Genomic DNA, 72,089 nt, shown 5'->3' on the forward strand with positions numbered 1-72,089 from the left:
TTGGTTACTAAAAAGGGTTTTAATTTATAAAATACTATTGTTATAAATTATTGCTAAAAGACTAATGTTAAAAGAGAAGAAAATAGAATAATATTGATTTTTATTATTATGCGGGGTAAATATTTATGAATAAAATTAATTGCTAAAATAACCCTTAAAAAAATACGATCGAATTCTATGTAGCAACTTCTCACAAATTTTCCCAATAAAGCTTGAATATTCAAAAACCTAACCAACTTATGATTCTTCACAGAAAATCAAATCCCCTCAGATAAACAAAATAGCTAATAAGAATAAATCACCCAAGCAATAAGAAAGCTGTAAAATATTCTATCCAACAGCAAGGAATCGAAGTCACTCCCAGATCAAACTACCCTTAAGCAATTGGCATGGAAAAGATCCAACAACAAAGATGTTGGGAAGAAATTAACCAAAAAATTAGAACTGCAAGATGGGATCACGACGAATTTACAAACACTAGTAAAATTTAAAACAAAAATAAAGTAAATTGAAGCAAGCAAACAACACTACGGAAATTAAAAAAAGAAAACGAAACCTCAAAACTTGTGAAGTAGCATATTTCGGCGAAGTGCAGTAGATGGGTGGTCATGTCCCGTAATGAAACCTCAAAACTTACGAAGCAGCAAAATTTTGTAAAGAGTTGTGAGATCGTCGAAGGAGCATCAGATTTGTTTGGCCTTTTACCTTTGTTTCTTGATGTATGAATAACACAAAACAGTGATGAATTTTAAATCTAAAAGCAACCGGTAAACGAGAATAAGATGGCTGAGAAAGTAGATCTTGGGATATGCAAAGATATTAGCACCAGATTGTTGCAAAATTCGTTTTCAAGTCGCACTTTTTTCCCCCTTAACTTTCTGGATCTCTAGCTCTCTTCGATGAGACGACGTTACTTTATCCAGCAAAAGCTAGGAAGATCTAACAAAAGCAAAAGGTTGCGGCGTTGAACTAAATAATAACAAAATCTAGTTCTCAGATGGGAGAAAAAACAAAGAATGAAAATATAAATGCTAGTAGCAAGAAAGATCTGTCGAAATCTGGAATGAAGCTTGAGAAAAACTGCAAGATCTCCAAACAAAAACAAAAACTACAAAGCAAAGTAATACACAGAAAAAAAATATAAATGAAAGGTCAGAAAGATGCAACCTGGGGAAACAATTCCTTACGGATCTGAGTATTTGGCTGCAAATCGAAGTTCCTACCGAAGCTGTAACCAAATATATATATGGGGGTGGGGGAGTTTAAATCAAAAAGCCTACTAACTATAAGCAAAACACAATTCAGAAACTTGTTCTTTTCAACTTGACTCATAGTTTGACTTAACGATTTTGTTAAATGAAGTGTGATTAATTTACGCTAATAATTTGAAAATATTTGGAGACCAATCTATGATGAAAGTCATAGCTAACGTTCTTTCAAATGATTGAAAATCTTTCGAACAAATATTATCTTGTAATTACTTCAAACTAAAAAAATGTGGGTATAAATATCAATTGAAGAATTATTAACAATTCTCACACATGATTCGGTCAAAAACTTAATTTTCTTTATTTAGTAATTAAAATCAAATAAGATAAATAAATGACCTTATTAAGGATAGACCTCACAGTGAGTTCCACAATATGAAAAAGAACAATCAAATCTATTGCACAACAAGGGGAAAAGGAATACAGTTGAACGGCATACAAGGACCAATAGCTAAACTAAGCCAATAGCACTAGAAATACGGGATTCAACAACTGGAAATTATGATTTACAATGCCATAAAAGGTCATTTGCAGTATGATCGATTGAGCCAAATGAAGAAAAAAAACCAGAGCGAAAACGCTTCATTAGCATGTCAGACACACCTTCCATCGGTTTTAAAAGGACCATTTCTCTTAACCCTTTTCTTCATCGCCTCGGCGCATCTTGTAAATATATCCGAGGCTTCAATCTTACCACAGAACTTCATCTTTTGAGCCAACTCCTCCAGTATGGCGGGTTTCCCAGCTCTAGAGAAATCAGCAACAAACTTTCCATAATCGAGTTGAGGAGCTTTCATTCCTTTCCCTATCATTTCTACTAAAAGTCTACATGCCTCTCCTGATCTACCAAGACGGATTAGCCCTCCGATGAAAACAGTGTACGAAATATCATCGGGGCAAAACCCCTTTTTAGTCATCTCGTCCCAAATTGCACAACTCATGTCATAGTTCCTCGACTGGAAGAATGATTTCATCATCATATTGAAAGTGTGAATTGTTGGTTGGATTCCGGTCTGAATCATCTTCTTGTATACCCTCATCGCATCATCCGGCATTCGTTGAGTTGTCAACAGTTTAATCAGGGCATTGTATGTATGACCATCCGGTGGACAACCCTTGTCTTGCATCTCCAACAATAACCTGTAAACCGTATCCATCCTTCTCTGATTTCCAAAACCAGTGATCAAACATGTGTAAACCGGTGCATCGGGCGGACATCCAGAATCATGCATCTCCTCAAAATATCGAACCGCTTCACCCATCCTTGCCTGCTTGCAAAATTCCCGAATCATGATCGTATAGCTGCGAACATTCGGCAAAGGCCCCTTAGTTTTCATTACCTCAAACAACTTCACAGCGTGAGATGTCTTCCGACTCCTCAACAGCCCTTCAATCATAACATTATGAGCGACAATATCAGGCTCGAAACCCTTATCGATCATCTCATTCCAAACCCTTCCTGCTTCCATCAAATTCCTCACCCTGCACCAACCATTAAGCAATATCGTATACGAACTTAAATTGGGCGTAAACCGGTCCCTCAACTTCCCGAAAAGTGTTTGCGCCTCTTTCGCAAGCTTAGCCCTCCCGAGACTCTCGAGCAAGCAATTAACAGTATCAACACCAGCTTCATATTTGTACTTCTTCATCAAATCAAAGATCCCAACCGCTTTCTTCCTCTCTTTGGCGGCAGCAAAAGCTTTAATGGCAATAATAAAAGTGCCCATCGTCAAAACCCCTCTAGCGCCCATCTCTTCAAGCATCGCCAACATCGTCTCGAACTGCCTATTCTTTGCTAAAACATCCATCATCTTGTTATAAGTCCTGGAATCATGCGCAAACCCCGGTTTTTGCCCGGCCCAACAGAAAAACCGAAAGGCCGGCTTCCGAGCATGCCGGAACCGTTCTAATACATCAATGATCAAATCATGAGTAAGATTAATCCCACATTCATCTAAAACAGCCTCCATGTTTCGGTCTAAGCCAAACAATTCGTCGATCACCTTGCATACTCTCTCAACCTCCTTTGGGTCCGACCTAGACTCGAAGCTATCGGATTCGATTTCGGTTTCAGACTCCGTATCACCTTCAGTGATGCCAGAGAAACACCTACGATTCAAATCTAGAACTAGCATCTGTTCTTGTAAATTACGGAATGAAGGGGAGTGTGGCAAAATAGACGGAATTTGACTACTAAAACGACGGAGACTATAATAAGGAGAAGTATAAAGCAAACTAAACAAGGGAAGAGAGCTACCACAAGGAAAGCACACCTGCTCTCCTCCACGTCGTCGTGTTTCTCGTGATCTCGGTCTCTGACTGAGAATGAAAAGGTCCGCATTTGATCCGCCATGGATGAATCTGTGACAGAACCCAGAGTTATAATGTTGTCGGACGAAGCTCGTGGTAGCGGTAGCGGTGGCGGTGGCGGTGGCGGAAGTCCTTGGAGAAATATACATTTAACTGACATTAAAAGAAAAAGTGAAGAGTAAATGAGCTAATGGTTGTAGAGTCGAATTGCTGGGCTTTGTTGATGATCCTCCAATGCAAGCATTTTGTACACCTATAAATTGGGCCATCATCTGTTTAACTGTTCAAACATTTAAAAAATTATATATTTTATATAATTAATTTTAAATAAAAATATGATGTTATCCTTTTATGTTATACAAAATTAATTAATTTTAAATAAAAATATAATAATTTGATAAATCTAAATGTATAACTGAGATTAAAATAAATACTTATTTCTTTTTAAATTAAAAATAAAAAAATAATATTATTGTATAATATTTTAAGTTCATTCATCTATTTAAATCAATTCTATTACTATATTGATTAAAAAAATTTGAACAAATATCACATTTTAACCACACGATTAACTCTTTTAAGACTTAGCGACGTTAAGTGCTGATGGTGTTGGATCACCACTTAAGATGATAATCTTTTTAAGAGACCTAATGATCCTCTTACAAATAATTTTTCTATCAGAAATTGAGTCGATCATAATGTAAAACAATATGAATATTTCGTTTATAATACTTAAAATTTAATATAAAAGTTGATTAAATATTAATTTGATTTTTTATTATTTTAATTATAAAAAATAAAATATAAATATATTAAACTTATATCATCGTTTATTTAATTAAGTATGAATATATTAAACTTATATCATCGTTTATTTAATTAATTATGGATATTATATGAAATTAGTTTTAAAAAATATTTATTTGTTAAATATACCATAATTCCAAAAAGTAATACCAACAGCTTGAGCTCCATCTAGTATGGGACGGTGAGCTTCCGGGTCCACCGAGAAATTTCGGTGGAGGGTAACAGTATGAAGTGGTGCTTTTGTTTTCTAGTCTTATATATAAATATTAATTGAGTATGGGTTCCTATAATTAAATAAACAAAGGTTAAAGTTTAGACTTCAGTACTCAACTTTTGACCATATTCTTATTTGGTTATTAAATTTTATATTTTTAATTTCATCGTTTAACTTTTAGTATCACTCTATTCCCAACATTGTCATTAATTATTTCGCAAGTTATAACAGGGAATTTAATCTTTTAAAAATATATGAAAATACCACAATTTTTTAAATTATGAAATTAACTTCAAATATTTTACTAAAATTTAAACTTAAATTTTTAAATTCTCTTTAATTTTCTAATGTGGAAATAACATTTTACAAATTTTAACTGTGGAGAGGTAAAGAAAAAAAGAAAAAAACAATATTTTATGATTTCATGATGATTAAACGATGAAGATTATAAATCAAAATTGTTTTTCTTTAGAATTTATGTTGAAGTTTCGTAAATTTTAAAGAGATTTTAAAAAAATATAAATTAGTAGAATGATAGGAGATGACAATACAAATTGATTGATATATGAAATAGTTAGAAAAAACATATCAAAAAACGACAATGAAAACGATGATATGAGATAGAGATGAAACTTTAAAATTTTTGAAAAATGAAAATAGAAAAAAGAGAAATTTTGTACGTGAGTAGTAAAACAAGAACACTAGCAAAAAATTAGTTCGTGCCATCATGTTGTTTCTTATTTAATGTTGAGTGATTGAAAATGAAACAATTTGAAAATTAAATAATTAAAAATTAAATTATTTCAAAAAGATTTAATAATTAAAACAAGAATGTAATTAAAATTGTGTGACGAAAAACGTAATTTACTCACAAATAAATAAAACTTAGATTTAACGATGGGATTTTGCGTTGGTTAACAAGTAGAGTAATAAACAAACAAACGAACTTGCTATTTTATGTCTCTCTATTCAATTATTATTTTTCCTTTCCACTCTAAAATGGGGAAAAGAGAAAGAAATTGATATTCAAATGCTGGTTATTGCTCCAGAAAACAATTCCCTTTTTTGTTTCAATGATTTTGGTCTCACAAATCCAGGTGTAAACGGTTTCTCTTTTTGTCTAATTGTTTTGTGTTTTTGATCGCAAGAAATGAGCAAAGAGATTGCAAAGGCGTCTGAAAGTCCAGCTTTTGCTAGTCTTAGAGGCGTCCAATGGCGTATCAATCTCGGAATTTTACCTCGTTCATCTTCAATTGATGATCTTCGAAGGGTAACAGCTGATTCTCGCAGAAGGTAGCCCTTTCATCTTTTCCTTTCCATTTTTAACTAAGAAAAATTTAGCACCCGAGTGAGAAATTATAATTTTGAGCTTTTTATTGTACAGATTACCAAAACTCGATCCTTTATATATATATAAATTTAAATATGTTTTTTATTATTTTTTTGTTTCAGCTAAATCTAGCTTAAATTTTATAGAAAATGATAACTTTTTGTCTCCGAGTTTTCAAGGGATTTAACCTTTCCCTTTTTTCATGTTCAGATTAATTCCCTTAATTAAATTACAATAATCACTTATTACACTTTTTATTTCTATGTTTTACATTTTTCGAAATTAAGAACTAACTGCTGTAGTCTCAAATCTCTGGTTTTATGGGAATTCAGATATGCCGGTTTGAGAAGGCAACTGCTAGTGGATCCACACGTTCCCAAAAATGGAGCAAGCAATCCCCCCAATCTTGTTATGGATAATCCACTCTCACAAAACCCAGGTAATTTTAATTTCTCTGCTTTCTTTTGCTGAATTGCTTTGATTTTTAGCTCACCAGTTTTTGTTGATCTAGTACTGTTGTTTGTACCTTGCTTTCTTATCTTGATTGATGCTGAATTTGTGTGAACAGTGTTTATTGGTCCATTGTCTCTTTCGGCTGCATAAAAAGGAGGCAAATAATTTTTCCTCCTATTATACCCTATCCTGATTGGTTGTTTTTCAAGTCAGGAATTGCAACTCTTATTTGTCGGTGGAAAGTTAGACCTGCCTAAATGATTGGGATATTCTTCTATGAGGAAATTAATTGTGGTTTCCCCCTGTTTTAGGATTTTAGGTGTTTTTCATTTGATCTATATTTAATCCATAGCTAATTCTTCATGCAGACAGCACCTGGAGTCAATTCTTTCGGAATGCTGAGCTGGAAAAAATGGTTAACCAGGATTTATCACGATTATATCCGGAGCATGAAAGCTACTTCCAGACACCTGGTTGCCAGGGAATGCTGAGACGAATATTGTTGCTGTGGTGCCTTAGATACCCAGAGTGCAGTTATAGACAAGGTATTTTGTTAACCGCTTTGCACACGTTTTATTATTTTTCATGTTACCTCATTGTAGATTTTGAAAAATTAAAGGAACAATGCCTTGCACTACTAAATATTGACTTTGTTTTCAAGGGTTTGAGTCCTAATGTTTAAGACATAAAAGTTATATGGTTGTGGTTATGTAGTGAAGGCTAGTTAGAGTTAGTAATTCAATTTTTATTTTGTAGTAGGCAAAGGCAATGAAAAACCACTGGATTTAGAACACAATATCCTGGATCTATTAACTTTTTAACTCTTTACTATTATTTGTAGGAATGCATGAACTCTTGGCTCCTCTGCTTATGTTCTTCATATTGATGTTGAGCGTCTTTCAGAAGTGCGGAAGCTATATGAAGACCAGTTTATTGACAAATTTGATGGATTCCCATTTGAAGAAAATGGTGACTCTTACAATTTTGATTTTAAGAAGTTTTCAGATTCTGTGGAAGATGAGATTGGATCTCAAGGCAATGCAAAGAAAGTCTGCAGTCTTTATGATCTTGATCCTGAGATACAGGCCATTGTCTTGCTAAGTGATGCTTATGGAGCTGAAGGTGAACTTGGTATTGTCTTGTCTGAGAAATTTATGGAACATGATGCCTACTGTATGTTTGATGCTCTGATGATTGGTGCACGAGGTTCAGTTGCTATGGCCGATTTTTTTGCTTCCTCTCCTGCAGCCGAGTCCCAAAGTGGCTTGCCCCCTGTCATTGAAGCCTCAGCTGCACTATATCATTTACTGTCAATCGTCGATTCATCTCTGCATTCCCATCTTGTTGAGCTTGGTGTTGAACCACAGTATTTTGCTCTTCGGTGGTTGCGGGTTTTATTTGGACGGGAATTTTCACTTCAAAATCTCTTAGTTATATGGGATGAGATTTTCTCAGAAGATAATAACCCACTTAATAAAGTTTCTGAAGACAGTGACTATTTCAGTTTTAAACTAATCGATTCATGCCGTGGAGGATTAATTTCTGCTATGGCAGTCTCTATGATACTTTATCTGAGATCTTCCTTGCTTGCCACTGAAACTGCAACTTCTTGTCTTCAGAGACTCCTGAAATTTCCGGAGAGTATAAATCTGAAAAAACTTATAGAGAAGGCAAAGTCACTGCAAATTCTTGCATTGGAATCTAACAAAGCGCCATTGTTGTCTGCATTTGGTGGAGTTTATAAGTGCTCGAAATCTCCAATGATCAGTCACAATGTTCCATCTGGTTTAGGTTCTCCAAAAACCATTCGAAGCCTGCTGCCTGACAGCTACTGGGAAGAAAAGTGGAGAGTACTGCATAAGGCAGAGGAACCAAGGCAAAATAGTTTAGGAAATAATACTCCAAGTGGGAAAAAGAGATGGGCTGAAAGAATAAAGTTTCGCCTTAGTAGAACTGAATCTGCCCCATCACCTGCAAGAAATGAAAGATGCAAAAAGGAGCATCACTCTGTTAGGCGTAGTTTGCTTGAAGATTTGACTAAGCAGCTCAGCTTGGAGGATTCTGCTGAAAAGGGAGATTGTTTCGAGGCTTCTAATTTAGAGGATCATCATTCTGTAGAGGTTCAGGGGGAAGGACAAAATTCTGCTAACAAAGGGTCTATTTCCACGACAGAGGATAGATGTGAGAATGGAAGTGGAGCTGTTGTAAGTGAAGAGAAATCTTTTTTTCCCGACCCTCCGACCCCTCCTGGTTGTAGCATTATTGACCATGAAATTGACACTGAAAAGAGTAGTCCTGCATCAAATTTATCCGTAGATGATAATGGTGATCTCCGGGGGTGGAGCCCAGAAGATTTACCGCCTTGGGTTTCCCTTCCTTCCGATGATGTCTCTCTAAGTCCTCTGCATGAGAATGAATATTCAGGGAAGACCTCATCTATGAAAGAGAGCAGGATTCTTTCAGGTAAATTCCAGTGGTTTTGGAAGTTTGGACGGAGCAATGTCTGTGAGGAGACATCCGATAAACGTGGAGGTACCAATGAGGCTGCAAAACCTCTACTTCATGATAGTAAGCACAGTACAGCAGACTCATCTGTTGCCGGTGCTTCTTGTAACTCACATCCCACTAGCAAAGGTGATACTATGGACCAGAATATGATGGGAACATTGAAGAATCTTGGGCAGGCTATGCTCGACCACATCCAGGTATACTCTGGTGGTTCCGAGCTTGAAACCGTTGAAGGAAAATGTTCATAGGCGAATAGAACAGTCTGAGGAGAGAATTTAAAGAAACAAAAACCTGAATACGCGTCATTAAAACCCGAAACTAATGTTAAATGAAGCTTGGTGATTTCTTTATTTCATTTACTTCCATGGAATCTCTGAACGGTCGTGTTTTGATTGGCAGGTTCTGGAGTCAGTTTTCCAGCAAAATCAAGGTCAAGTAGGATCATTGGACAATTTATCTAAAAACATTCTAGTTGGCAAAGGACAAGTTACAGCCATTACAGCTCTCAAGGAGCTTCGGAAGATGAGCAATCTTTTATCAGAGATGTGAGATATTTTTGTTTCTTTTTCCATTTAATATTTTAATGTAACCTGTATATACTTATGTAATTACCATTTTTTAATGTTAATAAAACAAATTTTGTTGGTTTCATGATTTATTGGCTCTTGTATGTATCATAATCGAAGTCTGCCTGAGAGAATCAGGTGGCGTTTGGTTCGTTGGAATCCCTTGGAATTAGGGGGAATTGAAATCCAATTCTACCACTTTCCCATGTTTGGTTCAATTCAAAGGGGAACAATTCCATCAAGGGAGGGAAAGTAAATTTTATCCATAATGATGGAAATGAAATCCTTTGGAGGAAGGAATGTGAAATTTGACCATACTATCCTCATCAATCTTTTAGTATTCGGGTCGGATTTTTTTTTAAAAAAATTCGGGATCAGGTCGGATTTTTTTAAAATTTCGGGTTCGGGTCGGGTTTTTTTAAGTTTGATATTCAGTTTGAGGTTTTTTAAGTGTAATATTCGGGTCGGGTTAGGGTTTAGGGTGAAAAATACCCGACTCGAAAAAATATATAATTTTACCTTATATATTTATGAATAATTACAATAATACCCCTCTATATATAATTTTTTTCAATTAAGTCATTGTTTTTATTGAATAAAAATAATTTTTTATTATTTCGGGTTGAGTTTTTAATTCATATATTCGGGTCGGGTCGGGTGAAACTTTATTTTGATCGGGTTGGGTCTCGGATGGAGGTTCCCTTGTTCTCTGGTCGGGTCGGTGGACCAAAAACCCGACCCATGGCCATCCCTAATTGGGATGATTTTAACTTATGATGTTTATTAGTATGATTTTTATAATTTATTGAAATGAATAATCAATAAAATGAAAATTTAATATTTTTAAAATTTTTATATTATATTGCTACATGTAAGTTATAAAAAAACTAAAATTAAGCAAAAAATAAAAAGGGTAATTCTATCATTTTACATTACTTAAATCAAATTCATCTGACATGTCTGCGAACCAAACAAAATATGAAACTAGATTCCAATTCAATTTCCTGCCAACCAAACAGGTTTTAGATTCAGATTTCAATAATTCTAATTCCCTCATAAACATTACAACGAACCAAACACCACCTCAAGAGTACATGCACTTTTCTGTTGTGATTTATTGAAATTTTTTAAAGCTTTACGAGGAAATTGAACTGCAACGAGTTTATTAATTTTCTAGTAGGTTTTTTAATTTGAAGACCAATTTAGAATGGTGTTATAGTTTGAAGACTGATATAAAACATTTTAGAATTTAAAGATCAATTTAAAACAGAGGTCATAGTTTGGGGCCCTCCTATGCAATTATCTCCAATAAATAATAAATGTCAAGTAACGAGAGAAATGACCCAAAACTCTGTCAAGATAACAAAACCCATAAATGAAGTCAGCCACTCATTCCATGTCTGCATTACAAAGAAATCCGCATTCCAGTTGGCATACAATTTCAAGTATCCTATCAACTTCATGTGCCAAACAACTACATAAAGCATGCTGGTTTGTAAATAAAACAGAAAGGCTTCTTGCAGATGCAGTGGGGCTCCCGAGCACCATACAACGACTGCACCGAATCTGTTCGAGTATACTTACCTATATAAACATCGGTTTATGCTTTTCCTTTTTCTTATAAGAATTAGAAGGAAAAGATCATTGGTTCTGTAAAGTATGACCTAATCTATGTTGTGGAAGCCCGGAAGAAGAGACGTGATGAAGCCGAAAACAATCATCTGGATTTCCTTAACAATTCCCCACCACTGATTGCCAGCATTTCCTAAAGCAGGGTCTGCTTCATTCTCATTCTCAACCGCCTGATTACCATCACCTGCAGGCCGGTTCTCATTCTCTTCTCCTGCTTGTTTCACACATCCAAGATGTTAAACAGAAACAAATATACAGAACCATAATCAAATATCACATCAAGTTTCAGCATACCAGAATCAACAACTGCGATACTACATGGTAAAATCTATGTTTAGCTTGCATATAAAGCAGTGGAAGGTTAGTGTCCATCAAGAAGACGGATTTTGTTGTATAAACTTGCCCATGTTTGTTTACGTAATTCGTTTTCCGGAAAATGTTTAGTTGGAGGAAAACGGTTGTTCAACGTAAAACATTTTCCTAGTCAATAAAATTTCCTGTGTTTTCTGGAAAATGACTTACGGTCTGATTTTCCGTAAGTCATTTTCCGAACTTTTCACTTCAAAGAATAAATACTCAAAATAATTTTATTTTATGAATTTAATATTAATAAAATATTTTAATATCATTTTAATCAAAATATTAATTATTAAAATATTTAAAATTTATTTATTAATATTTATAATAATATAATATTATATTTTTAATATTATAATAAAATAATCAATTATATTATAATAATATAAGATATTATATTTTTATTTTAATAAAGATATTTAAAATATACTAATTAATATTTTTAAAATATAATATAACACTATTACTTTAATAAATAATTAATATAATTTATAATATTTTTATTTCAATAAAATATGCCAATACTAATATTTTTATTAATAAAATTATAAAAATAATATTTAAGTTTTATGATAAATAATATTATTTATTATATTTAATATTTGTAATAAATAATTTTTAACCAGAAATGTAATTCATTTTCTAGAATTCAATTTCAGAAAACCAATTATAGCCAAACAAATAGACCCTAAGTTTAGTTGGTAGTTGCTAGATTGAATGCCTAACTAGGAAGTTTACTTAGAATTTAACTTTATTGCTTATTGTTAAATGATTTATCTTAGTTACTACCTAGAATAATCTGATTCTTCATTTTTATTAAAGTACTTATGTCCAATGCTATCTGGACACTAGGGATACGACTCCTGAAGAATCCTACAAATACAAGGAAAATCTTAAGAAAAACTACACATGTCCAAGCCAGATACATACTTGAATCCAGCACACACCTGAGTTCGAGTAACATAAAATAAAAATGATAATTATCTTGGAAATAGATCGACGCTATAAAAGAAGCAGCTGCACATTTTGAGTAAGTTGAATTTTAATAAAATCTCCAAAGGTCGGGCCTCAAAGAGAACTCTAAAGCTTTGCTTTCCTTACTGCACAACTCTTATTTTTCACTTCATTTTTATTTGGTACACATCATGTAGCTCTTTCAAATCCAAAGAAACATGGCTTTCTGTACTGATGCAGGATTCAATAAAGCCAATGGCTTGTAATCACAAATCACAACAATGGACAAATTGATGAAATCACAGCCTAATTTTGGAAATTATCATCTGCTTTATCATACAAAGGCTCAAGAATTTATTATATACTAATATCTAGATAGTATATGTTGTTGCAAAAACTGTATAAACAAATGCAAGTAATTAAGTTTAATTCCTGATGCAATGCTTAAATACCCACAATCACGCATGGGAAAAAATATGAATAGAAGGCTGAATGAATTTCAATTCACAAAAAATAAACATTAAAAACAATACCTGCCAAAGCCACGTTTTCATTGCCTTGCCTTCCAGCAGCAGGAACATTCTCTGCTCTAGCAGCAGGCCTAGGTGGATGAGGAGGTGCGGCTGCCCTCTGCATGCCTTGGGAAAGCCATCTTATCAATGGTGTGAGAGCTCCAGTTTGATATCTGCAAGAAACCAATGTAAACAGAAAATATCGACTAACTTTAGAATTTAGAATACTGCACAAAACAAATGTCATCGTTTATCTCATCTGAAAAAAATGTGAAGTGAAAGGTTAGTGGAAAAAACGAATCACCCATAATTATTTGAGAAAAACTAGAGCTCCCCACTTATTAGTCTAAACTCTAACGCCATTAGTGAAGTATATGTGATTCCAATGATAGAAATGCCCCCTCTTTCACCAACCATCCAAAGAAATGACCCAAATTCTTTCAAAGAAAAACTCACACCTTCTCCATTCAACAGCAAAAATATGTCTTCTTGACCCTTAATAATACACAGGGAGACATCAAGACACAGCAACCCAACGTACAAAGTGGTCAAAAGCAGGAGTCTGGACTTGTATCTTAGCTAAAACTAAATAATCAGGAAAATAGCAGTTCCGATGAGCAGAGCAAGTGTTAAATCAAAACAATCAGAAGTTCAGAACTTACAAATAGACTAGTGAAGCAAAGAACACAAGGACAGCCAGCCTCTGTCTTGATCCATCTTGGTTGAACAAAAATATTACAGCTGCTAGCTTAAGTATAAGCAACAAATCCAGCTGAAATGCAATTTGGAATCTCCTGACAACAACCTGTCTTTGGGGTCCTACCTGCTGCTGTTGATGTTGGGGTTGTGCTCCTTGCCCTTGCTCCTCAACTGCAGTCCCTGCCTCCGTCACAGACCGTCTGTTAATAGAAACCATGCAACAAAGTAAGATAAAAAGCAATCAATGACAAACTTTTACTTGCAATCCTTTTTACCATAAAAATATGCATCATCGTAGCAATTCCCCAACTGAAAATGATCTAGAGTTAACTAAATGTTTGCTTAAGTACTTTTGTGTCATAGCACTCTATCTATATCAATATCCTTCACGTGTAGAGCAAATCTAATGAAATCCACCAACATTTATAAAGAATTGAACTGAAGACCTAGATTTGGTGCTAGAAGTTGGATGAACTAGTAAATTGTATAGGATATCACTTACAGGTGCTCAACCCTAATCCAACAGAATGGCAGGTGGGAATCTTCATTTTACAGAACAAACATAAACAACAGAAACATACAAGCTACATATTTACTTACGTAGGTATGTTATAGGTGAGGGGAATGAGATTGTTAGATGGAATTCCAGCAATATGTCCCATAAATGGTTGAACAGGAACAGCATATATGCCTGCTCCACGGTTAATCTGTTCCTGATTTTGTAAAGTTAAACCTGGGACAATTGCAGGATACATAACCGGAAACATCTGAAAATCACCATTTTGAAAAGCTGGAACACCAAAGTATCCAGGAACCTAAGACATAAAAGCCATATAGAAACTAAGAGTGAAGAAAAGAAAATTATATACACAAAGCACAAGTGAAGAAAAATAACATAACAGAACTCCCATTTACAAATTTTAGCATTCACCAAATAGGACAACACAGGAGCTAACTGGATTCAATTTAGACTTAATTTTGTTAATTTATACTATTCTATTGCTTGTCCAGAAAATATTAGGGTCTATATCATCTTACGAGTGAACTCTCTCTCTCGACATAAAAAGGATTGCTTGATAGAGTCCATTTTGTTTACCCAGCTATAACATGATGAATCCCATTGCTAAAAATAAAAATAAAAAACCAAAAGATTTGCATCTGATGGTCCACCAAATGAAGGAATGCATATCCCTAACAGCATAGATAAGATGCATGAATTTTCAAGCAAAGAGAGCAAAGTCTCTTTTGTTTTGTTTCGTTTTTTTTTTTTTGAGTAACTACTGCTGAACATCTTTAAAATTAGCACCAGGCATATATATAGTTGGTAAAAGTGCTTTATAGTTGGTTTAGGTAAAACAGTCCCCAAATGTACCCTCTCATGAAAAGGAAACTCCAGACATATAGAATCCTCAAAAGAATTATTAAATCATTCTCTGAACATCTATCAAACACAATATCCGCATTATTATTATCCACACAAAAAACCCACATACATAAATAAAATTGTTTGATCATTTTAATTCTTAAGGGAAAAACACTTACGATAAAAAAGAAAAGTTCATTTTGACGAGCATGAATTCAATTAATGACTATCTGAAAAATAAATGCCTAACAAAAACATATGATTTAGAAAAACTAACAACTTTCAGGAATATAACATATTAATAATAATAATCAAATTTATTGTAGTAAAAAATTAATTTTAACATAAACATATGATATCATCAGCCAATGATTTGCCAGGAGATACAGCTAAAATTCAGATCTCGTAATGCATAGACATTAGGTAAATCAAAACCATCATTCCATATCAACTACAATGCAAAACCCAATATTTCATATCGACTAAAATGGGGTAGCTAAGAAATACCTAGAAAAGTTCAACACCATAATACATCGAAGTTCCCCGAAGGTAATTGAAAAAAAATTATTCTTCCCAACCTACCAAAAAGCTAATAAAAAACAATTGAATTGTAGGGAAAATCATTAAAAGAAGAATGCGAATTGAAGATGAAAACCTGGGATATTTTTGCAGTGTTAACGGAGGATCTTGGTTGTGAGCTAGATGGCGCCGTTTGAGATTCTTCAGCCATTACGAAGGGGAATGAAATTCAAATCACCTCGATTGTTTAAGTTTCAAGCACTAATAATTTGTCCGATCAATATTACACGACTCTTTCTTCTCCTCGAGTTCATTTTTCTTTTAAATGGTTTCGAATTGTTATTTACTTTGTTATTATCTATGTTGTGCTGTTTTTGCCAATAGCAACATGCCACGTATTTATGTTGTGCTGTTTTGCCAATAGCGACATGCCACGTATTATGTAAATTTTCTGCTAAATTTGCCGCATTGTTGCTTTTTTTCCCTAAAAAAAACTGTATTTTCTTATTTATATATAATCATTAAAGTACAAAAAAATACTATTTTAGAAAATACACAATTGTTAAAAGAATGGTATTTTCGTCAGTAAAATTATTTGAGTGAAAAGAATTAAAAAAATTATTCTAATAAAATTACCTAAAAAGTACTGTCCACTTTTTATACTTGAAAATTCTAATATTCTTAAAATTCAACAATTTTTAATACACTATTATTTAGAGAGAAAAAATATGAAAAGCCAAGCAGACTGGCCCAATGTGAAAAGGCTTGAATCCAACTGAGCCTTAAGCCTTCGTTTTACTGTTTTAAAACGACAATCTCAGTCTCTTCTGAAGTCATCCCCATTTTTCTTGAAGTTGTTTAGATCTCCGCACGCGACGTGGAGAACCCAAAAAGGGTAACTAGGGTTTGATTGAAATTGGGAAAATGGCAATGAGAAAAGTTTATACGAGATAAAAGGGATGAAACTGAAGGAAGTTCCGAGCTATGTCAAGCCGATGCTATCTGTTGGTTACGTGAAGAAAGCTGTTCAGAGGGGCTTGGACAATTACCAAGCCAAATACATCGAGACAGACTCCATCGAACCTCTTTACCATGTCTGCTTCGGTGGGATGATATTTTCTTACCTTGTCGCTCTTCCAAACGAGCGTCGTCATCTCGAGCACAAGCAGCACGCCGAGCAACATGGCCATCACTGATCCCATCTAGGTACTCCTTATCTCTTTTTTGTTTTTTTTAATTCTTGGGAGGTTCATTAGTCTGGATAGTCTTTTAGAATGAGAATTCATTTAGCCTTGTTGAAATGCGGGTATATTTGATTTTGGATTCTTTATTTCCATGAGTGCTGATGTAATCGAGCTTTTGGACTGGTCTTTTATGAATATATGATATCTACTTATCCCATTGGCAGAAAGGCTAAGCAAATGTTGTTTAGTAGACAATTTATATGTTTCATAAACTATATAAGACTTAGTTGGAATTCGCAACATCCTTATTTCCTATGCTGACCAGATAAGTTTCTTAACAATGATAGAGGGAAATATCATGGCTGATATGAGAAGATGACATTTAATACATTTCTTGGAATTTAAATTGCAGTGCGAAGCTTCTATGTTCCACACATTTGTAGTGTTTGCAATGCAATCACATTTATTTGACAAATTCGGTCATAAGGGCCATGTTCAAGTTCGAGTGATAAATATTTGTGTTATAGGTTCTTTTTTCCCTGCTTTTTTTCTTTCGGGGCAATGGGCAATGACAAGGGTGGTGATAGAAAACTTATTTGAAGCCGTGTGTGAAATTGGTAGCGTAGGAGATGAATTCCATCTCTAGAAGATGATTATTCCCTCATGTGTATGTCTAACGTCTATGCCTAAAAATATGGGAAGTTGGTTTATTAAATGGTGTTATGCTGTTCTCATTTGCCATTTTCATAAAATAAAATAAACTGATTGGTGTGCTGGTGTTATTATATAACCATAATGCCATTCAACTTTGTCTCCATACCAAAACCATAAATTTTCTCCGTTACTCGATGAAGTTATGTCTTTTTTAATTTGTTTATCACACGCATATATATATTTGATAAATGGGTTTGGTAATTGACTTGTTTCTTAGTTGTCCTATTTTACACTTAGCTTTATTATCTTCATGTAGTATAATAAAGGTTTTATTCATGATTTAGCTCTCGCATTATCCCTTTTCCCACTTTGGTACATAAACCTTTTTGGTTCGTTTTGATACTTAAACTATGCTTCCGTCCAGGGATGAACCTATGCTTCACCGAGGGGGCGCACTGCCTCCACCCCCCCCATTTTTTATTATTAAAAAAATCGGAAAATATTAAATTAGGACTCCAAAATTTAGTTTATTTTGATTTCCCCCCTCATTTTTTATGGTTAATCATATTTTGCCCCTCTTAAGTTGGAATCCTAGCTCCGTCCCTTCTTGCGTCCCAGCTTACCCTAATATTAATATCGTTAAAAAAGTAGCAATGCTAGCCAATAACAATACGTCTCACATTTGTTTTATCCTTGCATTGGATGACTTCATTTTCCAGGTCTCATGTTCTTATTGGTTGGTTGTCAGCTTTTTTTAGTGTTGTTAACCTTTTGAGGTAAACTGGGATGGAATGATAGTTTAATAGCAAAGCTAACAAAAAAAAAAGAAGTTTGGGTACTAAAGTCAGAGAATGGGTATAGCTTGGGGGCTAAATTGTGTATTAAGACTATAACAAGTACCTACTGTTGTGAAACATAACCATGCTTAATATCTGAATACTTATATTAAATTTATTCTGGCATATGTTACAAATATTAATGATTTCACAATCTATTTTTTGCAGCTTAATGATGGTACGGGTTCTGTTGTGTCCATCTTGTGTTGATACTGCGACAATTGGATTTGCTTGATGCTTTTGGTTGTAATTTCCGAGTACTATAGCAGGAAGATGCTGTCTTAATCAATGCAAAAATAAAGATACATTTTTCCTTTTATATGAGTGAAAGAACTACCATGGAAACACAATTTAATGTTTGGTATGGTATGCGTTGCTGCTTTCTGTTGATTTGATTAAAAGTGTTCGTTTCTTTTTTATTTTGCTTGATGGTTAATGTCGATGTAGATAGTTGAGAATCAATCTTACTATGGTTACAACATTTCTCTTTTACTTGATAATGAAGCTGAGTGTGTCACTCGACAGCATTTCCGGTTTGCAGAGTAATTCCAAACGAATGCACTTTCCAACCGAATCTTCCTCTGCTTATGACGTCAAGACCACTGGTTTATGACATGCTCCGCTTTGCTCTAAGTTATTCAACCAGATTTTTTTGAGTCGCCGAATCTTAAGTCCAACACCCGTGCAATCGCTGGTACTCTTAACAGCTTAATTGCAACATCTCTTCTCCATTGTAACTTCATTCACCACCAGCCTTTACAAAATCTCGTATATAATTCTTCAATCCTTCGGCAGGATGCTCGATATCCATCAAAGCTTGGGCTTAAGATTGAGTTTTGACTCAGGAGGATTTTAGAACCTGTCATGCACAATATTAAATATTAGTACTTATTTATAATAAATTTATTACATATGGTTAATTTAATTTTCTATAGATATTTAACAACACTAGAAATAAAACATTATTCATTTGATTTACAAGTAGAATAACTACGACCTTCTAATAAACCGACCATAAAGGTTCGTTCCGAATCGGTTTTAGAAAGAGGAAAAATTGATGTTATTGTGGAGTTAGCTGACCTTCTGAAAATCGATTTGAAATTGAACCGAAATATTAAAGTTAATCAAAATAAACTTTAGTAGTTTGGATTATTCGTCTTTGACTTTTTTTAAATGCTTTTTATATATCTAATACTTTAAAATTATTATTAATTCTATATATAAATTTTATTTGTAATACAATAAAATATAAAGTAAATAATAATCCATTGAATGATTTCAATGATTATTGTGTTCTCTTAAGATCTTGGATTTGAATTTTTATGTTTATGGAGTGTATTTTTTTATAATTATTTTAAAATTTTAATTATTATTTTAGACTTAAAATTTTAATGGCTTGTAATTTAGTGAGTAAATGTACTTTTACCCAAATAAAGATTTAATTTTAAATTGATAAGAAATAAAATTGCATTGAATGCAAATAATTGTTAGTTTTTAGTTTGTGAACCGAAAAACAAATTGGTTTGGAGGCCCTAGCCGTAAATTCTCAATTTGAACAGAGTACCAAACTCATAATTTGTCCTTTGTTTTTAAAACGGTGGCGTGGCTCGATGCTTCTTTGTCCTTCCTTTGCAAGCTATTGAAGCAAACGCAAGTGCAGCAGTGGTTTCAAATTTCCGAAGTAGAAAGCGCTCTCTATTTCATCATCTAACTGCAGAAGAAAATCCCAAAAGAAAAAAATGACAGAGGAAGTTAAGTTGAGTGTGGTCGTGAGCCTGTTCACATGGATCCAGAGGAGCCGACCATCAGCGAAGAAGCGGTACAAGTTTCGAAAATTCCTCGACACCTTTTGCAAGCCTTCCGATTACTTCAGCGCCATGAGGCTTATTCTTCCCTCTCTCGACCGTGAGCGTGGCACTTACGGCCTCAAGGAGTCTGTGCTCGCAGTCTGCCTTATCGACTCTCTCGGCATGTCCAGGGACTCTCCCGACGCTCTGCGTCTTATCAATTGGCGCAAGGGTGGCGCCAACACCGGTGCCAATGCTGGAAACTTCGCACTTGTTGCCGCTGAGGTTTTGCAGCGTAGGCAAGGCACGGCTTCCGGGGGACTCACCATCAAGGAATTGAATGACTTGCTTGATCGGTTAGCTTCTGCTGAAAACAGGTATTTCATTTCTCGTTATGTAACCTAAACATAAAGATATATATTGTAATTCAATTATTGCCTCTCATTCGCTTCTTATTTGTACTTTATTCCAAAGCTACTTGGAGAAGTTCACATGTAACGCATATTCGATCATGATTGTTTCATATGAATGTAAGAAGAAAAGGAAAGAAATTAAGAAATTTAAAAAATATCATATACTTCATAATGGAGTGTTTCCTCTCTTTTATTGAAAAGTTTACTTTGGTAATCAAACACAGACTAAAAATTCGAAACTTATGTTTGTTACTCGTGACATTGGTTCATGTGATGTAATATTCAACTGTTTCGATTCCTGGACGATTTGTCCTAAACTGGTTTCTCTTTGAAATCGAATGAGATTTTGACCTTCTGCTGCTGACTCAAAAAGCAAGTAGAAAAGGTAATAACTAAATCGACCCAAAATGTTGTTGCATTACATTAATATTCTACGTCTTTGACATCAGGGCTGAGAAGACTGCGGTTCTTTCTACTTTGATTAATAAGACAAATGCACAGGAAATGAAGTGGGTTATCATGATTATTCTAAAAGGTATTATCTATAAGCATCTCAACTCATTAAGTTTTTTTGTCCACGGTGAAAGCTTTGATCCCTAGCTTGCTTTTCCTGCAGATCTCAAGTTGGGAATTAGTGAGAAGAGCATATTTCAAGAATTTCATCCAGATGCCGAAGACTTGTTCAATGTCACCTGTGACCTAAAATTGGTTTGTGAAAAGTTAAGGGACCGTAGTCAACGTCATAAGCGTCAGGTGTGTTATATATGTTGATACTACTAGCAGAATCTCTTTTAACTACTTCTGTTGGGTCAAGTCTCTAAATACTTTGCTGGTAGTCTTTAGTGTTCTAAAAAGCTTTCATATCAGTTCAGGGACTTGCTGTTCTAGTCTGCTCTGTAATGAGTATACAAGTTGCAGGGAATTATATTAACATATAACACTAGCAAATTTTTTGTTTAGGCATCTCTTATCTAGTGTGTTGGGACCAAAGACAGTGAATGTCTGTAGTGAATTAGTGATGGCTGAGCACCCTTTGCATTTATGCTTTTACTTCTCTTTTTGACGATTTCATCTTATCATTTCTTTTTAATATCTTTGTTAAGATTTTGTGTTTTGAAATTTTAAATCTGTCATTGCAAGGTAATTTATATTGAATAGGTTACTCCTCTCTTTCTCTCTTTCCCTTCCTTGGAAAACATACTCCTGCTTCCTCTACCTTCTGTCGTTCAGTGATAACATTCAATTTTAAGAAAGGGGTAAAGCCCAAAATTACCTCTAAGCTTTTCTGAAAATGACTACTAAGCCCCGAAGCGTTAGTTATGTATGTTTTAGTTAAACTTTAACATTCTATTAGCGTTCATTTTGGTTAAATAATAGGAGCAAGTCATGAGTGCGATTGGTAGAGAGAGAGAGAGAGTTTCTTTGGGAAAGGCCATTGCCTCCGATGAAGAATGGACTGTGTTCATTAACAATCTTAGTATGAGGATCTCAAGGCGTGTGCTAAGGGATTTCTTTAGTCCTTATGGTCAGATTATGAGGATCTTCATTCCAAGTTTTTTAGAGAAGTCAAATTATAAGTCCTCTACTTTTGCTTTTGTTTAGTTCGCTGATGAGGAAAGTAGGAGGAAAGCAGTCCAGTTTGTCAATGGGAAGTGGTTTGATGGGAGGAGAATCTTTGTAGGGGTAGCTAAGTACCAGAAGGCAAGGAGGAGGGAGGCTGCTGTTGGGAAAAGGTCGTTAGGGAGTAAGTCTGGAAAGTTCGAGACTTTATTTTCTGGGAGGAAGGCTCAGTCGTTGAAAAGCTTCAGGGATGATAGATCGTACAAGGAGGCTGTGCAGTCTGATGTCATTTTGAGAAGAGCTCAAGTCTCGGGGTCAAACCTGGAGAGTATCAAAAGGAAAGAAAGTGGAGTGAGGCATGGTTGGGAGATGTATATTCCGAAAGATAATGCGGAATGGGTTAAACGCTCATTATCTGGATAATGAAATATGATTTTAGTTTGAGTCGTTAACGGATGCTTTGAAGAGTGAGGGTTTGGAGGTCCAAGTGTCAGTTGGGGTTATGCTTGGAAGGCTTGCATTATCACGTTTAAGTCGGTTGATGAATTCTCATTTGTATGGGAGAACAAGAAGGATGAGCTTTCTTTGTATTTCGACTGGTTGGCTCTAGTTTTGAATGAGAAGGGAGTTCACTGGCGCTGTGTCAGATAGATTTATGTGGTCTGCCTCTTCTGTGCTGGAATGAGGCTTTTTTGGAAAAACTTGCTGGGACTTGGGGAAGGTTTATAAGTTTGAAGGAAGAATCAAAGAACAGATCTGATCTTTCGTCGGCAAAAGTTTTGCTTAGGGTGGAGAGTCCTTTTGATTTCCCAGAATCGACTACTGTAAGATCTTATGGTAGATCGTATTTAATCAAGATCGTCATGGGGTCTGTGGTGTTTTATTCTGAGGAACTGGGGAAGAGGAAGGAGGGTTTAAACTACTCCGAGGCGGAGGATGTCCGTGTTCCTAAGCTGGTAGCAGCCAAAAAATGACTTAGCTGAGAATTCTAGGAATAAAGTCTTTTCCTGGTTGAATAATGGTCAGAATTGTGGTGATATTGGAGTTAGTGGGAGACAGGCCTCCTCGAGTAAATCAAAAGTAGAAACATCACATGGTGGGCTGTTAGGTTTTTTAGTGAATAGGACTTCTCTAGTGGGTAATCACGTGGATCTGGGTCTGGGAGAATTTAATTTTCCAGTTGATAATGCCCAGCAGGAGGACGTCGAGTCTTTGGCCTTTTTGAAGGATTTACGTTCTCTTGGGCCGGCGTATAATAATAATAGGATTGGTTTTACCATGGGCAAGTAATTTCTTCTTCGGATAGTGCAAAAGCCCCTGGCCCGGATGGTTTTACCATGGGTTCTATAAGAAATATTGGGAAAATCTAAAGGAGAAGATCATGGAGTTTTTCTCTGATTTCTATCAAGGTAAGCCATGGGAGCATGGAGTCAATCATGCGTTTATAACCTTGATTCCTAAGAAAGGTACTCCCGAGAGCATTGAAGATTATAGACCCATTAGTCTTGTGGGCAGCTTGTATAAAATCCTCTCAAAAGTTCTATCAAAAAGACTTATTTCTTGTGTCAAGGATATCATTAGTCCGTCTCAGTCGCTTTTATTCCGGGTAGACAATTGTTGGACTGTGCATTTTTAGCAAATGAAGGAATTGATTATTGGAGGAAGCAAGGACTTAAAGGGGTTGTTCTTAAAGTGGATTTCAGTAGAGCATACGATACATAGAATGGCAGATTCTTCAAAGGCTAATGAAGGAGATGGGTTTTGGAGAGAGGTGGTGTTCTTGGATCTCACAATGTATCTCCACAGCTTCTATTTCAGTTCTAGTGAATGAGTCTCCTACTAAGGAGTTTTCTATTGCTAAAGGCTTGAGGCAAGGTTGTAGCCTTTCTCTCTTTTGTTCAATTTGGTCGGGGAATTACTTCATAGGATGTTGACTAAAGCAGTGGATTTGGGTCTATTCGAAGGTTTCTCTTTTGGTAAAAATCAAAATCCATTCTCTTTGTCCCATCTTCAGTTTGCAGATGACTTAATTATATTTTGCCGAGCATCAATTACGTAGATTAAGAATTTTAGAAGAATTTTGAGGATTTTCAGCTTAATGACGGGGCTCCATTTAAACTTAGCCAAAAGTAAACTTTACGGAATTAATGTGGAGAGTGTCATCCTTGAAGATTGGGCTAAGGAGATTGGTTGTTCTATTGGTTCATTTCCCACGGAATACTTAGGCCTTCCTTTGGGGGCGAGAACGAATTCAGAGAAGTTGTAGGATCCGGTTCTTGTCAACTTTAATAAGAAATTGGCGGGTTGGAAAGTTGCTTCTTTATCTATGACTGGTAGATTGGTGTTAATAAAGTCGGTGTTGGTAGATTGACGGGGCGGTGAATAGTGTGGGGACGGTGTCTGGTATTGGGGGAATTCTAAGGGACTGGAATCGGGTTGTATTGTCTTCATTTTCAGTAAATGTAGGTCCTAATACTCCTATCCTAGCAGAATTGAAGGCTATCAAGAAAGACATTGACATCTTTGTTTCATCTGTATGGGCTTCGAAAGGTAGGCTCATTATTGAAAGTGATTCAAAGACAACAATGGATTGGATTAAAGATCAGAGTTCAGTCCCTATTTACCTGTCTAATTTTGTGAAGGAGATTGCGTCTGCTGTTTCTTTAAATCAGTTCATTATCAGGTGGATTCCTAGGTGTTGTAATTGTGAGGCGGACAAGCTAGCTAAGGAGGGAATTGGTTGATTGTATTGCTTTTAGTTGGTTTGTATGTCTTTGAGGGGAGGTCATACAAGAGTGTATCAAGTCTTATGTATTTTTGTAGGAGTGTTTTTAAATTTTATGTAATTGTATTATCATTAATAAAATGATGTACTCTTTTCCTCCTTCCACTAGAGGGTTCTTGCCTTAGGGCAGTGGACTTCTTAGAGGGAGGTTTTTAACGAGGCATCCTATTCCTATAAAAAAAATAATAGGATTGGGGATCATCACAATACCAGTTTAGCTTCTCCTTGCAAGTGGTTGAGGACGCCTCTAGGCAAGGAGTTTTAACTTAAGGGAGGAGGAGGTTTCCAGTCAAGGAGAACAGGATGTCCATCTGGTTATTGAGCAGTCTGGCGGGCAGGGAACTAGCATTGGGGATTGTGTGTCTGTGGATCAACCGGTAATCAGAGATGGAGCCAGTGTAGGAGCATGTATGGATGGTTCTAACTTAGCTATGGAGAACTTTGTGGCTTCTCCAGCTATTCCTGCTCAGGCTCTTTGTCCTGTTATCGCAAATAACCAGAGAAGGTTTAGAGTTGCACTTCTCATTCGGGAAGTGTGTGCTTGGATGATGAAGTTGCGATAAACTTTTATGATAGAGTTTATAGAAGGGTGATTAGTAGTATGGTCAGGGAATCATTGGAGCATGTCAGAGACAGATCACAGTCTTCTCTGGAACTTGTTGAAGCGAGGATGGAAGCTGCTGCTACTAGGGAGGTTTGTGACATGCTGGGAATTTCCTTTAAAGGGGGGCAACAGTCCTTTGAAGATGAAATTTTCAAGATGCAGTTGAAGGGGTCTCGGAATGATTCTTGATCGTTTCTTTTGGATTGTTGGTGGTGGTGTTGATATCTTAATCAAATGTCAAAACTAAAAATCATTACATGGAATGTTAGGGGGCTTGGGAAAAGAGAAAAAATCAGAGCTATGGCATGACTGGTTACCAGAGAAAAGCCGTCCATTTTGCTTTTGCAGGAAACTAAACTTAATGTCTATCGTAGTGGTTTGAGGAGGAAGTTAGGTGCTAATTTGCTGAGAGGAAGTAGCACGATTCCTGCTGATGGTTCTGCAGGCGGTTTGTGGAATGAGGATTTATTCGAGGTTATTACAGAGCATAAGCAGAGCAGATTTATGGCATTATCAGGGAAGTTCAAGTTGAGGAACTTTGAATGTGTTATTATTAATGTGTATAGTCCATCAATTGAGGCTGATAAGGAGTTCTTCAGGGAGTTTTGAGGCTTTATGCAAAGTTTGAGTCTCCCTGTTTGTATTGGGGGGATTTTAATGCTTATTTGGTTCCCGAGGAGAAATGTGGATTTGCACAGAATTAGCATTCAATGGAGTTGTTCAGGTCGTTTGTACAAAACTGTAACCTGATGGACTTACCGGTAGGTGGGGGGAGATTCACTTGGTGCAATAACAGAGAGGTTTAAACTTGGGTAAGGCTGGACAGATTTCTGTTAAGTGGCTTTTTTCTAAATCAGTTCCCTGATGTAATCCAAAGTTTGTTACCTAAATCACTCTCGGACCACAATCTAGTGGTATTAGTGGATGCTTGCAAGAATTGGGGTCCTAAGCCTTTTCGTTTTTTCAATTACTTGCTTGAGGAAGAGGGGTTTACTAGGGTGGTTGAAAATTCTTTCTTAAATTTGAGGTTGGATAATAGTTGTAAGGGGTTGTTCTCTCTTCTTAAAGGAACTAAGCTTGCTATTAGGAATTGGTCAGGTTCTAATCATAGGGGGATTTCAGAGGATATTTTAGTTTTGGAATCTAGAATTAACAGCATCGAGCTAAGTTTACAGAATGGAGGGATTTCTAGTCAAGAAAGGGAGGAGCTTTGTGCTTCGAGAAAGGAGTTGTGGCACTTGCATAGGAAGGAGGAGAGTATTTGGTGACAGAAATCAAGAGTGAAGTGGAATATTGAGGGAGATTGAAACACCAAATTTTTTCATTCATGTGCATTGAATAGAAATAAAATCAATCAAATTTCAGCTTTGAAGGTGGCTGGTGATGTTATTACAGGCCCGGTGCAGTTGCGAGGCTGCATTTCAAAATATTTCAAGGCTTTATTACAATGACAAAACAGCTCTTGAGGTGGAAGAAATAAATCTTAATTTTACTAAGTTGAATCTTGTTCAAAAAAAGGTTCTTGTGGATAATTTCTCTGAGCAGGAAGTGTGGGAGGCAGTTTTTTCACTCGGATAGTTCCAAAGCATCGGGTCCTGATGGGTTCACGATGTGGTTTTTTAAGAAATTCTGGCCAAATTTGAAGGATAATATCATGAATTCGTTGAGGATTTTCACAATGGCAGGAATTGGGAGCATGGGGTCAATCATGCTTTTTTAACTTTGATCCCTAAGACTCGTAATCTAGAAGGTAATGAAGATTACAGACCAATAAGCCTAGTTGGCAGCCAGGATAAAATTATTTCCAAAGTCTTATCCAGAAGGCTTGTATCAGTTATCAAAGACATTGTAAGTCCATCACAGTTCGCATTTATTCATGGAAGACAGCTGATTGAATGTGTGTTTGTTGCTAATGAAGCTATTGATTTTTGGAGGAAAGGGGTTGTTTTCAAGGTTGATTTTCGTAGAGCTTATGATTCGGTGGAATGGTCGATTTTATTGAGGTTATTGAAAGTTATGGGATTTGGTGATAAGTGATTTCATGGATCGAACGCTGCATCTCATCTGCTTCTATCTCGGTTCTTCTTAATGGCTCTCCTACTGAAGAATTTAAGATGGGTAAAGGGTTAAGACAGGGCTGCAGTTTGTCTCCCTTGTTGTTCAATATATTAGGGGAATTACTGAATTTAATGTTGGTTAAGGCTGCAAATTGTGGGTTGTTCGAAGGGTTTAGCATTGGTGGGGTTGATAATACCTTCCGTTTGACTCATTTGCAATTCGTATGACTTAATTCTGTTTTGCAGGGATTCTCCTATGTTGAACATTAGGAGAGTGCTGAGGATTTTCAGTCTAATGTCAGGGCTGAACATTAATCTTTCCAATAGCAAGTTGTATGGTGTTAATTTGGGAGTTGATACGTTAAAGGAGTGGGCCTCTGATGCAGGCTGTGGGGTGGGTGTTTTTCCTATGACATACCTTGGATTATCGATTGGTTCAAGCAAAAATTCAGACATGTTGTGGGAACCAGTAATCCAGAATTTTATTTCTAAGTTAGCAGGTTGGAAAGCTGCAACACTTTCGATGGCTGGAAGACTGGTCTTGGTGAAGGCAGTTTGTCCTCGCTGCCGATTTTCTTCCTATCTCTTTTCAGAATTCCTCCTAAGGTTAATCAAAAGATGAACTCTTTAATGGCTAAATTTTGTGGGGGGAAGGTCCAGGAAAGCGACGAATTCATTGGGTTAATGGGGCTTGGTGTGTCACCCTATTGAGGAAGGTGGTTTGGGTGTTTTAGACTTGAGTTTGATCAATAGAGTGCTACTCGGGAAATGGGTTTGGAAATTTGCAAACGAGAAAGATTCTCAATGGAAGAATATGATTTGTTGTAAACATAATATAAGTAATTTAACTCTTTCAATAAGCAAGGCAGTTACTCATCAAGACTTGTGGATATGGAGAGGTATAATGAATAACTACGAGAAAAAGGACATAATTGGAGAGTGCTTGAGGTCAAATTCGAAGTTGCAAGTGGGAATGGTAGGTCAATTGCATTTTGGAATGATGTTTGGGTAAATAACTCAACTCTAAAAGTTCAATTCCCAAGGATTTTTGCTCGTTCTACTAATAAATGGGGTAAGGTTGTTGATTTTGGTAGTTATGAAAACAGTGGTTGGGTTTGGAATATTCATTTAAGGAGGAACTTATGCGATTGGGAACTGGACCAGGGATTTCGTTAATGTCTTTGATTGATAATATTGACTTGATTGAGTCAGCTGATGACTTTCTGGCCTGGTCAGGGAAAGGAGATGGTATGATTTCGTTAAATCTTGCAGAATTGGAGGGGATTTTCATTGGAATAAATGGGTGTGGTCAGGATTAGCCCCTCCAAGAGTTCAAACATTTTTATGGTAGTTATCTCATCATAAAGTGCTGTTAGAGTGGAGCTGAAGAAAAGAGGGTTCCCCTGGATAATGTTCATTGACCTTTATGTTCTAAGGAGGAAGAAACAATTCAACATCTTTTCATTTCTTGTCCAGTGCAGTGGAATTGTGGAATGGATTTTTAAGGTTATGGGATTTATCATCAGTTTTGCCAAAGATCCCCTATCTTTACTGTGTTCTTGGTCTTATCTATTGGACTCGTCTTCTATTTGGAAGTTTATACCGGGGTTGTTTTGTGGTCTATATGGAAAGCTAGGAACTCAGTGGTGTTCGAAAACTGGAAACTTGATTGTGCTTTACTGTTTTTCATTTCCAGATTTAGGCTAGCCAAATGGTTTCTAGCTAAATTCCTCAAGTTAATATTCTGGCTGACTTATTGGTAGGGGATCCATCGCTAGCAGACAAAAGTACCATTAATCCGACTAAGAAGAAGAAGGATATGTGCTGGTTGCCTCCTCCACCAGATTTTTTTAAATTCAACGTGGATGGGGCAGTAAGGGCTGATGGCTTAAAAGGGGGAATTGGAGGAATTATGAAAGATTCGAATGGATCTATCCTGATCACTTTTTCTTCTGCCGTGGGACCAGGTCCTCCATTTTTTGTTGAGTTGAAAGCAATGAAAGAAGGAATTGATTTATTTCTTTCTTCTCAATGGGCGGTGAAAGGTAGACTCGTTCTAGAGAGTGATTGCTTAACGGCAGTGGAGTGGATTTTGAGGCCTTTTTCTGCCCTTGAGTTTCTCAGTTTGATGGTAGGAGAAATTGGAGCCTTAGTTACTGCCAAGGACATTATTGTTAGATGATTCCCAGAGTTGTAATTTGGAGGCAGATAAGTTAGCTAAGGAAGAGATAGGCTGATGGTTTACTGATTCTGTCGTTATGTTCTGTTTTTCTAGGAGGGTTAGAGTGCATGTGTATCTTATGTATTTCAGGGTTAGAATGTAATGTGGTTCTTTTGTAATTCAGGTTTATTAATAAATTGAGGTACTCTTTTCCTCCTTTAATTAGTTGCCTCTTGATAGGAGCCAACTATAAGGGAGGTTTTTAATGAGACCTCCTATTCCTATCAAAAAAAATTTTGGTTAAATAATAACAAAATGTTTTTTTCTAAGTGACTAAATTTTGCAGGACATTGAAGTTGGAAAAGCTGTACGGCCACAACTAGCTATGAGAGTTCGCGATCCAGCTGCTGCATGGAAAAAGGTTTGGTTTAGCATAGTTAGCTCAAGGAACTACAGTTGATCTTATCCCCAAGTAGTCAGGAATGGAGGAGTGGCATCCATTTGATTTTATTCATAAGGACATCATAATACAAACTTTCCAGTTATTGTTGTTACTTTTAATAGTTCCTATATTCTCTTCACTAATTCTCTTTTGTTACTTTCCGTTTTACCTTTCTATATATTTTCTTAGTGAATTTGTTTTTGATAGAAATATTTTCTTAGTGAATAATCTGTAATTCTTTTCCCTTTTCATAGCTTCATGGTAAGGAAGTTGTTGTTGAGTGTAAATTTGATGGTGATCGCATCCAAATCCACAAAAATGGAACAGATATACGTTACTACTCCAGGTGAGCATATATATTTTATCTTGTGAAACTGTATTTCCCCCCGTCTCCTTTTGGTGTATCAAGGTTAGTGCAACTGAAGTAAAGAATAGCTTTTTTGATGGTTAAACCTCCCCACAACAATAAGGATTTTTTATTCAGATATGTTCTTCCTTAAACTATCAAAACTTGAACAAAAAGGGAGGAAAAGGAGAATCTTTGTTCATATGGCACTTCCCTATAAAGAAAAAGGATTGTTTAGTTGTTCTTTGTGATGCTAAGCACTTGCATGTAGTAAATGTGATGCGTTTTGTTGGCTCTATCTTCACAGGAATTTTCTTGATCATTCTGAATATGGCCACGGGATGTCAAATGTTATTGCACAAAATATTTTGGTTGATAGGTGAGATTTTCTAGTTTTGGTTCACCCAAACTTGTATTATTTTTAAATAATTTTAGTCTTTTGACTTGTATTCTGTTTTTTCTTTCCGACACTCTCCTTTCTGGCTTCCCTCTTCACACTTCTGGGGCTATAGATATTTACATACGTTTTTATTTTTGTTTTTTTCCCATTGCTTCTCTTCTTGAATGTTGATGTATATCCATTACTTGAAAATAGTGGGAAAAGGGTCTTCTGGACTATGTATATTTTGTTTTTTAAGTATAATACTTTTCTAGCCAATACATATATCTATAAAATTTAGTCGCATTGACAAATCCATAAACCGTTACTATTGACAAACTGTGACAAAGCTTTTTATTTACATGCAAAGAATCTCTTAAGGTTTAAATTCACACACTAGAGGAGGCTTCCAATGATGCACTTACAAACGTTTCATAGATATACAACGGGATATGGTCTAGATGACTAGTGGTTCCTATTATATGTGTTTGTTCCATTGCTACTTATTTTTCCTTTTAATGTTGTGTAGGTGTATACTTGATGGAGAAATGCTAGTTTGGGATTCCATTTCAAATCGGTTTGCTGAGTTCGGGTCAAATCAGGAAATAGGTTCTTATATTTTTATTTTCTTCTAATTACTACTTGTGTATCTTGCATAATAATTATTAACCAATGGTTTATTTTAATTCTGTTTACAGCCAAGGCAGCAAAAGACGGCCTTGATAGTGACAGACAGGTTTTGTACTGTGCAGAACTTGTTTTTCTTATCACTAATCACAATTTTGGGATTCTTTTCTTGAAGTTTGATGTATTTTCGGTTTTCCTTTCTCTTTGGTGCAGTTATGCTGTATCCTTTATACCTAACCTGAAGCAAGTTGCAGATCTTGCTTTCAAACATGTTGATATTGTTGATGGCCTGAAATAAATTTACCCACTTCTTGTAACATGTGAGCTTCTCAATTACCCTTGACTATGGGCTAGATGTTGCATTTGATGTTCTTTATGTTGGAGATACTAGTGTTATTCACCAAAATTTGAAGGAACGGCATGAACTTCTTAAAAAAGTTGTGAAGCCTTTGAAGGGTCGTTTAGAGATTTTAGTGCCTAATGAGGGTCTCAACTCATATTGTCCTCCTGGTAAAGAATTCTAATATTACAGTTTCTTTCCTGGTTATTTTTAATATTTTGTTGTTTATTATTTGAACACAACATTTTCTTGGGAAAATAATTGAAGATCAGGTCTAAGCACAGTTTATAACTTTATATAATTAGCAAGGATGTCTCCTTGTTATGTTTTAAGTCCATAACCACTATGGTTGATATGAATTAATTAATATTTGTTATTAGCAAAGGATGGAGTGCAGTTTAGTCACATAGTTAACAAATGCAAATGGAATTAGAATTTGGTGATTAATGATTCACTTGGTTCTGTCGCAATTTCTTAAGAAGAAGCTTCAAACTTCAGTTTCCATCTATTAGTCTTAATCCGATGGCTTGTTGAGTGTCTTAGCCTACTGCAATTATCGGCCTCTGTTACGCTCTTAACATTCTCGACGTACTAGTGGGTGAATGTTGTATAACTTAGGGGGGTTTTCCCATGATTATGTGTTGCATAAATATACAATCAGTCCAGTGAATTTGTGAATAGGATGCATATTTTCTACTTATGAGAAGAGCGGAAATGATTTCTACACTGATCTTGCAGGGGAACCTTGTTGGTCATCTCTTGCTCATAGTGTGAATGATGTTGAGAGATTTTTCAAGGAAACAATTGAAAATAGGTCTGTGTAATATATATAATATATATAAAGTTGGATGACTTTTCCTCAGTATATGCAATATGTATTAGTTTGAAAATTTTCTTTTGTTTGGTTATTTATCTGTTCAAACAAAATTGTTATCTCACTACTTATATTGAAAATGGTTATTTGGTTCCATGCGATGAAATAACTGTAAAAACAATTTATACTGGGCAACAACCATGTGTTTTGTTGGTAGTGTGCTGGCCCTTGGTTTCACTTACCAAGGAATCAAACCCCCTGACAACCTTATCTTCCCCGCCCCCTCTCTATATGTATATATATATAAAGAAATCAATTTATGTTGATATGATAGCTTCTGTGATTGCTTATTGTCCCTTGCCAAAATCTGAACTTTTTTTTTTGAATGATCCAAAATCTGAACTTATTTTGAAAGGTGTGGGCTTATTATGACTTTAAATAAATAGTAGCTTAGTTTTTTTCCTATAGTTATCGATATGCATTTGGTTTATTCTTTGCTCTTACTGACTCCATCGATATCTCCTCCATCTATTTTATTGTTTTTTAAATTCTGACATGTTGTAATATTTATCATCTTAGGGATGAAGGAATTGTAATAAAAGACCTTAGTTCCAAGTGGGAACCAAGTGATAGAAGTGGGAAGTGGTTGAAGTTGAAGCCTGATTACATTCGAGCTGGTTCTGACTTGGATGTTCTAGTTATTGGTCTGAAATATTTATCTTTTATTTTTTTATTTCCTTTCTTTCCATGTAATGTTTGTTTCCCGATGTCAAATTTGCATTTTCTTGTACAAGTTTCAAGATGATTATTTTTGTTTTCAGGAGGTATTATGGCTCAGGACGTCGTGGTGGAGAGGTTAGTTTTTTTTTTTTTTTTTGAAAGGTAAAATTTTTTATTGATAACAAAGAAAACTTGCATTGTTAGAGGCCTCAATAAAAAACCTCCCTAAGCCTAAGTGGAGGAAAAAGAGTGCACCCTAGACAATGAACACAGCAACCAACCACCGAACAAAAACTAAGAGCCACCTCAACTTAGAACCAGGAAAAACAAGAATGGACAATAGAGAACAACAGTGGCCATCCTGCAATGAAAATACCAGCCAGCTAAATCTCATCACTAGATAGTAAGCCCCAAAACCTGCATATAGAAACTGCAAGCCCATACCCTCTGCACCCCAAACACCCAAAAGAATCATACTACCTAACCAACCACCTGTTTGGCTAGAAAATCGGCTGGTGAGTTATACCTTCTTGGGTCAAAATTAAGAATGACCTTATCTTGCAGAACAGTAGACGCAATGGGGAGAAGCAAAGAGTCAAAATATTACGTAGCCAGTAAACCACCACCTCACAATCCGACTCAACTACCAGCCCAAAGTTATTGAACCACTCAGTCTTTAAATAGTTTGATAGCGTAGTCAATTGCCAGAGCCTCTGCCTGAAGCGAGGACCCAGCCCCTATATGAACCGAGAAAGACAGCATTTTTGTATTCCTTTTACTTGTTTGTTCTCCTTTTTTGTTCTTTCCTTGTTAACATTCTTATTTATATTTAATTTTTGCAGGTAGCTCAATTCTTAGTAGGCCTGGCTGATCGTCAGGACCCCAATGCTTATCCTAGACGGTAATATTTAGCAACTCTCTTATCTCTCTCTAAGCTCGAAGTGTTCACCTATGCTGATATTAGTGAAATATTTCTTTTACTTTCTTTCTATGTAACTTTGAGTTTGCATGTGAGTGGTATGGGTACGTTCATTCTTTCCAAGTTTTTCAATGTATTTGGAAAATCCTTGGAGGTCATAACTGTGTATATTCATGTCTTGGTACGTGTTGGACATGATACAAAAGCAGTTGTAGCTACATAGCTGTCTTGCATATAGTCATAGAAGCCTTTAGGATTACATATACTTTTATATAATATCAATATGGATGGTCTGCTGATCCTTGGTCCATACAAATTTCAGCTCTGTTATCTATATGAGCCTATGCCCGTTCTTAAGTTTGAGACCTGGAAATCTTGAGCAGTATTGTCCCTTGGGAGACTACAGATTGTATTTTTTGTTATTCTCATTGTTTATTCTATTTATGACCTCTCTCTCAGCCCCTTTGATCCTTTATAGAAAAATAGTGGATCTCAAATGCACAGAGGGCCAATATTTAGCCTTTTATCACTTCAGGTTTATACCTTTATGAGGTGGACAGTGCTGCATGGGCATGAGGCACTGGGCTGGCAACTTGTTGAGTTGCATGGAATCTCACTTATTTGGACTAATTCATATACCTTGATAGTTTTACTCCTCAGAAAACAAACATGACTTTAATTAAGTTTTTTAATGTTTGAACTCATTTCACTAAGTGGGCTCAAATAGCTGATATTATGCATGAATAAGCTTAGCGCAATCATTGATGTCCCTAAGACAACACCCTGACAGTTAAAACTTGGGTCTCAAGTTCTTTAAATAGGTACGATCTGCCAGCTACCTGATCAGAGATCCTTTTCTTGTAGATTTATATCCTTCTGCAGAGTTGGTACTGGGCTGACTGATGATGAATTGGAGACTGTTGCAAAGAAATTGAAGCCTTATTTTAGGTACATATCTGGTAAAAGATGCTAGGAAGTGGTGGTACCTTCAAGGTTTCTGTGGTCTGCTTTGAGTAGCCATTGAAATGAACGAAATAGATTTTGCAGTGAACGTAGCTTCCTTTCAGTTATTATGGCCTAAGGAAATAAAATCAACCTTCTTAATTATGTTTCACTATTTAATTTTATTTTTTAAAAGCTTGATGTGACTTTGATCATCATTATCCAGTTGGTTAAACTCAAGATTATCAACATGCAAATGCACATCAACTACATTGTTCTTGGACCAAACAAACAAAGATGAATTATTTAGCGTGATGCAGTCGGGGGGAAATCCTTGATTGCTAATTACTTGGGCTAGGTGGTTCCTCTTTCAATAGAAGAGACTTTTTTTATATGATTTACTTTGCTGTTATGTTGTGTCAGGAAATTGAATACCCGAAGAAGATGCAACCAAGCTTTTATCAAGTTACAAATCATTCGAAAGAGAGGCCTGATGTTTGGATTGAAAGCCCAGAGAAGTTAGCTTTTAATTTTTTTGCTCTCTTATGACGGGAAAGTTTTATTTTTTTTGGAGCACGACTTTTAATTTTTGTTTTTATGTCCAATTTCTTTTTACAGATCAATCATTCTTTCTATCACCAGTGATATCAGGACTATACAGTCTGAGGTGTGTATTATAGCCCTTGTTACATAATATATATTTTGGTCAGACAAAAGTAATACTGCTACTCTAGTATTGGGGTCATCCATTGCCCTTGTTTTATTTAATTGTTTACTCCAATTTTCTTCATTTTTGCTTATTATGTTTTTCTTTGATTTCTTTTTCTCCAGGTATTTGCTGCACCATACAGCCTGAGATTTCCACGTATTGATAGAGTGAGATATGACAAGCCTTGGCATGAGTGCCTTGACGTGCAGTGTAAGGGAGATATGAACTATTTTGCACCAAGTAATCAATTTCTACTTTTGGGGCTACTTATTTTCATCTTTCAATTATGTGGTTTTTCAGCATTTGTAGAACTGGTGCATTCAAGTAATGGTACCACTCAGAAAGAAACGGAACAGGAAAACCAGCATGATAGTAAAACAAAGCACAAGGAACGCACTAGGAAGGCAGAGAAAAAGAATGTCTCCATTGTCCCTTCTCATTTTATTCGGACTGACACGTCCCACGTGAAGGGAGAATCCTTAATATTTTAAATCTTATGTTTTGTATCCTTCAATGAGATTTGCTTAGTTAGCTGTTTTATTTTTCTTCTATATTTTATGTGTGAATCTGCAGGCGTGCCTTCCCCCCTCTCCTTCACTGTATTTACTAGTGGAAGTTTAACTACAATATCTTTCCTCCCCACCCACTTCCCCGACTTTTCAAGATTCTGCTGCAGACTGCAGAATCTACTTTTAGTTTCAACTTTCCTTGACATGAATAGACTTTGTTAATGTGCCACCAACACATTCTCTTGATTCACTTCACAAAATGATTGTGGAGCATGGGGGAAAGTTCTCAATGAATATGAATAATTCAGTTACCCATTGTGTTGCATCTGAAAACAAAGGTCCTCTCTCCCTCCCTCTCTGTCTCTCTCTCCCTCGCTCGCTCTCACCATGCACACACACATCACCATCCCTTCCAATGCTCAACCATGTCCGCGTGTGTGTTTGGAAACACACTAGCGACATGAATGTGGGCATTGATTCTTCTAGCACCAGCAGTTATCATTGCTGAATAATAGGGTTAACAAGAAAACCTGTCAGGGATCAAGTATCAGGCTGCAAAGCAGCATGGGGAAATTATTCATTACTCTTGGGTCTTGGATTGTTGCTCTCAGAAGAAGCTCATACCTTTGCAGCCAAAGTAAGGCTTGGATTCATCAGATCAGAGCCCTCCTTCCTTTTCTCTTGCGCTTTCCTCTATTCAGCTGATAATACCTTTTACAACATGTTTTCTTTTAAAGGTACTTTCTTTTTCTTTCTGAATCATCAAGGATGAAATTACAAGAAGTTGATGAATACTCTGACCCTTACTATTGGGACCTTGATCTTGCAGATCTCAAACAGGTAAATTAATATTCAAGTATCTCGGTCTCATTTAAATGTATTTGGATATTGCTACACTACCATTATGCATGGCAATGATGGACACAGAAGAAATTAAGAAATTAATTTATAATAATAACCACTGATGTTGCTTCCAAATGGTTGAACAGTATATTTGGTGAACTTACGATATCTTTATGTTTTCCAGCTCTTAAACAATATCCAAAGGTCTGAGAACTCCAAGACAATTGACTATTACAGGGGGAAGTACTGTCCAAATGATAAATGGTCTCTGTTTCATAGCTGCTCTGTTTACTTCTACTGTTCACATCAGTCTTTGTAAGATATATTGCCAATCATGACTCTACATTTATCTTGCTTATCTATCTTTATTGAGTGAATAACTTCTGGTACATTTCTTAGTTTGCTACATAGTTGTCTATTTTCTTTCTCATAGCTTGTAGCTTTTATCTAGGAAAGATGATTGGCAAGTCTTGTTGAAACTAGCAATGAGGAGATTAAAGCATGAGTTTTAATGGGCGGTGGCAAAATAAGTGAGAATCTCAACCACGCTACCCATGTTGTAGTCCTCTCTATACCAGGACTGGACGTGGACTTCGATTCTATTATTAAGAGGTAATACACGGCTAATACAATTTTTCTGTGATGATAGTCATTTGTTGTGCTAAGGTTCTTTCGAATAGTCTATGGATCTAGGTTACAATCTATGTTCCAACTCTGTCAGAGAAAACAAAATATTGCAACATGTGAAATTGAAGCGCGATTCATTTATTTGGTTGTCCCCCCTCCTCCTTTTTGGTGACATTAGCAAGAGTCATTTGTCTTACTATGTGGCATTATATCAATGAAAAATGAATTTACAGTAAATGATATTCAAGTACTCATTCCACATTGTGATTAGTGAAATGTTTATGTAGACAATTTTTTTTAAAGAAAAACACAATACTTTGTTACTTGGGCTTGTAATTGGACCCAATTTAATTTGTTTTTGTTGGATTCTTTTTAGGTTTATGAAATTCATTAAAACATGGTTTTTGTAAAACAGTTGAGATAAAATATTATATTTTATTATTTGACATATTCTCGAATATTAAAACTTGCTATTGGATTTGGCAATTGAAATTCCATATTAAGTCTTACTGATTTTTCTTTGATATTTTTTATATTTGTCTATGGTTGTCACCACGAGGAAGGTGTACTTGGATAACATAGGGTAAAAAATGGTTAATTGAGATATCCCATTTTGGCTTAGAATGGCCAAATCTCTTTTTGTTTGCCTATTTTACAGAGCTTGTCTAAAGTTCTTCATCTAAATCCAGGGTTGGGTGTTTTGACTTTGTTCTTTCTGTAGTTGTTCTTTTGAAGTTAAAAATTTCTATGGAAAAAGGGGCTTCATGTTTTGGGATCTCGGTGGTTGGAAAATTGCGTAGAGCAGCGACAGAAGTTGCAAGAAGACCAATATAGCTTGAAACAATGTGTTGTTGAAGAAACAAACTTCTTTGAACGGTTTGTGCAAATACACTTTAAGTTCTGTTGCCATTATGTACTTAAATACACTACTTCCTCATGATAAACTAACTCATGATTGTTGAAATTTTTACCCAACTTAGTTAGCACATATCTGTACCTGTATCAGTGATCTTTGTTCAAGGCCCTGCTCCCTTTTTTGTCCTCCTACTTGGATGTCGTAAATGATAATTGCTTTATGTTATCATTTTGTGCAGCAAATTGGACCAATATCCGAGAGAGACCATGCCAGATGTGAGCAGCGTCCAGAACCAGGTTATATCTGCTTCTCATGAAAGTAAAACAGAACAGATAGCAGCCAAAGATCTCCTGGAAAAATCAATTTCATTGGTTATGCCTGATTATGGGAAAAGGGTGAGAAGACCTGCTAGCAAGAACACAAAGAAAGGGAAAGCTGTTGTAACCCGAGCTCCGAGAGTACCAAGACGTCGTGGAAAGATGTCTGTTAAGATTAATGAAGACAGGTCTGAGGAAAGTGGTTCTGATGACAAAACAAAAAAGGAGATAGAGAAGGATGAAGAGAATACTGAACACAATGGAATGGCTGGCAGGGAAGATTTCGAGTTTCATCAAAATCAAGTAGCAGAAGAAAACGCAGGTATAAAGTGGCCTGATAAAGTTTCTGATACTGTGATGTCTGAAACAAATAACGATCATGCAAGCATAAAATGGCCTGATAAAGTTTCTGATACTGTGATGTATGAAACAAATAAAAACCAAGGCAGCAAGAGTGTTGAGAAGTTCGACTATGTGGAACTGGATGAAGGGAATAGCTGCCGTGAGACTTCAAAGTCGGAAAAGCTAGTAATGTCTGATCCAGTTCAAGCCATGTTACTGGACATGATCCCAAGCCTTGGAATAAAGCATGTTGAAACTACACATTCCGTTGTCGGAACGAGAGACCACGTGTGGATAACAATGCTAAGATTCCTGTTGTGGAGGATGAGAGGGTAGATGATGACATTATTGCACCGCCACCAAAGAAGAAGAAAGTGAGTTACAAGGATGTTGCCGGAGAATTACTCAAGGATTGGTAAAACGTTGTATTTTGCATGGCTTTTGTACATTATTGTCTATGCATTACATAAATCCCGAGAACATACAACCTAGCAGTTGTGTTTGTTCCAACCTTTTGTACGTTTGTTTCTTTGCACTCCCAGTGAGACGCAATTAACTTAGTTTTTTCATTATTTACAGCTTAAACATCCTCTTACGATCAAATCATATTATCCCTGCATCAATTATATACGATTTAATAAACAAATTATATATGATTATACTTTTCTTTCAACCATTTACATTTTAATTCATATTTAATTTTTCAAAAGAAAAGTATTACAATATCAAGTCACCTTTCTTAAATAAATGCCTAATCTTATTAAATTTTAGTCAGATAAATGTTTAGTAATTTGAAAAGATAATTAATATAAACAAATAACTCAAAAAAATCAAAAAAAAAATCTAATCAAATAATTTGAAAATATGATTAATACAAATAAACACTATAGACGGTGACAGATTAACATCATCAGCATAAACATAAAAATACATATAAAAATAATAGTAGCACATTGACAAGTGGACTTTATCACAATTTAGATGTGATCTATCTTTGGGGTTACAATCACCTATAAAAAGAATAAAATCAAATCAATAGCATCCAAAGCATGGATAAATTAACAATATAACCAATACAAATGTCAAATGTAGAGACAAAATCAAATCTTATCCTGAAAAAAGAAAATGTGTGCTACAAGAATAGATAAATAAATATTGAGTGATCTTAGTAAGTAAAGAGAGTATTGTTCTCCCTTGAGGTCCTTATGCGGATGTGTTAAAAATTATAAATAAATATTATTTTTTAATCGCTTTAGATTATTCAAAAAACAATAATAGAACAAACATAAATAATATACATGATACATTTGTACTTTTACGTGGTAATCGATTATGCAATTGCAGTGGTACAACTTAAGATTATTAAATATGAAATATTTTGTAAAACAAAAAATAATTAAAACGTTGATTCAATTTTTAAATAAAATCAGAGATAATTTATTTTAATCATATTGTTGTACTTGTTTTTCTGATACGAGTAGTAATCAACAAACAATGCACCGTGATTGTGCTTATAATAATGAAATATGTTGATACGAGTAGTAATTAACAAACAATGCACCGTGATTTTGCTTATATTTATGAAATATGTTGGTACTTTGTTCACTCGAAGAAAGTTCATCTTTTACGCTAATGATTCAATTATTCCGGAAGGTCAAGAAACATATTCTTGGGTGTAAAAAACCCAAGTTCACTACAGAATAGAATTCAAGTAAGGAAGCTGTAAAGTATTAACATAAATGCCAGCTAAAAGAAAATATTAGGGCAAGAGGGAATCATTGACATTGTTGCCTAGTCTCAGATGCAAGATCACCATCCATACTTGGCTTGGGTATCAGCTTTAGTAAGCAAACCTCTAGATCGCCTCTCTTGCAGCTCCATCTCCTTTTGCTTCATATCGAAGTACAAGGAACCGATTTGGTGCTTCCTCTTGTGAAGTTTTGTCGGTTTGCCCTTTGACGAAGCAGGCTACATTCAAAGTGAGCATGGTAAATACCACAAATATTGGAGGATATAACCACAAACATAGCTGTTACTGTTAGCGTAGGTTGTGAACAGAGTCAACAAAACAAACATAATTTGATGTTTTGGTTTAGAACTCAATTTCACACAAACAAAGTAGAAACTCCTGAAGATTAAATAAGTTGAAGAACAAGATTTAGGCTTCAAAACAGAGGTCACGATTGTTTAATCTGATGGCCATAACTCATTTGATCGGATACTTTCTTTCATGGGTTTTTATGTATTCCTAGGGAACACTTTAGTCAATTTAGCATTATCCTTTAAAATACTCTTTTCTTTTATAATTTTGCAAACCAGGAAGAAGAAAAAAACACTAGGCATCTTCCTCAACAGCCAATGAAATCCATATGAGAAGACATTTCCATTAAAAAAATATTACAAAAACTTAGTAACATAATCCCAGTTTTGAGGAATAAGAAGAGCGTAACATAAGCTTCTTTTACATCATGCACAATCAACAATTTGCTTTATGTACATTGCACTTGTTCCGCAAACAATGGATCACTGTAAGCATTATCAGTTTATACTACATTTCCATGGGAATCCGGTTGATCGGTATGCTGTTTTGTGCAGATAATCTATTCGAAATTTAAAACCCTAACAACAATAGCTACAACAGCAAAAAGACAAACAACTAGCTCATGCAATCATTAGACAAAAATTAAACCACAAGCTGATAAACTAGATTAGCTTTTAAGTTCAATACCTGATAAGATGGCCCAAAAGCTATTCCGGTCATCTTACCCTGGTCTTCCCTCGGCCGATTCTTCATAAGCTCATCCTGCTTCACCTCAAAAATTTCTGTTGGTATCTCATTCCTCCCTCTCTTTCCCTTAACTTTCACCCCAAGTTCAGCCATCCGTGAGGGCTCCGGCAACATGGTAGTTGCTGACCCATCAGCCCAATTATTCTCATATTGTACATTGTAATTCGCACTCTCGTAACTCCCATAAATAGTAGCAACATCAGTGCTCCCACTATTCGTATCAACACTCGATTGGTAGTTGCTATAATCAGCATAATTTACATAATAGTTCTCAGGAATCAGGATTTTGATCAGTTGCATAATTACTGTAATCCATAGGATTTCCGGCGTTTGCATCTGTACTCCTATCATAATCTGAATAACTGTGTCCATTATTGTCAACACTTGCCTCGCTTTTTTCTTCAAAAGTGGATGTGGCGACTTGGGTGGTTTCGATAATGGATCTCCTTCCTGAACCTGAAGAGGGGGCAACACCCAAAGCAGTCTAGTTCCTGGGCGCAGGTATGCTCGAGAGAAAGGATTTCACAGAGGGACCTTGGGCTAGGTTTTCGGATTCTCTGCGCTTCCGCCTTTCTTCCTCTTCGTCATCATCGGAGTCGATGTGGTTACTGGAGTTTATGGGAGGCTTGAATTGAACAATTCTCTTGGTGATTGGAGGATTGGGTGGCTGTTGGGGTTGAGGGGTTTGGGATTTGGGTTGGGGAGATTAGAGAAAAGCTTGGATGGGTTCCTGGTATCAGGAATTGAGGGTTTGGGGATACCAGCGGCTATTTTACCGCCGTCGCCGTCGTTTTCGTCATTTAGGGCGGATTTGAGGGGTTGTTTAGGCTGCGGAAGAGAGGAGAAAAGGGAAGAAGATTTGGGTGGAGGGAGAGAGGGGTTCTTAATCGTCGGAGGGTGTGTGATTTGTTGGGGTTCATCGTCGCCGGAAGAAGCGTAATTGGCTAGCAAAGACTCCATCGCTGCCGCGCCGGAGAGAAACAATATCAATAGAATATATCAAGTCCGTGCACGATGGATATTGGATAGTTTAAGGCTTAGCCCTTAGGGCACCCGCTCCACCCTAACGAATATGATTGAAAAAAAAAACAGCCCACCCAACTAGATATATCGCATCGTGTAGTGTAGGGATGAAACGGGCCGGCTTTTTTTCTCCATCCAATTTTAATTCATAAATATTCAAATTATAGAAATAATTTAAAAAGAGATGTATTTTTCTAATAAATATATCAAGCGATATGGGTTTTATATAAATAATAAATCCAATATGACTTTATAAATTTTATGAATAACTTGAAAAAATAAATGTTTAAAAGAGATGAAAAGGTTAATTAAATTAAGAATTTTTGAGTTTTTATGAATTATGTTGACTATGAATGATAAGCTAATGTTTCTAGTGGTCTTTTTATGTTTTTTAAGTTTGTGATTGTTTTTTTAATAATATTTTAAATATGTATTCTTCTATTGGAAGCGTGATAAATCTTATCATAACATTTACGATAATCTTAATATTAATTAAAAGATTTTCTTTGGAAAAGAGAGAAGTATTATTCCATTGAAATTCAAACAAAGAGCATTGGAGAGACACTTATTTTACAAGGACACATGGACTCACCAAACTTACCTTAAAAGACTGCCGAAAACTAAATACTCTACGAAGATGAAAAGTAGCATCGCTACATGCTCATGGGACTCTGCGGATCGTTCAGAGCTGCAATGGCTGTTTCAATCTGCACCTTTAGCTCATCCTTCTCCCTTTCATCCGCCTGCATTTGTGTCGAGCCACGAGACTAGTAAATAATACTACTGTAAATGCAGCTCAAAATTATATTTTGTTTTTAAAATGAACCTTCTTAAGAAATAATTTTCTTTATTTAGCAAGTTATGTTTGCATTTTTTGGATGGAAACAACAATGACGAATTCAAAAAATAAATTCGATTAGACAAATATAAATAGAATAACAAAATATCATCTATTGAAAACGAAATATGTGGGTTTATCCCTTCAACGAAAAGGAAATTTAAAAGGGAAATTGAACATGTCACAAATTTGCAAAGAGAGTATATATTTGACGCGCTCTTAATTCTTATCTGATAGATTCATCAGATATATCTAAACAACAAATGAAATTATTAATAAAACCAGAGCAAGCCCTCCGCATGGACCAGTCCCAGGAAAATTATGAATAAGGAAATTGCAGACTGTTTTTATTACGTATTATGAAGACAAAACTAGAGACGAACTATTACGTATTATTGGGAAAAAAACACATTCGAATATATCCATATCTATGAAAAGGAAATGTGAAAAGATGACAGATTAAAACATGCACGTTTTAAATGCAAGCTTGCATATATTATATATATTTGACGCGTGAGGTTTCCATGTGGTTTCTAAAGTTTTTTTGGAGTTTTCTTTTGAATTTTTTTATGAAAATTACAGCCGCGATAAATGGGAAACAAAATTAGGTGTGCCGGTGGTCCAGATACTAGTGTGGTTTATAATGGGAAACATATTTAAACCCTGAGTAAAATTTTAAATATTTTTTTATAGAATAAAAGCATATTACTTTAAATAATTAATTTAACGTTACATTGATAAATCTTTAAAAAAAATATGAAATTAAGGGTTTCAATTATAAAAGTAAAAAATGAGATTGAAAAAATTAGGGCCTCAATTATAAATGTAAAAAGTGATATTGAAAAAAATTTGGACTTCTATTATAAAGATAAAAAAATGAGATTACAAAAATTAGAGATCCCAATTATAAAGAGAAAAATAAAATTTTAAAAATTAAAAGCTTTAGTTATAAAGATATAAGGTAATATTGAAAATTTTGAGACTACGAAAAATGAGAACCCTAAACATCGCTCAAGGTGATCCTCTTAATAGCAGTCTCTAGTAATAATTAAGAACTTTTCTTATGTCTTAGTCCTATAAATGGAATGAGGGGTTAAATATAATCTCATCTTTTAAAAAATTTAGTTTTTCATTATATAAATTTTCATATTGATCTAATTTTACATTCATTTAAATTTTATAATTTTTTTTTAAATTTTAATATATTCTTTTGATAAATTTAATATAAATTCTTAAATTTATATCAAGATATTATGTCTATATTTTTTAATCATAACCACAAATATTTTCGTGACGAATGTGAAGACAAAATTACTAATTATATTATTTTAATGATTTTAATAGTGTCACAATGAGATTCACAACTAGTATATAAATTTATACTCCCAAATATGATAATAAGCAAAAGATAGCTGTATACCAACTTTTTTATAAGATTATATTTTTAAAGATTAAAGATATATGGTAGTTTTTTAAATTATTGTCAAATTTAAAACCCACTACATTTATTAAATCTCTACTATTGTTTATATATGTTCTGAATTAGAAAATATCAAAAAGTAGCACAATCGATGATTTATTGTTATGTTGTATGAATAAAGTGGGAGTTCTGGGATATTGGTACTTTCCCTTTTCCTTTCCTACTCGGAACATTGAATTTCACTAACCCTAAATTATTAAATTACTGAGATCGATTCAATTAAAGTATTAACACAGTTTTATGGTAAGTTTTAAGCAAAAATAGGGGGAAAATGATATTTTATGTATCTGAAATATGATTAGTAGAGTACTCAATTATTTCATTCTTTTATTTTTTTATTTTTATAAATAGTTATTTATTTGTCATGTTTCTGAGTATGTATTAAACTAGTCAATAAAATATGGTAGTGGATCATCCCTTTATTAAAGTTTATCTTCGGTTTCTATACTTTTGGCCCCACATATCTGGACGTTTTTCTTATTTGATACCCTTCTAACTATGTGTTGTACGCCACCAATTTCCTATAATTTATTTGTCACTGCATCATCCAACAAATAATGCTCTTATTTTTGTTTTCAAATATCTAGTCTAATAAAATTCTATACTGAGATAAAACTCTTTAAAGATTGGTTTATCAATTAATTGTTTAAGAATAAATTTGAAATTAAATATGATTGATTAATTAATTTAACGTAAATAAAATGTTAAATTATTTAAATTACGTTCAATATTCAAATAAAATGAGTTGAAATGCAAGAATTATTTTTATAATGTAATTGTAGAATATTTGATACTAATTAATTGATTAATCATTAAGTATTATAGCAAAACCTTCTAATTAGTATAATTAATTTAGGATAAAGCACATATAGTTACTAAACTACGATGAAATGATTTTTTTATTACTATCGAAGTTTCGAAAGTTATAAGAATGTTTTTAAACTTATCAAACTATTATAAGATAGTCATGGCACGTTATAAAATTGTAGTAAGTTCCGTTAAATTTTAAAATCATTTTATAATAGTTTGATAAGTTTAAATATCATTCTTCGATAGTTATTAAACTATAATAAAATTATTTTTTTTATTACGGAAGTTTCAGGAGTTACGAAAATTATCTTTAAGTTTATCATACTATTACATAATAGTCATTGTATGATATATAATTGTAGTAAATTTTGTTAAATTCAAGATCCATTTGTAATATTTTAATAAATTTAAATATCGTTTTCTAATAATTTGATAAAATTTAGATATCATTTTATAATAATTTGAAAGAGTTAAATTTTTATATAATTTTTAAAACTTTAATAATTAAAAATATCATTTTTAACATGATTTAATGATTATTTATACATTTTATCTTTACATTTATGCGCGGATCTAGTTGCTTGAAGAGTTAAATTCGCTTTTTTCCGTTTTAGGTAATAAATATATGCAGGTTTTAGATATCATTTTATAATAATTTGAAAGAGTTAAATATTTTTTATATAATTTTTAAAACTTTAATAATTAAAAATATCATTTTTAACATGATTTAATGATTATTTATACATTTTATCTTTACATTTATGCGCGGATCTAAGTTGCTTGAAGAGTTAAATTCGCTTTTTCCGTTTTAGGTAATAAGTATATGCAGGTTTTACTGGAACAAAATCAGTTAAAGGGGGGGGGGGGAAGAAGGGAAATCACTTACCTCAATAAACACGGTTTTCAACAGCCTACCGGAGACCGCAGTGATGTTCGCTGTGATGATTTTGAGCTTCAAAGATTCAAAAACCTCACACAATTTGACCATCGTGTCTGTCCTTTTGCTGCATGTTATGCTCACCACCATCGTCTTCTCTCCCATGTGTGTCACTTTCAGCTTCAAAAACCAAAATTATTTGTAAGTCAACAATTTTGAAAAACAATTGCTAGCATCAGATAGGGAATTGTATGTTTAATTAAACTACTTCAAGAACTTCAATAGGGGAAGTTGTTGATCCTCCATAATCAAAAATGTTGTCGAGCTTTGTCTTCTTGGATCTCAACACCGGTAGCTCTTGGTCATGCCCGAACCCTGGATTTTTCATCAGTTCTCCAGACTCCAACTCCATGATCTCCGCCTGGATTCTGCTCTCCTGATCGTGCAGTTCCTGGATGTAATCAATGGCGTCCTTGATAATTGAAGCCTTGTCCATCTGCGAAACATTTCATCAAACTAAGGATCGACCCAATTTCTTTTATTGTTTTCTTCTCTAAAAGCGAAAAAAGCAGGACATACTTTGCTGATATTTGGAACAACAGCTCTGAGAGCAAAGAGGCGTTCGTTAAGCTTTTTCCTTCTGTTTCTCTCGGAAACGATGTTCTTGGGGGCGGCGGAGGAGGCTGCTCCATCTGGAGAACTCGAATCGTAGTAGCCGGAGAATTCATCAATCGCCCAACTGCTTCAATTCAAAACAGAATTGAAATCTCTTTACTAATTCGTAATAATTCAAATTCAATTCTCTACTGTTTTCTAGCGTACTATATGTCTTAGCTAAAGGCGTTTCGCTTTCTAAAAGGATTTTACTCGTACTGCGAACTGAAATGGAAAAGGAAGAAGGTACCTGTATTCTTCGTTTTCAAGGAAATATTTTGTCTCCCAATAATTTTTGTACTCATCGCCAATATTCTCAATATTCTCCATTGCAAGCATATGTTTGATTGATGAGATAATTAATTTGAATTTTCTTTTTCGAGAAAAGAAAGGAAAGATCCGTTTTTAATCTAGCTTGGACATAGACCGGAGGAGGAAAGGGAAGAAAACACAGATCAAAGCAACAACAACAGGGTTAAAACATAAAAGCGGAGAGTACGAGTCACTACGAAATAAATTTGGAGGGCTTTCGGGGAAGTTAGATATTTATACCACGTAGGGTGCGTTGCTTGACGTTTGATTTGGCTTCTTAAAATGATCGGAGCCGTTGAATTTAATCCAATCAAATGTGGTCTTCAAGGACGCGTATGTAAACACCACGTATGATAGGCTCTGCTCTGTCACCACTCTCTTGATGACGCTTGTGCTTCACGCCCCCAAAATAATTTAATTTATTTCGATCTTTACAGCCCATCTCTCCAAAATAATAAGTAATATTTTTTCGGACATGCCCAAATTGTTAAATTAAAGCATCAATTTTTAATCAATCAATTAATTATTAATGATAAGTATTAGCAACAACAATAAAGTAAATGAACAACAACACAATTTATCAAATGTGTTTAATTGATTAGTTAATAAATCATTAAGGGTTCAATTCAAAAATATTTTTGAGGAGTAACACATATATGTTAATAACATCAAATTTATAAATGAGATGAGTACAAATAAAATTTCATAATCAATACCATCAATAAAATAGATAATTAATTAAAAAATTATATTTCAAAATAGACACATATACACCCATAAAACTATAAATCTACCACCGATTATAATATACATTCGTAAAATCAAAAATTAAAAAAAAAATTATTTCGATTTCGATCAAAAATATTTTCACACGTTAAAATTGCTTGAATAGGACATATATTATGATTATATATATACACGCTCGTCTGACGCACTCCATTGCATCTAAAAATAAATAAAAATTAGCTGACCTTTTTTTTCATATGTAATGGGGTAAGGGGAGGTAAGATAGTAGGTTGCCCCCAACGCCAGGTTGAGAGCAGCTTCCGTGGAGACCTCCGAATTATGAAATACCCTCCGTGAGACTCGATCCCACGACCACAAGGTTAAGAGCCTTATATTCTACCAACTGATTTGGACGGGCATTTATTGCATCTAAAAAAATAATATGTTAATTTCCAAAAGATAACAAAATCTTTAAAACAACATATTTTTCGATGAAGTATTGATAGAGTTGAGCGAGGTTAAAGATTATGATTCTTTTAGTATTTAGGTCTGACTTATCTTACCCAATTATTATTTGCAACAATTATTTTTTATTCCATATATTTTGGATTTAATATTATTTGTGATTATCTATTGTATTTGTATCTTACAAAAATAGTAGGTTTCGTTCAAGTAAAAACTAAATTATATTCATGAAAGACACAAATGTGTATAATTTAGCATAGATCATACTTATTCTAGTTTTGTCTTATTTTGATCAAAATTTTTAAAATATATAACTTTATCATTTATTTTTTCAATTTGTTATAATTTGATCGCCAAATCTTTAATTTATTTTATATTGACGACGTAACACGTTAATAAAAAATAATTATTTCTAGTTTGAGTTTAAACTTTTGATAAAATATTAATTTGACCTTTAAACTATCACAATTTCTCTTTTAACTTGTATTTTTTGTTGTTTAATGTTAACGTCACTCTATCTACCTCAAATTAGTGATGATATCAAACCAACAGTCTTTTTAACTACATTCTTTTTATTTAGTATGGAAAAAACAATGAAATGTAATAATTAAATTAAAACAAATTTATATTTTATCAATGAAGTTAAACAAATAAAAAATTAAACTGACTGATTGTTTATTTTTACTTTTTCAAGTAAATAATTATTATATTTTCAAGATAAAATATCATAATTCAAATTCATATAAAATAATATCACTTGACCAATTAATTAAACTGTTATCTTTTTACTTTTTTAGTTGTTATATGTATATATCTATATACGTGGTTGCACTGATAACATCATCATTAATGACTTCTTGAAGTGACGTAAGACTTACCACATGTAAATAGTATTTGTTGTTCCCTTGGATTTTCTCCCTTCACTTTTTCAAGAATATTGGCGCTTTATTTCAGACGTGTATATATATATATATATATATATATATTGAATAATTTATGTAATTATAAGATAAAATTTATTTAAAAAAAATTAATTAGTGATAACGTGTATATATATATTCATAACATACAATAATTAGAATGTTAAATATAAAATTTTAACAAAAATAATATTTCCTTTAACAACTTATATTATTTAATAAATTTTATAAATATATATTAAAAAGTAAGATATATGTCCTTTAGTATCATGAGTTTATATTTATGCGTGGATGGTTAATTTTTTCCAAATTTAAAAAATAAAATTAGTGCCAAGTGTATATATCTAGGCCTAGGCCATGGCCATGGCCTATCTATGCCTTAAGAGTAAATTACTCATTTAGTCACCCACTTATTATTTAATTCATGTCTTGACCATCAAATTTTTATTTATTTTAAATCACACTTAATATTATGCTTTGACTATGTTTTGGTCACTTGTCTTTAAAAAATTAGTAATGATATTGACTTGTCATCATAAGATAATGTCACGTCATGGTTGAAAAATAATTAAAAAATGTCATGTACCATCATTGTTAATTTTTTAACGGTTAATATCAAAACATAACCAAAATGTAAAGTTATATATGATTTTGAAAAAAAAATAATTGAGTGACCAAAATATAAATTAAGTAATAGGTGGGTGATCAAGTTTACCCTAAATTAAAAATACATTATGTTGAAAAAATTATATTAGTCCAATTAATAGATTTTTTATAGGTTTAATCCATATATACATATATATATTATTACATTTTTAAATTAAAAATATAGGTTAATTATTTTAGATAAAAAAATTATTATGTTTATATTAGTCTTTTTTTTTCTTTTTGCAAACAAATGAAAGTATTAGCCTTTATTACTAAAAAAGAAACCGTATGGAAACTTCCCCTCTTTCTTTAGTTGGGTAGCTGTAAACCATAAAAAGTATTAAAAGTGCAATAAAAGAAAAAAAAAACTTAAAATTTCTCCTAATAAAATTAAACGATGGCTGGTCTTCCTCTCCTGCTGAACTTGAAATTGAGCCTGATAACCGAACCAATCTCTATGAGACAGCATTTTTAGTAGGAAACTTTTACGAACATCTGCATTTTTATTAAATTAAATATAATGTTTGAAAAAATATCCTAAAATATTTCACATTACCGATTATTACTCAGATTAGGGTATTTGCTATAATAACTTTAAAAGACTCAAAGATCGTTGCATGTCTTTACCGTTATTAACATTTTTTTGGTTTACAAAAAGGAATCACTGAAAAAATTAAAATCTCGTGACAATTCTAATGGTCTTTCCCTTAACATTGTAACAATGATCGTAATTCATAAAATAATATGATAAGTGTCTTATATTTGAGAAAAATATTTTTTTCTAACTAGCCTATGGGGGATGGAGCCGCGTTTTTTCATGTGCGGCGCGACTTGGAATATACGCGTTTACACATTGTGGAGATTAGTGCCACGCGGATGCAGGCTGAAGATCAGTCGATGTTCACCGAGTTGACTTGAACATCAATGTGAATGCAATGCTTCAACTATCGACTGTTCCAACCCGTGCTCTTCGATTTCATAGAAAAATGTATTAACATCGTTAGAAATTTAGGACTTACCAGTCATAAGTGGTTAATGTTCGGATGCATTGCTTAATGTTTGATTTGGTTTCTTAAAAATGATTATAGCCGTTGAATTTAATCCAATCAGATGTGGTCGTCAAGGACGCGTACGTAAACACCACGTATTCTAGGCTATGCATCCACCACTATCTATTGATGATGCTTGTGCTACACGCTCCGAAATAATTGAATTTTGTTTATTTTCTTTTACTCCTCGATTCGCGATTCACGTGTTAACAATTTTCGAAATATAATGTTTAAATTATCTTTCAACTCATAAGTTCAAAAATAATATATATTTAAACATATTTAAATTATATATTTTAAATATTACGTGTATATATACAACCATGGTGTGACGATGACATGAGAGGAGAATACTATTTGGTGTAACATCCTATGGATTTAAACTGTATTATTTAATTGTAAAGGGAGATTCCGTGAACCACTAATCAGTTGATTAAATTATTTAATAGAAAAAAAATGTTGATTTGATCAATTTCATGTACTTTAGAATTCCAGAGAATCACCTTAGCAAACCGTATTAACTTCTAACTACTGAGTTTGGAGCATGAAAGACAAAGGAAGTTGCTTATTTAAAAAGATCGACTTGTAGGTTCCTTTCTGAAAATATATATTTTAAATTCGGTAAAAGACCTAAAGAATATGGACAGTATTGTTTCTGATAATTTTAAAAGTATATAGTTAAAGATAAATAATCGTGTCTCTAATGTTTTTTTTATCAATTTTATATTATTGATTAGAATATAATAATTTTTTAATATTTATACATTAAATAAATATGATTTTAATTTTAAAAATCCAGCATAAAATTTACATAATTTGTAAATGTTAAATAATAAATTTGTTGATTTATATATGAGAAAAAAGCGTCAGTGACCGAAAATGTCTTATAATATACGATTTTAATCAATTTTTTTTTGATTTGCCAAAATGACCAACAAAATCGCAACGCGATATCAAAACCGCAACGCGATTTAGAAAAGCGCAACGTTGAAAAGAAGATCGCAACGCGATCTTCCAAGAATCGCAATGCGATTCATAAAATCGTAACGCGATCTTCCAAGAATCGCAACGCGATTAAGAAAATCGCAACGCGATTAAGAAAATCGCAACGCGATTAAGAAAATCGCAACGCGATTAAGAAAATCGCAACGCGATTCCAAGAATCGCAACGCGATTAAGAAAATCGCAACACGATTCCAAGAATCGCAACGCGATTAAGAAAATCGCAACGCGATTCCAAGAATCGCAATGCGATTCAGAAAATGAGTAAATTCTTTCAAAAGCTGTTGCATTTGTTTCTTTCTTAAGAATTTTCTCTAAAAAGATAGTATCCGCGCGGACGTGTCGAAGACACGTATTACCACGACCACGACCACGACCACGACCCGACCCGACCCGACCCGAGACGAGACGGCGGCGGCGCGCGAGAGTCTCCCTTGTTCTCTTTCACTCAACAAGGAAATGGGAAATCCAAGCCTTAAATACACTTCCCAATAGTGTTTCCAATACTATGTGGGATTGAGCATTACTCAACACTTCAAAGAAAATATAGCAATTTTGTAGCATGTTTCCCGCTTAATCCATATTTAAAATATTAAACATTTTATCATATTAAAACTATATGTATAAGTTGAATTGAAATGTAGATATCTACAACTCTTTTAATTCTCTTGATAAAATGTTTTTTAATATTTTAGATATGGATTAAGTGGGAAAATACTACAAAAATTGCTATATTTTCTTTGAAGTGTTGAGTAATGCTCAATCCCACATAGTATTGGAAACACTATTAGGAAGTGTATTTAAGGCTTGGATTTCCCATTTCCTTGTTGAGTGAAAGAGAACAAGGGGGACTCTCGCGCGCCGCCGCCGCCGTCTCGTCTCGAGTCGGGTCGGGTCGGGTCGGGGTCGTGGTCGTGGCGCTTTTTTCTCTTTATATATTGACCCACCCAAACACATTTTCCTTGGCATGGCGCATTTTGGACCTCTTTAATCATTGAAAACCAGCCTCATTATGCCTCGTTTACTCAGCAATGGGCCCTACACTCGGAGGATGTTTCAGTCGTCAGCAATGTTTTGCAAGTTGCAACCATTATGGGTTTTATGAATGGGACGGTAAAGGTTAATTGTAGTGATAAATAATTTTTGAGTTTAAGTATATAATAATGACTGCTCATATATTTATGTGTATATATCGTGTTTAAACCTAAAAGTTTAAATAAATAATAATAAATTTTTAATCACTGAGGTTATTTGGTTCGTACGATAAGTAGATGCTAAGTATATATAATTTATCATATTATGTAGGGATGAACATGACTCGGGTTTTCGGTCAATTCGACCCGACCCAAAAAATTATATATCTTCCACTCGACCCGACCGACCTAAAAAATATACACACTCCACTCGACTTCATTTCTTGAGATAAAATTTGAATCCAATGTGATGAAATAATATATTTATTAAAAATAATCATTTTATTCAATAAAAATAGAGATTTAATTAAATATATATATATATATAAATAGAGATGTATTATTGTAATTGTCTCTAAATATATAAGATAAAATTATATATATTTTTTATTATGTTAAGTTAAATATTTTTCATCATAAACCTAATTCAAACCTATTTTAAAAAAAAAAATTGACCCAATCAAATTAGATCTTATTGAAATCCATCATGTTCATATCCCGTGCTCATCTCTAATATTATGTAATTAAATTTAGCTATATCTGATGGAGTAACAACCATGGATCACGCTTCCATCCATCCAACAAAATCCGAGTCAGACTCATATTTGGTTGCAATGATGACTTATTGAAATGACGTAAGACTGACTGAGAATTTCATTTAAAGTTTTCACAACGTCGGATATTAGGTTTTTTCTTCGCCCAATAATTGATGTTTATTCACTCGGATTTTCTCCCTTCACTTATTTTTCAATAACATATATCCGCCCTTTTATTTCACACGTGTAAAATGTGATTTACTTAAATTATCAACAGTTGAATGAGACGAACCCTCGTTCCTCCGATGAATGAATGGAAGCGAGGTGCGATGGATTAAAATCCTTCAATTTCTTCTTCGGATTTCACTTCCTGAAATTAAAACCAACGGGACCTAAATGCACATTTCGTATCTCATCAAAGTCAAAACTCATGGTTTGAAAACTATTCATTTTGGTTGCTATGGTGGATTCTTTTGTTATTTTCACACCTAAAGGTACATAAATGAACGTCTTAAATGTTCGGCAATTTCATATACAGATCAGGACTCTATGTCGTGTTAGAAAACGTGTTTTGATAATCATTATGATTTATAAGTTTTATTGAATGTAATAAGATATTCCCAATTTTATTACTCAATCTTTAATAAGAAGAATAAAATTTGGTGTAATTATTTTGTTTTATTTTATAATAATAATAATTATTAAATTTAAACATTTTAATTATGAAATTTTAGTTTGAATTATCAAATATGTAGATAAAATTTCAGGGTGAACAATATTAATAAAATAAATAACAAGAAGAAACATGACAGAAAATTACATTGTAATTACACACTTCGTTAATAAAACATATTTAGAGATTTTTTTTTTACATTTAAATAAAAGTGCAATTACTATAATAGTAATTATATCTTCATGCAATGACGGTGTTTAAACATGCAATTTAATAATTACAATTTGTACCGTGAAATATATGCTAATTACAATTTGTATTATAATTACAACCTCTTAGTTAAATACGTATAGATAATTAGAAATCACTGTAACTACACTTGTAAATAGATACTACGATAATAATTACATATTCATGTAATTATATTGAAATACACTATTATTATCCTTGTAATTTGTTATTTTTAATAGTCCAAAATCGAATGATAATTTTAGTCACTCCACGCTGTTAAAAATTGAGATATAATCATTATAATTATAGTCAAATTGAGATTTAATCATTCTTTCTTTAATTTAAATATAGGACACAAAGGGTACATATATTATATATATATAATGCCTTAAGCACGTTTACAGATTGATGAAATAGCACCTGAGAGTTTCCTAGCAATTGCTGAAGCGGTATAATAAATATCCTTTTGCTTGGAATATGATCCGTTTTGACTGAATTGGGCCTTAGGGTAGCCTTCTTTTAGGGAGATGGACCTTCTTCTAATAATGATGCCCAACCTTATATAGTTGGCCCGTCTGTAGCACTAAATTCTGCTACACATCTACTTAATATCATGCTTCTGCCTAGGCCAGCCATCGGTAATTCCGTGTATCTAGAGACAGATGAATGAAGGGGAAGCGGGTTATCTCCTAAAAATTTTATGTTCAGTCACAGTGATCATTTAGTCTCTGAAGGTTATTTCGTCATATACACAAAAAACAGACTATAAATAAATATTTTGGTTAATGTTTTTTATATCATGATGTTTAGTCGAATAATATAGAATTTATACATTTTCAGTTTCACCCATCGCAATACTTTTCATGTTTTCACGTGAAAATTGAATATTATTGGTTACAAACTAAAATATATGGACTGTTCATCCTTTTTTTTGGTTACAAACTGTTCATCCATTTCATACCAAGCAAGTTTGATTATGATACAAAGGTGGGTTAAACTGAGTGGAATAATATGTAAGCATAAGCCAAAAGAAAGGAAGAAAAGAAAAACCCATGAGAAAAGTAGTATAAAATGTGATGGAAGGGAAGAGAGACATTCCTTCAACCCTACCAAAAAGGGATGAACAAAGTGAAAAAGCAGCCCTATTCTCCGACAACATTAGCTGCAACTTGCAAGGTCAATTATTACACCAACAGAGGGGTGGGGTCTCAATGCTGAGTCCTCCTAACTCCCACTATTTTCATTAATTAATTATTCACTAAAACCAGTGTTGTTCTTCTCATGCAAAACAGAAAAAGATAAAATATCATAGGAACGAAGACCGTTTGATTTTCGATTTGATCCTTGAATTACATTATATATTTTCTTCAAATGAAATTACATTATATATTTTCTTCAAATGAAATATCACATTCTGGGACAATGAACAAGTCCTTTAGATGAATAAAAGGAGAGCCTGGAAATATGGTTAAATTTAGTTTAATGTATTAAAGAAAAAAGGAAAAAACAATTTTTACGTATTCACTATATTTTCAAAAAAAATTAAAATTTTAAACCTATTATTAAATTTTTGGATCACGGTTAGGTAGTGATGGGTATTGCAGTGGCAAAGATAATCCATGTCGCTTGAAAAGGTGAGCCACAACATTTAGAAGGGGAGAGAAAATGCAATGGGTAATTTGTGTCAGCTTGATAAGGCATGCGTTATTTCAAACACCAAAGGTTGAATCAGATATCAAGGAATTTGGTGCCATCTTTTTGGCGTTTTCCCACATTCTCCTTTCTACGATCCGAGAGCTTATTCCCCTGCCCGCTTCTACGTTTGCTGTGCGTAGTGGGTAACACTCAAATCTATAAACAGAACCCCCCCCTCTTTTTATTTTTATTTCCTGCACTTTGGTGGGAAATTCATGTTTTCATGAGAGTCGTTAAAGTTAAAAAAGGCACAATTGTAAGGATCGGAAAAAGGGGTTTTGCTTGATTCGGTCCTCAATAATAATAATCAAAAGGATCCATAAAAGATGCAAAAGGTAAATAAAACTTTTGACTGCAATAGTGAGTGAGTGGGCGGGTGGATGAGCGGGTTTAGATTAGTGTGTACACTTTACAACGTTTCTTTCCTCTTAATTAACTGCTCACTTCCAAACCTTTTGCTTTTCTCTACTCTTAATCACTATTTCTTTTTGCCACATGTTGATTATTTGTTCATCAGAGATGGACCGAAGGCATGCTAGAAGTGCGCTTGCATCCCCTTAAACATTTTAATTTTTTTATATTTTTTATTAATTATTTAATTTTGTATTCTTTAAAATTTTATAATTTCATATATTCTAAAAATTTTAATATAATTTTTCAAATTCTCACCCTTTGCGTTAATTTTTGTATTAATTCCCGTTGGATGAGATTTGAAAAAAAGAGAAAAAATATATCCAAAATCAAATGAATTAATTAGAGAAATAAAAAAGGTCAAAAACTAAAAATTTATGAAATTTAAAAAATTAAAAGTTCTAATTATAAATATAGAAATTATAACTCTAATTATAAATGTAAAAAAATTGAGACCTTGAACAGTTGCTCAGGGTACCCTCCAAAGAGTCAACACTAAATTCAATTCATGTAATGTTAACGTGTGTCTTTGACACACACATATATTGCGTACATATTTTTTAAGAGAAAATTTCTGAACTTTAAGATTTTTTTAAAAAGGTTTACCATTTTTAATAAGTATAGCATTTAACGTTTTAGATGGACCGTTTCTATTTGTTATAGATAGATTTAGGGATGAGCAATATCTTTAATCTGACAGGTTCTGATCGATTATATATTTTACCTCAAGTCTGCTCTTATAAATAACTTTGGTTTTCTTCATTTTACATAAAAAAAAACGAAAGCATTTCCTCTATACTTTCAACAGTTTGATTTTGTTCTGGTCAGTTGAGTCTTGAAAAAAAATCGACCAATTTCCTTTTATTGAAAAGGGTAATATCAATTGTTTTTTTATTTTATTATTTGGGAATAGAATTTTGAATAACTATGTTAATCTTGGGGGTGAAGTCTAGTCCATGATTACATAAATTAGAATAAATTTACTTTTAATCTAATGATTTATGTTACGACAAAATTAAATATACCTTTTTTTGTTATTCTCTCGGTTTTAGGGTTTTGTCCCGATTAATCTGGATTGATCTTATCGCACACTTAGTTGTGGTGGGTGAATCTTCCAACAAGAATTTTCTGCATACACAATGTCTCGAGTAATTAATAGTTTATTTTTTGTCATTGCTAATAATTTATTTTACATCAACCTTATTTTTAATATAGCACCTTCAACTTGAATACGAAATCATCTAAACAAATAAACCAAAATAATCTAATGCGAAGTAATCAAAACTCAAAATAATTCAAACCTATAATGATCAGACTCAAAAACCTAAGTTTCAAACTTCAAACAATACAAGTCAAAGTTAAACAAAACAAAGAATTAATTCAATCCAAAATGCATGGATCTAAAATAGGCAACCCGCCTTATTGATAAGTTACGTAAATTACTCTACGAAATGTCTTTTCTTTTTGTTTATTATAAGGCAAATATTTACGAAATGTCTTTTCTTTTTGTTCATTATCAGGTAAATATTTAATGTAAAATGTATACTCCAAATTATATTTATTTGCAGCAGGGCCGGAAATGTTTATCGGATATCGTCGCCAGGATCGGAACTGACTTGCAGATTTGATTTGGGATGTAAACCTTTTTGGTTGTATTGATTCGGATGCCATTACCAAGGATTGCTGCATATAATGTTCAAGTATCATCAAAAAAAAATTTCTAACTATAACCTTAAAATCTTTTGTTATGAAACAATATATGGATGTTATGGAGTGCATGCCATTTTAAAAATTATAGTATTTTTTAAAAAATCTTTTATTGTGTATATATATATATATATATATGAACTTTCTAATTTTATTTCAGCAATTAATATATATATATATATATATTCAATTAATATATTGTTAATATCATATGTATTCCAATCATTTAAAATGTAATAATTATATTATATATGTTACTCAGGTTAGTCAAACTTTTGGCAGAGGGGGGCTTGAGTGTTGGGATCATGTAAAGTCGTAAAATTACGAATTCACTGCTTTGTTGAAAATATGTTACGTGAGAAGTAAACCTAATGATTCGAATGGGAAAGATGTGACAAATATTGATTACGGTTTGGGTCCCAATCATTGTCCCCAAAGGGATACTTTTCTTCACACCAGAGTAATCCGATTCACTCTTCGTGCCTTTACAACACATCCTCATATTATTATGTTCCAATGATTTCCCAACTTCAATCAATACCCCTATCTCATCTTCTTTTTACCCCACTCATCTATTTCATTAAAATTCAAGCTTTACATACAATTTTATTCTTTATACTATACTCATATTTGTATTTTTATTCGATACAGCTTCATTTCTATTCTTATAATATTATGTTGCAATAAAATTTTAAAAGTCTTTATTTATTTTTTCATCTTTAATTGATGGATAACAACATTAATTTCGATGTTGGTCGTTGCCATCAATATTTCTTGTTTTTCTTTTACTTTCTTATATTACATTTTTTTAATTTTTTTATTTAGCTTTACTTTATATTATAAGCCCTCGTTTTAAAAATAAACCATTTAATTAGTTCTCAATCTCTTTTCCCTTTATATTAGTATTAAATACGTTCTCATTGTGATTAACTTAACCGTTAATGAAATTTTGAATGAAATTGATTAATTAAACTAGAATTTCGTACATGAATGAAATTTTATATAAACAATAAACGTTGTTTATAAATTAAATATAAAAATGGTTATTTAAAATAATTTAATTTATTTTATCATATTTTAGATTGATGACATGCGGTAAATTAAGTATATATCATAAAATTAACAAAATTTTAATTATTACAAAAGTTGTAACTATACTCATTTTACTCATTATAAAGTTATAGAGATCGAATCCATGACTTAGTAGTAAGAGAAAATATTATTATCTTTAAAGATTTTGAGTCCGAACGTTTATGTCTGTAAAATATATATACATTATCAATAAATTAAAATAAATATTATTTTGTGATTATCTTAAATAATTAAAAAAATTATAGAAATTAAAATACAGTCCGTATTATAATATAAAGATGTGAACAATAATTTTACGTCGTAGATTTGATGTCATTGGGGGTGAGAAGTAAGAAAGAGAAAGGGGATTAGGAATTATTGGAGATAAAGAGGGAAGTGAAAAAGGACCAATAATTCAACGTAGGATAGCAGACACAGACTTGCTTTTTGGGTACTTGAAGAACAAAATGTTGTCTCTCTCTCTCTACCGGGATGGCGTGAAGTTTAACTCTGCTTTCTCTTTTTAAATTAATTTTAAATTTCAAACTTTAAAATCGAAAAATAAAATTATAGACTATTTTCCTTGAAGTTGTAATTTAATTTTAATTTAATCTAACCTTAAGTTAAAGATGTAAGCAATGAAAAAGTTACAATTACAGCTTTCCTTTTCATCTCATTCTTTCTCTTTCCTTTTTCTCTTTCGAATTTCTTTGTCCATTCAAAGGAGGGAACTTCTCTCTCCCTACCCTTTTTAAATTTGAAATGTGGGTCTTACATAGAATGGACGACGACCCTTTCTTCCCTTTATCTCTATTCATTTCTCTATTTCTCACTTTCTTTTATAAATACATTTTTATTTCTACTACCCACAGACAGATCCATAAATTTTTCTTAAATTATACGCGTATTAATAATATAAATTTTTCGTATGAAATAAATAAAAATAAAATTTTAAGTGAGCACAATAATTAAAATAAATAATTAATCGGAAAAAATTAATTTTTTTTAAAAAACTCGTATTTATCTTGAACTAAGAATGGATCTGTCACTCTTATTTTTGCTGCTTCAACAACCATTTGAATGTGATAATATGATCACTACCTCATAGTTTTACTCTCTTTGTTATATTAGAAAAAGTATTTAATTATTTTATTATAATGATTAAGACGATATTTATTACTTAACAAACCGTAGCTTAATCATGCACTATTGTATATAGGAAACTATCTTAACAAACCGTAGCGCCGAGATTACATGACGAGCCCTTGTATCCTAAACTTTACATAAATCTTCAAGAGCTGGGAAACTATTGTTATTGGTAATCCTGTTAGTTTAGGCATGCCTTTAGTATATTTATATGGTAATATTTTTGAGTATATAATATATAAAAAAGTGCAAAAAAGGAACGTGGTTAAGATTGATCAGATCTTTCTTTTGCAGCTTTATCATCGTCTTGGGGAAGTAAAAATTTATCTGATATACTTCATCATGCCATGAAAGCTTTACCAGTCTCAATATGCATAGATATTGTTTGCGAGTCCCAACAAGTGCAGTGGAATGTTTCGTATTAATAAATAACCACTTTTTGTTTTAATAACAAAATCATTCTTTCTATTTATTGTCACGGGAATATGTGGTGACATCTTGATTAGGGTTATTAAAAGATGGTGACTCTAGAAAAGCAAGGAAGTGGAAATGAAAAGCTAAGAAAAGCTGCTCACAGTTCAAAAATAAATATACAAAAAGAAAAAGGAAAAGAATGAGGAATGACAAGGGAGTATAAAGAATGAGGTTTGGTCTTTGTTGTTGTGTTGTATTGGTTTCTAAAACTAGACTAAGCTCTTCTTTCAAGAAATTTCTACGTATATATATCGTTAGTTTTTATTTCATTTCATTTCAGATTATATCTGTTCTAAGCTCACTGTCACAGATTCACAGCTTTGTTTTTTTCTCAAAGCTTTTCAGGTTTACTAAGAGAGAAAGGGGTGGGTTGGTGTTTGGAGAGGGGGAAAATTAGCGTAAGAAAAGAAAATTAGTGAAGGAATTTTGGTGCTGAAAAGTTTGTTTTTTTTTCAAAGGGGGGTTTGGGGGGTGGGTTTTGGCCAAGTGATGCGCTCAGGAGCCTGTACGGTTCAGCAGACCCTCACGGCAGAGGCTGCTTCAGTATTGAAGTATTCTCTCGGCTTAGCGAGGCGGAGAGGCCATGGTCAGGTCACTCCGCTTCACGTTGCCGCCACTTTGCTAAGCTCTAGAGGAAGTCTTTTGAGAAGCGCTTGTCTAAAGTCTCGACCGCATCATCACCAGGCTTCTTCACATCCTCTCCAGTGTCGACCTCTCGAGCTTTGCTTCAATGTGGCTCTCAACCGGCTACCGACGACTCCGGGACCGATCCTTCACGGTCAACCCTCGCTCTCGAACGCTCTCGTCGCGGCACTCAAACGAGCACAAGCTCACCAGAGAAGGGGTTGTATCGAGCAACAGCAACAACAACCGATACTCACTATCAAAGTGGAGCTAGAACAGCTTATCATATCCATTCTCGATGACCCTAGCGTTAGTAGGGTTATGCGAGAAGCTGGCTTCTCCAGCACTGCTGTTAAGAACAACATCGAGGATTCGTCTCCTTCATCGGTATTTCAGTGTTACAGCACTTCCGGTGGGGTTTTTTCTTCACCGCCTTCTCCGCCTGATACTCGCAGAGAAATAATCAACCCTAGCACTTTCAGGCAAACCCCATTTTTCTTTTCCTCTCAAAAGAAAGTCTCGAGCAGCTACGTAGCCGATTCGGCGTCTTTGAAAGAAGATATCAAGTTGGTCTTCGAGGTTTTTCTGAGGAAAAGGAGAAATAGTGTCATAGTCGGCGACTGTGTCTCCACAACTGAGAGTCTCGTCTCTGAGCTGACGTCCAGGATAGAGAGACGAGATGTCCCTGAGGAAATGAAACGTGTTCATTTCATCAAATTTTACTTTTCGCCTCTGTCTTTGAGATTCATGATAAAAGAGGATGTTGAAAAGCATGTGAATGACTTAAAAAGGCGAGTGGATTCCATTGCATGTGGGGGATCAGAAGGTGCCATTATCTACACAGGAGACTTGAAATGGACTGTCGAAGAGAATATCAATGGAGAAGAAACTGCTGGTTATAGTGCAGTGGAACATCTTGTGACTGAAATAGGAAGGCTGATCTCCGACTACAACTCGTCGAACGTAAAGGTCTGGCTAGTGGCCACACTGCTAGTTACCAGACATACCTGAGGTGCCAAATGAGACAACCTCCTCTTGAAGCTCAATGGGCACTTCAAGCTGTTTCAGTTCCCTCTGGCGGACTTAGTTTGAGCCTCCATGCTTCCAGGTAATTTGCTTGTTTTCTTTCATTTTTAAACCTTTGTTTTATCTTTTATTTCTATGTAGTCTGTGTCTGAATCATGCCAAAAACTAAGCAAAAACATGGGTTGTATTGTAAGAGATAAGAGTCGCTTTCTATGCATCTTTTACCATGCTTTGTCGGGATATAGCTTGCTGCATGCGTTTGCTTTTTTCCTTTCATGTTTCGTCACGTCTTTCCTTTTATCCTCATAGTTCATTTGAAGGAACACTATCGATATTCTTTTGAGGAAATAAAAAGACAAAAACTCCTTTTCTTTTGCTTACAGCTTCAATTATTCTGTTGCTTCAACTATTCATATATGCATGTATATTACACACATATAACGTATAACGTATAACAATATTGATATTGTGATTGTGCAGTGCCCATGATTCAAGAATGTTATTTAGTGAGAACCCTTCACAAGGACTGGACAAGAAGCCATTTTCTAACATGGAAGAGCATGAGAAGCTCACTTGCTGTGCTGAATGCAGTTCGAATTACGAGAAAGATGTACATTCGTTCAAGTCTGGACAGGAAAAGCTCTTGCCTCCATGGCTTCATGGTAACAATGCCAGCCAAAAGGTAACAAAAAGTTTACTGAACCAATTCCTTCATTCCCCCCCCCCCAATGAATTATCAATTTATAGAGTACTTATCTATGTTTGCAGGATGAAACGGTTGAACTCAGGAGAAAAGTGGAACACACTATGCCGCAGTTTACATCAAGATAGGCTGAATCAGAGCCATTTGAGATCCACCTTTTACTACAATAACAACCAAAGCTTGGGTGGAAAAAGCTATCCTTTTGCTTCATCATACCCTTGGTGGCCTTGTCAAAGCAGTAGCTTATTCGATTCGACTTCGATCTCTTTCGCAGATTCCGGTTCGAATCCAAACCACAGCCCGAATTCGGTGCCTAGATTCCGAAGGCAAAACTCGTGCACCATCGAGCTCGATTTCGGCAACGCTACTCACAAGCACCAATCAAGTGATCCGAACTTGGATTCACTTAAGAACAGTGAGGATAATGAGGTGAAAGTCACACTTGCTCTTGGCACTTCTCTACGGAAACCAACAAAAGAGACGAGTAGTGGATTGCGTGATTTGTTGCAAGGTAGACTGCCATGGCAATCTGAGATTATTCCTTCAATAGCTGAAACACTGACAGATTTCGAAAAAGATACTTGGTTACTGATCGAGGGGAATGATGTGATCGGCAAAAGAAGATTAGCACGTGCAGTTGCAGAATATGTTCTGGGTTCAACGGATTTGCTCCTGCACATGGACATGAGGCACAACGAGGTAAACTCATGTAATCAAAGACTGGTGAACGCATTTAGAAGCAATGAAAAGCTTGTGGTTATGGTGGAAAACGTTGATTCAGCCGACACCCAGTTCCTGAAAGTGCTAGCAGATAGATTCGAATCCGAGGGAGGCACTAGTAGCCGAGCAATATACATTTTAACCAAATCCATTTCTTCGAGCTATGAAGATGGGAACAAGAACCACGACTCAGTGGTCCAAATGAAGCTCAACGTCAATGAAAGAAGTACACCAAGAAACACTGATAACAAGAGAAAACTCGAGTGGGGTGATTCAAACACTGCCAAAACATCAAGAACACAACCAAATTCCCACGTTCTTGATTTGAACATGAAAGCTGATGAAACTACCGAAAGCTGTGGGGAATTCAGTCCCATGTCGAATGACATAACAGCGGAACCGAACGTCCAAACTGGGTTCCTTGAATCGATCAAAAATCACTACATATTCAACAAAACTGAAGTTCAACACAAGGAAATCAAAGAGCTTTTCATGGCCAAGATGAAAGGAGTGGTGAATGAGAGTATTGGGGGTGAAAAAGGAGTTAGTTTTAGTGTTGAAGATAGGGTATTGGAGGGGGTTTTATTGGGTTCAAGTTATTTTGGGGACAGCCTTTTTGAGAAGTGGCTAAAAGACATTTTTCAAACAAGCTTGCAAACTGTGAAAAATGGAGGGGGAGACGGGGGTATAGATGAAATTAGATTAAGTTATGGGGGTATACTGGGGAATGGATACATAGGGACTTGTCTCCCCGACCAAATCCAAGTTTGTTTCGGGGTTTAATTTGGGGTTTTCTTATGTAAAATTCCTGACAATACCGAAAATGACCATAATTATCGGTTTGTGTAACTGCTTAATTCCATAGAATGTATGTGTTCTGTAGTATTTCCTTTGTTTCTATTAATTTCATGTTCTCTTCTATGATATTCGTTTTCTTAATTTATTCTTCCCGGGTCTTTTTTTTAAAATTATTATTGAATTTATATTTTGTATACTGATGATATATAATTTGATATATTGATAATATTTATTTCTTTAATTATTATCAAACTAGATGAAAAAATTAATTAAGTTAAATTAAATTAAATTAAATGGACTATTCTAACTTCTTATTAATGTGGTATTATTACTTAATCATATATCAATTTTATTTTTAAAAATATAGAAAAATTTATTTTTATTAGTTTAGATAATTACAAATTTGTATTCTTCGAGAGATTCTAAATCATTTGTTCATAAATGCTCAAACATCCTTCAGACGTCGTGCTTGAACTCGATATTTCTAGAAATAACAACCATCTTTTAGTCAATAAAATTGTTTGATTCATGTAAAAAGCAAATTTAATTTTAAAAATAATATAGACAAACCGAATAGGATATGATGATAACTCAATTGTTTTTAATATATATAATGTCACATAATTTTGTATTAGGATGAAATGTAAGAAAATCAATAAAATTTCAAAACTAAAACAATAAATAAAGTTGATTATGTTTTGTAAGTTTTCATATAGTATTTTAGAAAAACTAATTTTTTGACAAATTAATTAAATATATCAATTAAGTTAAGTATCATTAGATATATACTAAATTAATTAGAAATATACAGATACATTTATTAATAATAAAAAGTATAAATTGAATTATTATTGTGTTGAAACTCAAGTCTTTTATATATATAGATATCAGACGTGTTAAATACAAATTTGACACGAAAAATTAACATAAATAGAAAGACAATTATATGTGAAAACAAAATTACATATATACATATTTAAAAATATTATCAAAATTAATAATTACAAACAAATAAGGTTAAGTCAGTCAATTAACTTGCCTAGACATAATTTATATATAGGCATATTTGTTTAAGTTCCAAGACTTGGATTCCATAGTAGATAACAAGTATAACCAATTAACATAATCATTACATTAGAAATTTAGAACCACTAATCATTAAGCTTTTATATATTTAATCCACAGTCTTCTCCTTCTATGATAAATTTTATTATTAGCAATACCCAAAAACCAAGAAGAAATATATTTTAAAAATGGGGTTAGATTCGTGCAAACAATGATGAATGTTTTGACAACTAATACCTACGCAAATTTCTCGATAATTATTGTGCTAATGATTAGTTGTAAATGAAATTTATAATTATAAACTTTTTTATCGATAGATCATAATATATATCTTTTGAATAAAGAATAGTTAATTATAAAATTTATATTTGACGATGATCATAAATGAAGTTGATGTTAGTTAGATTTTAATAAATTTATACTTAAATGTATTTTATTGCCGATTCATATAAAATAGTCAAATGCTACTTTTTGAAATTTAATTCCTTTGGTCTACACACCGCACCATTGTATTGAAGAAAATTGTGATTTCATCAAACGGCGGATGTGGGACCTGTCCTCCAATCATACAAAAACTATCATTCCATCTCTTTTTAGTCATTAATCAATCATTAATTGCTAATAGAAATCGAAAAGCTTTATTTTAGCACTGATTTGCTTTAGGTAAAGGTATCGAGTGTGCTAGTATGAGGAGAAGCTTTGATATGTGATAGGAAAATGATGGATATACATATGTATTCTATATCATCAATTAATTAAATAGTAATACATTGGCATATCCTTTAGAAATCAGAAGAAATCTTCATTGGATATCGATAAAGTTTTAATATGCCAATATATTTTAACAACACATATAATACAATAACTTAAATAATAAAAGAAAAAGAAATGCACACTGGCTTTTACTTCTACGAGGTTGCAAATGTACATCAATGATACATAACTTACAAAATTAGGAGATGAGGGTAAGATATGCCTAAGCTGAAGAATGAAAGTAAAAAATTATACAGAGAAAACCAGATAAAAAGAACAAGGCAAGGCTAAAACTAACAATTTTTTTTATAAGGAAGGGAGGCCTTGTTAAAACCCCTTCATAACCATCAAAACACTAAGATATCTCGACGGACATTGAAATAAGGAAAAGAGTGCATCAAAATTTTATTACCAACCAAGAAAAAACAGTAAAAAATGACCATTACAACAACACCACCTTACAGCATAAATAAACCTCTTTGAAAAACCAAAGAAACACAAGCTCATCCAATTCCTATCTTAGCTAATTCATCCGCCTCACAATTCACAACCCTATTGACATGTCTTACAATAACATTCCTATCTACTACCAAAGACCCAATTTCCTTCACTAGCGAAATAAATAAAGCAGGACAAGAACCCAAAATCTTGATCCAATCAACGGCTTTGCTCACTCTCCAAAATAAGTCTTCCCCTTGAGCTCCAATTCGAATTCATGAAGAATAATAAATCGGCTTTGATAGCAAAAAGTTAAGCTAAAATTGGAGGGCCCGAACCAACACTTTCCGAAAAGGTCCCCAACACCGTACCATCTTCATCCCTTAGTAAACCACCTATTCCCCCTTTAGTTCAAAATTTATCCACAACCCCATCAACATTTTTCTTGAAGAAACCCTTAGGAGGAGGGCACCAAGACAACGAGCTAGCGAGGGGTTTATTACAACACACCCATGAATCAGTTAGAGCAGGATTATCCATAAGACAGTCGAAAGGAATTGGGACAGCAGAAAATTTCGCCGAAACCAAGAAACCAGTCTGCACCTTGTTAAGAAAAACAACAGTGTGTTGTCTAGCTTCCTTCCTTAAAAAATAATCTCATTTCTATACTTCCAGACCAACCGTAAAATCGCCCTAGAATAAACAACCAAATTTTCGATCGAGGCACCAACAACATCCAAATTGAAACTAGAGCAGCCGAACTTTCTGGAACATCAAAAGGAACATCCCACATCTTCAAAAAAATGGACCATAATTTCCAAACTACCGAGCAAGACAAAAACAAATGAGAAACCGTTTCCGAAGTCGAATCGCACAAGGGGCAGAGATTGTCCACGATCCCAGGCACTCCACGTTTCAACAGCTCAACTTTAACTCCTACCTTCATACGAAAAACCTGCCAGACAAAAACTTCCACCCGAGGAGGGACCCAAGCCAAACAATGTTTGACTAAGCTAGATCCATATTCTATTTAAGCGTCTTCTCCATTTCCTGTCCAAACAGAAGTATCTTCCAAAGAAACATCAACATAAAAATTGCAGAGAATAGAATTTAATTCGAGCCAAAGCTCCAACTCCCAGTCCGCAAGGTTTCTCTTCACCTGGATGTCCCAAAACCATCCTGACTGACTTTGTTTTCTGAAATCAGAAATTCTTCCCCATTTGTTAACCGAAAGAACAAATCAGACGAGGTATAGCGGTGTGTAGCTTAGCTATGGCTACCAAGAATGGCACTAAACCTGAGGACCTAATCCACGACACACAACACGGGGGGTTATATCTAGGCTCGACTTACCGGCATACACAAAACGATGCAAATGATTTGCACCTAAAAACAAAAAAGCCACAAACGTGATGGTAACAATGGGGGATTTATAAATATGAAAAGATTTGGAGAATCTACAGTTTGAGGTCGAGAACCGGTCATAGTCTTCTCTCCACTTCGGTGCTTTGTATACCAGTCTCTTCCAGGATCATAGATAAAGCAGTTTTGCAGGATTCATCGTCCCTGAAAGCTAGGGTCCATCTTCCGTCAACTAGAGATTGTATTCTCGTTTCCCCGGGCGTGCTAGATTTAGGAGGATCCAAGAAGGGTAATGATGATGGACGTATCCGTAAGTGTAGCATCTTGAATGCTTATCATCTATTCTGGGCTGAAGATTTGAAGACATCAGCACAATTATCCGGAAAGGACAAAAACTATGAATGACATGACATCTGCCCTCGATATTCAAATCATAAACAGACAAAAGTACGATTACTTCGGGTTTTGCAGTGCACAATTTCTAGTTGTTGACCTTTTAAAATAAATTCAGACGGTGTTTAGTTTTTTAAGGCATATTAGAGAAACAGCAATCTTTTTTTTAATTGAAAAGGTGCCTCGTTAAAACCACTCCTTCGAGGAGGCAGAGTGAAAAAGGAGTGCACCCGTGTGGTCTTCCATTGATCACAACAAATCAGTAAAAAGACAAGGGCTAATAAAAGGCGGTAGTTCATGCCACCACAAGAAATTTTTATCACATCCTAGAGAAGCAAGTTTAGCAAGATGACAAGCCAAGGACAAATACAGTAATTAATTTTTAATTTAAATTAAAAAAATTGAAAAAGGAAAATGATATATTAATACTAAATACGGTACAGGTTGGTTCAGGTCTAGGTCAGCAGTTTTGGTTGGGCAGGTATTTTGTGCTATAGGTGTTGCCAACTCTAGACTTGAACTATAAGATGTACCAAGACCAACCTCAAGTCCTTCCTAGTTCCCAATCTCATTAATTATGCTAAAAGCCTAAAACTCTAAGGTGCTATTTCGTATGGGAACTAAAGCAAATAGAACAGGCACAAGCATTCGATCAAGTTCATACAAGTTCTCTGGCATCTACTATGAAATACAGAACAGAATATATAGCTGAGCTTACATTTGTTCCAGCCAAGGGAGCAACAACATGAACTATGCCGTAATTCTGCTTCAATGGTAACTCTTCAGCAAGAACGATCCATCCCAATGTGCCCACAGAAACTGCAAGAAAGTGGAACTGACGTTCTTTGCCCCTTCTAAATGCAATCCGACAAGGCAGTGCATGAACTGCAATGGCAGTGACCAGAGTTAGGGAATGGGAAATCCCAATTGCTCAACTAGAACAAGTAAGATTTTGTTGTTGAAAAGAATTGAAGGGGATTAACAGGGTGAACACAGTGCATCACACACACACACAACACAAAATTACATATAGAGACAGCATATAAGAGACAGAACAGACCAAGTCTTATTTCAGTGCCTGGCTTCAGACCAGAAACATCCAGACCAGCTGTCTTGGCACGAGATGTTTCTGGGATGTCAATTGGAGGATGGATAGGAGGCTGTTCAGGCAAAGTCCTACCAAGGGAAAAGATATGAAGCTGATGAAAAAGTACAAATACCTAATATAGAAAGGTTAGAAATATTAGCAACCTAACTCAATCAGAATGCTGTAAAGCAATGCTGATGGAATAAAAAGGCTAGACTATTAGTATCTTTAGACCAGCAAACGAAAGAAAAGGACATTTCTATAGTAGACTCTAACATTAAGCATAGTCACATTGATAAAGATGTAATTTGATTTATACAGATTATATATACAAACCTTCACCAAATCAAAGATCCTCTCACCAGCAGCGAAGGATGATTCAGCAGGAATATCTGTACATGTAACAATGAATATTCCACATTCCAGAAAAATAATAGAAACAAAGTTAGAAAAATGGTTCACAACAATCCCATTTTTGGAAAGCAGTCAATCGTACCTTCAGAATTCAATTTCTGAAATGGCAAAAGTATGCACCTGGGCTCCTTTCAAGGGGATGAAGCCTCAATAGCTACAATAAACTGTTTTAGTGAAAAAGTTGACCACCAAAATCACTATTTACGTCATTAACTTCTTAGAAGAATACCTCTTTTGCATTGTTTCCACTGATCACAAAACACCGTTATAAGTAGATCGACCCAAATCCCTTGAGTGTCCTGTAGAAGAGCAATTATGCAGTTCCCATACGAGTCCTGCACATGATAAGAACGTTCACTAATAGCTCATGCTGAAAAGAAATTTTATAATATAGTAAAAAAAGTGAAGTGCATAAACCAAAAAGAAGAATTTGCACAATCAAATTAGAAACATAATTGAAAATGTTATTATGAAGTACATTGAAGATGGTTGAGGAGGAATATTTCCTAGTTTAGGTTTATATGATTTGTATTTATGTATATATACATTACAAATGCTGTTGATAAATGAAACATAAAAACTCTCTTTAAAATCACAATGATTACCATCATTAATAATATCACAAAAGTCTGAAATAAACGAAGCTAGCATGGTAAGATTCCTTGATTTGAGGCAGCAATACAATTCCTACTATATCCTGTATATTCAGAGA

The 72,089-nt window shown here is 34.1% G+C and overlaps 3 protein-coding genes and 6 pseudogenes across 6 annotated transcripts; 4 read left to right on the forward strand and 5 right to left on the reverse strand.

Annotated features, from left to right (window-relative positions):
* Positions 1-1,712: 1,712 nt before the first annotated feature.
* LOC120117574 (pentatricopeptide repeat-containing protein At3g62470, mitochondrial-like) lies at positions 1,713-3,742 on the reverse strand. Its single transcript, XM_039137837.1, has one exon. It carries the CDS (start codon positions 3,725-3,727, stop codon positions 1,862-1,864), a length of 1,866 nt encoding a protein of 621 aa, XP_038993768.1. The 5' UTR covers positions 3,728-3,742; the 3' UTR covers positions 1,713-1,861.
* A 1,831-nt stretch (positions 3,743-5,573) lies between these two features.
* On the forward strand, positions 5,574-9,541 carry LOC120117575 (annotated as a pseudogene).
* Positions 9,542-10,846: 1,305 nt separating this feature from the next.
* On the reverse strand, positions 10,847-15,789 carry LOC120117576. Of its 3 annotated transcripts, none has more exons than XM_039137838.1 (5): positions 15,629-15,789; positions 14,211-14,425; positions 13,574-13,810; positions 12,933-13,084; positions 10,847-11,302 (listed from the first exon to the last, which is right to left on the reverse strand). In XM_039137838.1, exons 1-5 carry the CDS (start codon positions 15,701-15,703, stop codon positions 11,121-11,123), a joined length of 861 nt encoding a protein of 286 aa, XP_038993769.1. In that variant the 5' UTR covers positions 15,704-15,789; the 3' UTR covers positions 10,847-11,120. The 3 variants fall into 3 exon arrangements, with proteins under 3 accessions (XP_038993769.1, XP_038993770.1, XP_038993771.1); XM_039137839.1 differs by having other exon boundaries at positions 10,847-11,299; positions 15,629-15,788; XM_039137840.1 differs by having other exon boundaries at positions 14,211-14,430; positions 15,628-15,777.
* Positions 15,790-16,330: 541 nt separating this feature from the next.
* LOC120117577 lies at positions 16,331-18,589 on the forward strand (annotated as a pseudogene).
* Positions 18,590-19,741: 1,152 nt separating this feature from the next.
* Positions 19,742-39,787, forward strand: LOC120117578 (annotated as a pseudogene).
* A 1,148-nt stretch (positions 39,788-40,935) lies between these two features.
* LOC120117545 lies at positions 40,936-43,098 on the reverse strand (annotated as a pseudogene).
* Positions 43,099-43,581: 483 nt separating this feature from the next.
* On the reverse strand, positions 43,582-48,184 carry LOC120117846 (transcription factor bHLH35-like). Of its 2 annotated transcripts, none has more exons than XM_039138039.1 (5): positions 47,986-48,184; positions 47,661-47,823; positions 47,350-47,577; positions 47,091-47,261; positions 43,582-43,819 (listed from the first exon to the last, which is right to left on the reverse strand). In XM_039138039.1, exons 1-5 carry the CDS (start codon positions 48,072-48,074, stop codon positions 43,730-43,732), a joined length of 741 nt encoding a protein of 246 aa, XP_038993970.1. In that variant the 5' UTR covers positions 48,075-48,184; the 3' UTR covers positions 43,582-43,729. The 2 variants fall into 2 exon arrangements, with proteins under 2 accessions (XP_038993970.1, XP_038993971.1); XM_039138040.1 differs by having other exon boundaries at positions 47,661-47,820; positions 47,986-48,183.
* Positions 48,185-62,303: 14,119 nt separating this feature from the next.
* Positions 62,304-65,952, forward strand: LOC120117579 (annotated as a pseudogene).
* A 3,208-nt stretch (positions 65,953-69,160) lies between these two features.
* The window catches only part of LOC120117767, a 3,978-nt pseudogene continuing 1,049 nt past the window's right edge, over positions 69,161-72,089 (reverse strand).

The sequence above is a fragment of the Hibiscus syriacus genome, unplaced genomic scaffold (genome assembly GCF_006381635.1).
Source record: "Hibiscus syriacus cultivar Baekdansim isolate YM2019G1 unplaced genomic scaffold, ASM638163v2 tig00110321_pilon, whole genome shotgun sequence".
Lineage (NCBI taxonomy): Eukaryota > Viridiplantae > Streptophyta > Magnoliopsida > Malvales > Malvaceae > Hibiscus > Hibiscus syriacus.

Bases quoted from the DNA above. Each gene is read 5' to 3' on its own strand.
- LOC120117846 (XM_039138039.1), bottom strand. From the start codon at position 48,074: ATGCTTGCAATGGAGAATATTGAGAATATTGGCGATGAGTACAAAAAT. The intron at 47,578-47,660 runs GTATGTCCTGCT...AATGTTTCGCAG, and splicing joins TTGTTCCAAATATCAGCAAA to ATGGACAAGGCTTCAATTAT. The intron at 47,262-47,349 runs GTAGTTTAATTA...TGGTTTTTGAAG, and splicing joins CCCCTATTGAAGTTCTTGAA to CTGAAAGTGACACACATGGG.
- LOC120117576 (XM_039137838.1), bottom strand. From the start codon at position 15,703: ATGGCTGAAGAATCTCAAACGGCGCCATCTAGCTCACAACCAAGATCC. The intron at 14,426-15,628 runs GTTTTCATCTTC...TTTATGTCTTAG, and splicing joins ACACTGCAAAAATATCCCAG to GTTCCTGGATACTTTGGTGT. The intron at 13,085-13,573 runs GTAAGTTCTGAA...GGTTTCTTGCAG, and splicing joins TTTGCTTCACTAGTCTATTT to ATATCAAACTGGAGCTCTCA.
- LOC120117574 (XM_039137837.1), bottom strand. From the start codon at position 3,727: ATGTATATTTCTCCAAGGACTTCCGCCACCGCCACCGCCACCGCTACC.